We start from the raw sequence: 72089 nt of genomic DNA on the forward strand, positions 1-72089 counted from the left end.
GCCATACCAGTGCTGCCACAAGTTGTTTTTCTTTTTGTTTGTTTGTTTGTTTTAGAGATGAGATCTCATTCTATTTCCTGAGCTGGAGTACAGTGGCATGATCATAGTTCACTGCATTCTCTAACTCCTGGGCTGAAGTAATGTAATTTGCCTGCCTCAGCCTCCCGAGTCGCCAGAACTACAGGCACACACTGCCACATCTGGCTAATATTTTTATTTCTTATAGAGATCGGGTCTCACTATGTTGACCAGGCTGGTCTCAAGCTCCTGGCCTCAAGTGTCTCTATCCTCAGCCTCTCAAAGTGTTGGGATTGCAGGCATGAACCACTGTGCCCAGCTCACAAGTACTCTTTGAACATGTAAAACAAATGTGGGACTATCTTTTATGAATCTGTCTGATGACATGCCTCACATGTTCATGGATTTGGTGCTATTATAGTACTTTTCCTTAAGTAAGCAACAAGCATAATTCCGTTATGTCCATGTTTTCCCCATGTGACAAGAAGGTGGTAACAATAATTTTAGTTTTATCTTGAATAAATAATGCCACGGGACATTCGATTGTACAATATGCCTCCCTTTCACTTAAAGTGGCCAAATTCATAAACCCATGAATATATTCATTATGGAAAATATTTTCCCCGTCTTATTCAACGCTGTACTATTTTTCTATTCTATCAATTATAGAATGATGGAGAAATTGGCTACATACTAATTCCTCAATTGTAGGAGTCCATAGTAATATCCCACTCACAGTCTTTAACTCTTTAACTCAGCATAGGCAGGGTGGGAGAGATGGGTGATACTGAAGGGCCAGAGTCAGCAAGGTTTTCTCTTTCCCTAAAGAACCAGGTACACAGAAGTAAAAGGAAAGGAAAGACTCTGAGAATACACTTCCACCTGTTCCTCACCCACCTTGAGTTGATGCATCCTCAAACAATGATAGCAACGGGCTGAAATCTATGGAATCAGAAAACTAGTTCCGAGTCTTGAGTCTCTAGTTATGTGTATGAGGTGGCTCCCTGATTTTCCAATTTTTCTCACTTATAAAACAGAAAATTTGAACAATAATAATTCAAAAAAAGATGGCATATGGAAGAGGTATTATGCTAAGCACTTGGTGGATATTACTTTATTTAAAAGTAATAAATACTTGTTTATTTATTATTTGCTTGTTCATTTTACACATGTATGCTAAAGATGTGTTAGAGACATGGTTCAAGTCCTCGCTTGTCTAAGTCTAAAACCCACCTTCTTAACTACTTTTTGATACATTCTCCAAAATTGTATGATCTAATAAAACTTGAAAATCAGCCTGAATGTATATGAAGTGACATAACAAAGAAACTCGTTAGTATTCTACCTTCTGGGGAGGTAGTCACCCCTTCCACTCTGCACACTAGTTTCATACAAATTAGATCAGACAAACATGCTAAATACCACACAGGAATATGTACAGCCCACAACTCTACTCAACAGCATCCAGCTACCTCTGAGAGAAAGAAGTGAGCTTTCAGTCTCTAGCAATAAGTCTTGTACTGTGCAAGTGTAATCTTAAATTATCCATTTTACCTTCTGTAAATCCCAATTTTGGTTCAAAAATCAAGACAATCTACGTCATCCCACTCTGTTAAAAGAGGAAAGGATAAGCACATACATGTGTAATCAAAGCCCGTCCCCATACATTGATGTGGCATTTAAATGAAGCAGCATAGAGACAGAAGGGACAGTAGCAGTCATTGAGCCTAAGCTTTAGAAGAAAAATGGACAACCCAAGATTAGCTTAAGTTTTAAATATGTATACAACAATCAATTGCTGCTTCTTTTCTGGAGGTCTCCTTCGATCAAATTATAGATGTTGCTTAGTTACATTATAGATACAAAAGGAAGTGGGGGAGGACAAAACCTGAACTGGTAGCTGATAATCCTTTTCTCTATTTTTGTCTAGATTTCCAGCTTCTGTGTAACCTTGGTTAAACCGTGTCTTTTCTTAGGACCTCATTTTCATTTACAAAATGGGGAGGTTAGACCAAATTTTTCCTGAAGTCTTTTCCATTTGTACTAAAAGTAGATGCTATATTTATGTGTTAAATAAATTGCACTGCTAAGTGTGTGATTACTGAAGACCGCTTACATGCAGTGATCTATTGATTCATTCATTCATTCAGCAAACATTTATTGAGAGCCTACTGTGTGCTAGAAACTGATATATATGTTCAGAATACATGAAAGAACTAAACAGACAACTTATGCTTCACTTCATGTGACTGTCACATTTACTTTCAAGCAATGCACAGAAAAAAAAATCCATGTGCACTACTTTAGAGGAATCAAAATGAGATGCATCCCAAAGAGTCTGGAACATTCTTTTTTGGCACAGTGGTTTTAAGTATACTACTCCTCAACTTTCTTTAATGCTATAATAAGAGTGTTATGCTGTAATGTGTACCTTTCTCAGGAACAAAACTTTGTTTTCCAACTCCCCTATGTCAGCAGTGTTTGTCAGCATAACTGGCACCCATTGCCTTGTTTGTAATGGCTTCCTTGTTCACTGGCTGGCCCTGGGGTTATCTCTACCAGAGTCACCGTATGTCCTTCATTTGCCCACTGTTGCAAAGGTTTTCCTGAAACTTTAGCAGTGCTCCCTTAAAATGTTCTGTTATTACCAATTTGTATCACAGGAAAGAAAATCATTCACGTCAGGGGATAGGGCACAGGATGGCCAACTAGATGCAGTCAAGAAGCACCACTCCCACCAAGAGAGACCAAATTATTGAGTAAACCATCATAATTTGGGCAGATCTCTTTGGAGATAAAACAATAAGAGTGGATGGAGAGGCAATGCTGAAGACCAGGTTGAAGAGAGAGGAAGGTGAGAACCCTGTGTGGGGTGTCCACATGCCAGGTTTAGTTCCTGGCCCCAAATGGTTCCTGGGAAAGGGGTGAGTGAGGGAACTGAGGGATGCATTATGCTTGCAGCAGACCTCTAAGATCCTAGCTACAGGGAACCTTGTATCCCCCATGGATGTGTGAGCTGGCAGTGGATTTCCCTAGGGAACAGGTAGAGACAGCCCTTTGGACAGCAAGGGACCTGGGAGCTTTTGTGAGCCAGGCAAGTCCAGCAGACAATGGCCACAGATGCCAATTCCTCAGAGATCCCCATTCTCCTCCAGGAGGCAAAGCCCCAGCTGATCTCCAAGCCAGGAGACAGTGGGGCTAGCTTCCCTATGAGAGTGAGACACATCTGCTCTACAAGGCTTCATACCTGCCGGTCCCTCCCAGGGTCCATGCCTAGTCATCCTGCAGGAGAGGTGCAGGAGTGGGTGCACAGTGCAACCCCCACAGCCCAGCCTGAGTATGTTGCTGCACCTGAGTGATTTCCTGGTGACCCAGGAGCATATAAGATCCCCTAGGAGAGTTGGAACTAGAACCTGAACCCCAAGATGTCCCACTGCCCCTAGGGCTGCAGTGCACAACTCAGGAGTACAGAGCCAAGGTGTGTGGCTGATACTCAAGCAGGGGAGAAGACCTATCCCTCAGAGCAATGAGAGAAACAAGAGGCATGGGCTTCTGGGTAGGGTAGGTGTGGTGCATGCCTCCCTCCATAGGGCTGATCCAAAGAGAGTGTGGCATATCTCCCTGCCAGAGTCTCTGCCCAAGGTGCCACCATAGCTCAGAACATCTGACAAAAGAAATGCAGGAGCAGCACCAGCTATCTGGAGGGCGCTCCCCCAAGGCCCAGGAGCAAACCTGGTGAGGGGGCTATCTCTCTCCCCTACTACCCCCCTGCCAAGGATGCTTGCTAATGTGAGGAAGTACAAAAGAACCCACAGGCTGGGCATTAATCTAGCTATGGTTCATTACTCCTAAGTGTCATCTATTGGATTACGGTTCAAACTACAACACCAAAATTTTTTTCTGATAATATAGACACCTGTGGAACCAAGCACACTAATTCACTCACACATAAAAATCCTATACAGAGCACTGGCCCTCTGAAAGCATCCAGAAGCAAAGCCAACTGACTATACTCAACTTAGACCACAGTTAAAAAAACACTAACTCTCCCCAATGAGAAAGAATTAACACAAGAATTCTGTCAGTACAAAAAGCCAGAGCCCCTGTATTAGTCTGTTCTCAAGCTGCTATAAAGACATACCCAAGACTGGGTGCTTTATAAAGAAAAGGAGGTTTAATGGCCTCACAGTTCCACATGGATGGAAAGGCCACACAATAATGGCAGAAGGTGAGGGAAGAACAAAGGCATGTCTTTCATGGCAGCAGGCAAAGAGAGAAATGAGAACCAAGCAAAAGGGGTTTTTCCCTTATAAAACCATCAGATCTTCTGATACTTATTCACTACCATTCACTACCAAGAACAGTATGGAGGAAACTGCCCCCATGATCCAGTTATCTCCCACCAGGCCCCTCCCACAACACATGGGAATTATGGGAGCTACAATTCAGGATGAGATTTGGGTGGGGACACAGCCAAACCAAATCATACTACCTCTGTCCCCTCCCAAATCTCATGTCCTCACATTTCAAAACTAGTCATGCCTTTCCAATGGTCCCCGAAAGTCTTAACTCATTTCAGCATTAACTCAAAAGTTCACAGTCCAAAGTCTCTTCTGAGACAAGACAAGTCCCTTCCACCTATGAGCCTGTAAAATAAAAAGCAAGTTAATTACTTCCTACATACAATGGGGGCACAGGCATTGAGTAAATAGAGCTGTTTCAAATGGGATAAATTGACCACAACAAAGGAGCTACCAGCCCCAAGCAGGTCTGAAATCCAGTAGGGCAGTCAAATCTTAAAGCTCCAAAATGATCTCCTTTGACTCCATGTCTCACATCCAGGTCATGATGATGCAAGAGGTAGGTTTCCATGGTCTGAGCAGCTCTGCCCTGTGGCTTTGCAGGGTATAGCCTACCTCCTGGCTGCTTTCACAGGCTGGCATTGAGTGTCTGTGGTTTTTCCAGGTACATGGTGCAAGCGGTCGGTGGATCTACCATTCTGGGGTCCAGAGGACAGTGGCCCTCTTCCCACAGCTCCACTAGGTGGTGTCCCAGTAGGGACTCTGTGTGGGGGCTCTGGCCCCACATTTCTCTTCCACACTGCCCTAGCAGAGGTTCTTCATGAGGGCCCTGCCCCTGCAGCAAACTTCTGCCTGGGCATCCAGGTGTTTCCATACATCCTCTGAAATCCAGGCAGAGGTTCCCAAACCTCAATTCCTGACTTCCATGCACCCACAGGCTCAATGCCATGTGGAAGCTGCCAAGGCTTAGGGCTTACACCCTCTGAAGCAGCAGCCCAAACTGTACCTTGGCCCCTTTTAGCAATGGCTGGAGCAGCTGGAATCCAGGGCACCAAGTCCCTAGACTTCAGAGAGCAGGGTGGCCCTGGGCCTGGCCCATGAAACCAGTTTTTCCTCCTAGGCCTCTGGACCTATGATGGGAGGGGCTTCCTTGAAGACTTCTGACATGCCCTGGAGACAGTTTTGGGGATTAATATTTGGTTCCTCATTACTTATGCAAATTTCTGCAGCTGGCTTGAATTTCCCCTCAGAAAATGGGTTTTTCTTTTCTATCCCATCATCAAGCTGCAAATTTTCTGAACTTTTATGCTCTGGTTTCCTTTTAAAACTGAATGCTTTTAATAGCACCCAAGTCACCTCTTGAATGTTTTGTTGCTTAGAAATTTCTTCCACCAGATACCCTAAATCATCTCCCTCAAGTTCAAATTTTCAAAGATCTCTAGGGCAGGGGCATAATGCCACCAATTTCTTTGCTAAATTGTAGCAAGAGTCACCTTTACTCCAGTTCCCAACAAGTTCCTCATCTCAGATGGAGATCTGAGATCATCTCGGCCTGGATTTCATTGTCCATATCATTATCAACAGTTTGGTCAAAGCCATTCGACAAGTTTCTAGGAAGTTCCAAACTTTCCCAAATTTTCCTGTCATTTGAGCCCTCAGAGTCTCTAGGAAGTTCCAAACTTTCTCATATTTTTCTATCTTCTTCTGAGCCTCCAAAGTGTTCCAATCTCTGCCTGTTACCCAGTTCCAAAGTCGCTTCCATATCTGTCGGTATCTTTACAGCAGCACCCTACCCCTAGTCCCAATTTACTGTATTAGTCTGTTCTCATGCTGCTGATAAAGACATACCCAAGACTGGGTAATTTATAAAGAAAAGGAGGTTTAATGGACCTCCTTTCCACATAGCTGGAGAGGTCTTACAATCATGGTGGAAGGCAAGGGAAGAACAAAGGCATATTTTACTTGGAAGCAAGCAAAGAGAGAAATGAGACCCAAGCAAAAGGGGCTCCCCCTTATAAAAGCATCAGTTCTGATAATACTTACTCACTCTCATGAGAATAGTATGGAGGAAACTGCCTCCACAATTCAATTATCTCCCACCAGGTCCCTCCCACAACACATGGGAATTATAAGAGCTACAATTCAAGATGAGATTTGGGTGGGGACACAGCCAAAGCTTATCAGTCCCCCTACCCCCAAACAAGTATAATAGCTCCCCAGCAATAGTTCATAACCATTCTGAAACAACTGAAATGACAGATACAGAATTCAGAATTTGGATGGTAAGGAAACTCACTGATTTAGGAGAAAGTAGAAACCTGATCCAAGGAAACTAAAGAATCCAGTAAAATGATCTAAGAGTTGAAAGATGAAATAGCAAATTTAAGAAAGAACCTAACTAAACTTCTAGAGCTGAAAAACTCACTACAAAAACTTCGTAATACACTAGGAAGTATTAACAGCAGAATAGACCATGCTGAGGAAAAAATCTCAGAGCCAGAAGATCAGTTCTTTGGCTAAACTCAGTGGGACAAAAATTTTAAAAAAGAAGAATTAAGAAAAATGAAAAAACCTCCACAAAATGTGGGGTTATGTAAAGAGAGCAAACCTACAATCCATTGGCATTTCTGAGAGAGAAGAAGAGAGAATATGCAGCTTGAAAAATATATTTGTGGATATAGTCCACAAAAATTCCCCTAATCTCACTAGAGAGGTTGATGTGCTTACCCAAGAAATACAGAGAACCTAGTCTAGGTATTATACAAGGCACATAGTCAACAGATTAACCAAGGTCAATGCAAAAGAAAAAATTCTTAAATGCAGCTAGAAAGAAGGGTCAAGTTATCTAGAAAGGGAACACTGTCAGGTTAGTAGCAGACCTCTCAGCCAGAAGAGACTGGGAGCCTAAGTTTAGTGTCCTAAAAGAAAAGAAATTCCAACCAAGAATTTCATATCCTGCCTCACTAAACTTTATGCATAAAGGAGAAATAAAATCTTTCTCAGACAAGCAAATGCTGAAGGAATACATTACAACTAGATCAGACTTATGGGAGGTTCCTAAGAGAATGCTAAACATGGGGTCAAAAGAATCACACCTACTACCACAAAAACACACAAGCACATAGCCCACAGTTATGCTAAATCAACTACACAATCAAGTCTACCTAACAACTAGCAAACAACATGATGACAGGATTAAAATCACAGATATAATTATCAACCTTGCATGTAAATGAGCTAAATGCCCCATTTAAGAACACAGAGTAGCAGGCTGGATAAAAAAGACAAACCCTACCATCTGTTGTCTTCAAGAGACCCATCTCAAATGTGATGACACTCACAGGCTCAAAGTGAAATAATGGAGAAATATCAACCAGGCAAAAAGAAAACAACAACAACAACAAAAAACAGGAATAGCTCTTCTTAAGTTAGATAAAACAACCATTTTAATACAGAACTAAACTGAATTTCTAGAACAGAAAACCTCTCAATATTGACTTTAGACTTTAATGAAAATTAAGAACAATGAAGGACATTGCATAACTATAAAGGGTACAATCCAAAAAGAAGCCTTAACTATGTTAATTTAGTCTGCTGCTAACCTGATGGTTTTCCCTCCATATATAAATTGACCCTTTTCTCTAGATACCTTTAAGATTGTTTTCTATTTCATTGACTATCCAACATAGGAGCACCTAGAGTCATAAAATAAGTTCTTCCTGGTCTACAAAAAGACTTAGACAACCACACAATAATAGTAGGGAACTTCAACACCATACTGAAAGCATTAAACAGATCATCAAGGCAGGAACCTAACAAAGAAACTCTGGACTTACACTTGACACTTGACCAATTGGACCTAATAGACATCTACAGAACACTCTACCCAAAAACCACAGAATATATATTCTTATCATCTGGACATAGACCATATTCTAAGATTGACCACAGGCTGGAAATTGAACAACTTGTTTCTGAATAACTTCTGGGTAAACATCAAAATTAAGGCAGAAATTTTTTTAAAAAATTGAAATTAATGAAAATAGGGACATAAGTTACCAAAATTTCTGGGATGCAGCCAAGGCAATATGAAGAAGAAAGTTCATAGCCCTAAACACCTTCATCAGGAAGTTAGAAAGATCTAAAATTATTAATCTAACCTTGTACCTAAAAGAACTAGAAAACAAAAGAACAAACCAACTCCAAAGCTAGCAGAAGATAAAAAATAATCAAAATTAGAGAGGAACTTTAATGAAATTGAGATTCAAAAATCCATACAAAACATCAGTGAAGCCAAGAGTTGGTTATTCAAAAAATAAATAAATAAGATTAATAGACTGCTAGCTAGATAAAGAAAAAAAAAGATCCAAATAAATACAATCAGAAGTGGCAGAGATGACATTACAACTAATCACACAGACATACAAAAGCTCCTTAGAGAATACTATGAGAAACTCTATGCACACAAATAAGAAGATATGGAGGAAATGGATAAATACCTGGAAACCCACAATCTCCCAAGATTGAATCAGGAAGTGATTGCAACTCTGCATAGACCAATATCGAGCTCTGAAATTGAATTATTAATAAAAAAAAAACCCTACCAATCCAAAAAGACCCTGGATCAAATGAATTCACAGCCAAATTCTACCAGAAAGACAAAGAACTGGTTTCAATCATACTGAGACTATTCCGAAAAATCAAAAAGGAGGAACTCCTCCCTACCTCATCAGCCTAATACCAAAATCTGAGAGAGATACAACAAAGAAAACTTCAGGCTAATACCCGTGGTGAATATAAATGCAAAAATCTTAATAAAATACTAGCAAATTGAATCCAGCAGCACATCAAAAAGTTAATTCACCATGATCAAGTAGGCTTCCTTCCTGCAATGCAAGGTAGATTCAAGATAGGCAAATCAATAAAGGTGATTCACCACATAAACAGGATTAAAAGCAAAAGCCATATGATCATCCCAATAGATGCAGAAAAAGCTTTCAGTAAAATTTAACATCATTTCATGATAAAAACCCTCAACAGACCAGGCGTCAAAGAAATATACCACAACATAATAAGAGCAATCTATGACAAACCCACAACTAATACCATACTGAATGGGTAAAGGCTGGAACCATTCCCCTTGAGAACTGGAACAAGGCAAAGATGCTCACTCTCTTTTAAAGAAATCATTCACTTGTAACTATCACTTAGGAAGGGCAACTTTTATGGAAAAGCAATGATACATGCCCTCTCCAAAGAATCTTTTTTTTTTACTTGATTTGCAGGAATCTGTCATGGAGTAAGACAGTTAGTAACTCCCTTCAAACTTAGTAGCAGGGAATAGCATGATGGAAAGAATGTTTATTAGATTGCCACTCTCTAGCTGTATAACTTCAGGAAGGGCATTCAACCTGTGAGTCTCAGATTTTAGTGGTAAAATAATATGTACCTCAGTGTTGCTATGAGGATTCAATCAGATAATATAGAAGTGCCTAGCACCTATCACCAAACATTACCTAGACAATATACCCATCACCATAATATAAAATTGAATAGCCAGTTACAATTTACGTAAGAGTACTCAAATATAAAGAAGGTTGTAATTATGGAGATAGTCTAGGTAATGAACTGATTGTTTCACTAACGTTTAAATTTTTACATCTATGGCCTCTAAGTTCCAGCACAATAAATGGTGGCTTCCTTTCTTAACCTTTCCTAATACCTTATCCAAGTTTCTATAATGAAATCAGCTGTTTATTCCAATGGACAATTCTAACTTCCTAGGTGTTAGGAGCACCTATCTCATTTACCAAATCATTCACCAATGAATCAAAAAAGCAACCCAAAACCAAAAGAAAATGCCAAGTATTGGGTTCAAGTTCTAGATTCAACTACTTTACCATCTGCATGACTTTAAGCATGTTGATCTTTCTAGACTCAGAATTTTTCAGCTGTAAAATGGTAATCTATAGTTGCTTTACAAATCTTTGTAGGTTTTATGTAAAGATAAAAAACTCATACTCTTCGGCTTTGTAAATTTGGGTCTTTCATAAATACAATTAATAGTATTGTTTCTCTTATTGGTATATATGAATATATTCAACTTAAGTAAAACTAGTTTATGATTCTATATTTTTTACAATGTGTAACAGATTTATTTTCTATTCTTACAAATTATACCCTAGAGAGAAAATAAAACCAGGAATCTGTGAAAAGGCAGCCAATAATTTTCTCTCCTTATCCTAGAAAACCAGAAAATAGCAGCATAATGAGACAAGCATAGTAATTACACTATTTGCAGAACTAATTCTATGTGATATGATGAAGATGCCCTCCTGGCCCTCAATAAAACATAAATAAGCAATTTTGTCTTACAAAGCGTTATTTTTAAAATATAGTAATTAACCCCTTACCTTTATCTTCTTTCACTTTCCACTCTGGGATTTTGTATTATTTTGCAAAGTAGAGATGATTCATTTCTGAAAAATGGCAACCATTTTCAGTGTTGGCATAGGAGGGTGACAATATTGTTGGTGGATAATTCTGAGCGCGTGTCTCTATACAACATCCTAGATTCTCCAGCCTCTTTTCAGGACCAAATGTGTCTATTTCATTTTTTTCGTCTGTTTTCTAATAAAAACCTAAGTTGTTTTTGAGCCAGATTATGGGATCAATAAACTAAACACTTTAAAGTGTATGTATCCAATCTGTAACTAATTGCCCATAAAACATCACTGGAAATTAAATGAGGGAGAAGAATGTATTTATCAGAAATCCTCTTGAGAGTGTCCTACATGTTACTGAATTGAAAGCTCCTTTATTGCGATGTATGCTGGAAGAAAGGGGTTTTTAATGAAGCACAACATCCCTCCCTACACTCTCCCCCAAGTCCCTCCTCACAAAGGGGTATGAAATGGACCCTAAACTACCTTGTAAGGATGTCTTCAAGGTGTCAGCAGTATTGTATTCCTTCTGGAGGCTTTAGAGCAGAATCCATTTCCTTAACCTTCCTAGTTCCTTAGAGGCCTCCTGCCTTCCTTGGCCTGTGGTCCCTTTCTCAAATCACTCTGACCTCTGCTTCCATCATCATGTCTCCTTCTCTCATTCTGAGCTTCCTTCCTCCATTTTCTAAGACCCTTTGTAATTATGTTGGACCTACTGAACAGGCTCATGATGCTTAACCTAACCATATCTGCAAAGTATCTTCTGCCACTTAAGGTAACACATTCACCATTTGTAGGGATTAGGAGGTAGACACCCTTGGGGAGCCATTATTCTTCTTAGCATACTGCATATACTATTCTGGAATAAAAAGGATGTGAATTTAAACCCTGAATCACTGTTTGTTCTATAGGACTTTAAGCAGATTGCTGAAGTAGTAACCTCTTTCCAAAGCTATAAATTGGTGATCTTGGTTATAACTGCCTCACAGAGTGGTTGTGAGAGTCAAATAGGCCACAAAGCTAGTTGAATAATGCCAACACAGTGACTACATCTTATTTGCTAGACTAATATTTCTCAAATTTCAGTGACTAATGACCCTTTTCAAGAAAAAAAGTTCTCTTCAGCATTGATAAAATATTTAAATTATTTTTTATTTAAATAAGTACAGCATAAAACTGAGTTAGCTTTTGTTTATAATTCTTAAACAAATATATGAAGCAAATTTACAAGGCAAATTAATAGACTTAAGCAATGCTTGTAACCTAAATTGCATACTTGCTACTATGCCATTGGACTTTTCCAGTTAGACATTCTTATTTACTATATGTGTGTGTGTGTGTGTGTGTGTGTGTGTGTGTGTGTGTGTTTTGAGATGAGATGAGGTCTTACTCTGTCACCCAGGCTGGACTGCAGTGGTGTGATCTCGGCTCACTGCAACCTCCACCTCCTGGGCTCAAGCCTTCCTCACATCAGCCTCCCAAGTAGCTAGGTGCACCACCATGTCCGGGTAATTTTTTGTATTTTTGGTAAATATGGGGTTTTGCCATGTTGTCCAGGCTGGTCTCAAAATCCTGAGCTCAAGCGAGCTGCCCACCTCGGCCTCCCAGAGTGCTGGATTTACAGATGTGAGCCACTGTACCAGGCCAGTGTCCATATTTGCTATAGTTTTATGATACCCAAAAGCTCTCACCATCTTTCACTATTCAAATTATGCATTGGGAAACATTTATCAGTAGGATGGTCAGCCATGTTATCATTGGGCCTCCAAACATCGCAAGCCTGGGTATAAACATAAAATCAAACACAAGTGCCTAGTTCGCATTGCAGTATCAACTCTAAGAACATCTAGCACTGCATTTTCTAGTACAATAACCACTAATCATTAAAGAGAAGTTAATATAAAAAATTAATATTTAAGTTAATATTTAATTAAATTACCAGCCTGGCCAATATGGTGAAACCCCTCTCTACTAAAAATACAAAAATTAGCCAGGCATGGTGGCACAGGCCTGTAGACCCAGCTACTCGAGAAGCAGAGAAAAAGAATTGCTTGAACCCAGAAGGCAGAAGTTGCAGTGAGCCGAGATGGAGCCATTGCACTCCAGCCTGGGCAACAGAGAGAGACTCTGTCTCAAAAAAATTAATTAATTAATTAGTTAATTAAAGTCTCTGTTCAACTACCCTAGTTGCATGTGGCTGTGATGATCATATTAGACAGCATAAAATACATTTTAATTATCGTGGAAAGTTGTGTTTTAAAATTTTTATAGAGAATTATGTACCTTTAGACAACATCTAAAAATACTGCTGCTTAGGAAACACTGTAGTAGATGGTTGTCCATGAGAAAAGGAGTTATTCCTATTGTATTAACTGCTTTTTTCCCTAGTGCTTAGTGCTTAATAAACACTTGTTGAAAGATTGAAATTCCAGTTTAAAAGGCAAACTGTGTATATAAATTATGTTTTCAAACTAAGAAGTTCTGTGATGGAATAAATGTACTAGGGACAGAGATAAAATGTGTAGATCTTTTGTTTATCAAAAGACACATGAACCTATTTAAAATAAATGCTTTTCACATAGCTAATTATTCTACCATGTTTATCATAAATAAACAAATCAAATTTTAATTATTGTTGTTCTATGAATAATGACCATCAATTATTAGGTTAAAATATTTTGATTTATTATTCATGCTAAATGAACACTGTCAAAATAACAGATTTTATGGAAACTAAGACAACATCAAAGGTACAATATACATGTTGTTATTGGTACTAATTAATGTCTTTACATATCTACTAACTTCACTGTAGAGAATAAATATGTTTCTGCAAATTTATATACAAATTCTAATTTTAACAATCAAATCTTTCTTTTATTAAACTAGGGCATTTGCTGTGGAAAGGAGCCCTTACTCTTTTTGGTGTTGTAGTTCTTGTTTTGTTTTCAAACAATGAAAACATTATGTAATTTGAAAAATTATCCCCATGCTGTTTGCTTTGTAAATCCATGTTTGTTTATTAAAGCTTTTACTCTTGAGACTATATTGATAAAAATCTAAATATTTTATCTTCATCTTATATAAGCTTCACATGTTGGTATTAAAAAATCCTCTTGTAATAAACACAACTCTAAGAGATTAATGATTTACATGCTAGAGAAATGAAATAAGCTTATCAGTGATGAAAGAGATGTATGTATCCTACTTTCTGGAAAATAACATATTTCATTACTTGGCTGTTTGATTTACAAAAATTATAGATTGTATTGGAAGTCCCATGAATGTGCCTGGTAAAATATAATGGAATACTTATATTTCTCTTGAGAATACTCTAATATAATGTATTTGTATTTCTCTGAATTTGAAGGGAACAGCCTAAAACTGTATGCTATCAAAATGCAAATATAACATAATTTTGCCAGGAACCTACTCTCTTCATCAGGAAATATAGACCACAATAATTAAATTCATGCTGGAAAACAATGCTTTCCATTAGCACAGTTTTATTTTCAAAACCAGAATAAAGTGTGGATTTAGAAGTAGTCTCAGTCCTCATCTTTGGAAAGATTCAGTTTTTCTAATTCAGGCTACAAGTACTTGTAAAAGATCGTATAAAAATATTTCACCTAACCACATTCATTTTGGCTACCTAGCTAAATGTGAATTACTTTGAAAGAGGGGATTAACGGGCATGACTGTGGACCATAAAATATGCAATAGATAAATATTCTTGAAAAACAGTGACTCTTAAAGAGTTAGTATGTTTTTCACTCATCTTGGAACCTGCAGTAATATTGATGTCCTTGAACAAAGTGATATATTTAGAACAGATGACTGACTGCTATGGGGATTTAAATAAACTATGATTTTAAAATTGTCTATTTCTCTATTTTTAAATTTTCTTCTGAAAATAAATTTCAATGCACTTCTTCAAATCTTTCACATTTTCATACCTCTTTACTTTTTCTTGTGCTGATATCTCTAAATGGAATGCTCCCTCATCCTACCCACATCTCCTTTTTTCTGACATCTAACTAAATTATATTATTTTAAATTTTCAACCTGAGCATCTTTGTGAAGCTTTCTCTAATACTAGGGATAAAGCATCTGGTTTATGAGTATTTTTTCAGGTATATCAACTTTCTCAGAAATTTGTCAGACAAATTTTTAAATTTTAAATGTTTAAATCTTCTATAGTTAATATATGAATCACCTATTTTATTGAATGACTATGTGTCAATAACAAAGATTCACATGGAGTTTTTTTCTTTAATGAAATGCTATAAATTGACTTCCTATAGCAATAAAGTGAACAAAGTTTGGTCTCTCTTTTATATTTGTAGTAATTTATTAGTAAGTCAATATTGCAATGTATCAGAATATTCTTCACCAGCAGGTCAATATAAAATTCAGGAGATCATATAAAGGACCAAAATGTAGTCACAGAGTCTTCTTACATTAATAGTAATTGGTACAGTTTGGACTGACAAGTTCTTAGACCTTGGAACAATTGTAGAATCCAGAAAAATTTTCTAAGACACAAATAAAAGATGTGCTACAGTTTACTATTCTTCCAAAATTCCATGTGTCAAATAATTGAAATAGTACCTGCCTGCAATATTGAAAAAGATAAATGGTAGCAGTTCCAAGGAGACTGATTTTATAACAACTTTAACTCTTCTGGATATAAACTTCTGTATTAATTCAAATACATGGTGAATTGAAGTTGCTAAAAGAGAAAAACAGGTATTAATACCTATGCTATTAATGCTGTCATTTTCACGAGTCTGTTTCAGATTTATCCTTACACATTAATAATACTGATATCCCAAAGCAGAGATTTAATTAAATTTTCCAAATAAGGCAATACATTTGTAAGCATACTTAGAACCATGATAAATAAAGCTAAAATGTATTCTTTAAATAAATGAACCAAGTAAATTTGTGTTGCTGTGACTTTGATTTAATAACATGGAATTTTTACATTACTCACTTGCTAATCAAAGAAATGTTATAATCTTTGATGAAGTATCCCTAGGTTCTGATTTATTTCTTTATTTTAATAAGTCAGGATATATTTTTTATGAAATGTTATTTTAAATGGCATTATGATCAACAGATTTTTATTAAATATTTACTAGGAGCATGCCAAACAAAAGACTCATTACTCAAGCTCCACCAAACTGTTTTCTAGACTAAATTAATTACAGATTCTTAGGCAAACGACAATGCACAGAGTTGTGCTAATGGCTTCACGATGTTCCTAGTTTCCTAAGACCCAATCTATTCCCATCTCCTCAAGTAGCCCTCAATGATTTTAACTACTTTTCTTCTTCCCAAACTTAGGTGACATTATATCCTAGGATAGCTTTCAGTTCTTTTATTTATTCAAGTGTCATCAATGAGTAATGAATAATTCAGTAGTTATTAAGGACTACTGAATGTTTGATACTGTGTTAAGCACCGAGTATGTTACTTGCAATCAAGTGTCTACGTGGCAAATAATGTTAGCAACGTAATAAATGCACTATATTAAGTGGCATTACAGTAGCAACAACATCAAACATATATTTCTCATTGATAGCATTTTAGGCACCTGTGGGTTGACTGCTATGACTCTGTGAATTTCCATCTCAGAACAAAGGCTAAAGATACAGTCCCTATTTAGTACCTGACATTCTTATGGCAGAGGAAAAAGTGCAGGAGTTAATTGTTTAGTGGCTTTTAACATTTCTGCTTGAATGTAATACACAGTTGATTTCTACTGTTTGAGGTAGTAATGTTCGTAAAGAATATTATTTATTGCGTATTAAAATATATTATTTGAAATATATTAATATAATTAATTATATATTATTAATTATATAGTGAAAGATAATTAATAGTGGTGTTATGAATAATCAAGTTAAAAAATGAATAGCCTTCCACAGAAATTCTTATATTTACAGCCTTTTGCCTAGGTCGGTGGCATTGAACATAAGGTGATTACAAAGTGCGTAAGCATTTGACCCAAATGCATTTGTGATAATTACTTATTTTTCATTAATGAAAGCATGTAATTTTTCAGTAAAGCTGTTATATTTTATGTTACATTGAGAAATAAGAGGTTTATGAATAGGTAAGTTGAATAAAAATATTTTGATCAGCCATTTAACACATTAATTAATTTGATTCAACTTTTGTATCTGGCTAGTTAGGATTTAAAGAAAAATTATCTGCAACACTTTCACTTATACCCATGAGGGATTATGCATAGAACTGTACACTTAAAATGTGTGAATTTTACTGTGCATAAATTTTATCTCAATAAAAATAATTTTCAAAAGAAGAACCTGTATCTGTATAGACATTTTAAGTTGTAGTAAATAACATACGTTTTATGAAACAAGTTTTTGATTGCCAGTGTTACTGCTGTTTAAGTTAAGGAAATAGTTGGGAATGGTATAACAGGATTCATGGCAGTAGAAAGCCAAAAGTATTGATTTAATTTCTCTCAACTTCAAAAAAAAAAAAAAAAAAAGAGAGACAGAGAGAAATAAAAAAGTCTTGGTTCAAGATCTGATTACAAGGTTTGCCACTTATAGTGTAAGACTATCATCACATCTGCTTAGAAATGAGACATACATAAAAGTGTTGGCCAGGATACCAGAGAGCAGAGAGAAGGAATTCCAACCTGCAAACTGATTTATTTGCTGCTTCTGCCTCATTATAACTAATACATGTCCATTTTTCTGAGGAATTTGGCTAAGATTTCCTTTCACTGCAATGAGCTATCTGATAATGTGTTTGCAGAGGTGGAAAAGTAGAGTGCTCTACCAATGAAGAATACCCATAATCATGAAAAAAAATTAAAGTTCTGGCACATAACAAAAAGCCAAATTAGTTTATGCTTGCTTGATAAATAACCCTCTTGACACTCAGAGAGCACTGAATTCTCAAACATAAAAGAAAGGGCTAAGTTTAGGTTGAGTTGTTGAGCATTCTACTAAATGATGTTGGCCAAACAAAAACACTATGCTAAATATTTATTATATTAAATTTTTAAGTTACCAAGTCAAAAATATCACCTTACACATCTTCTGGACATAGTGCAAAGTTGTTTATTTTATTTCATTTTTTAAGTTAAGTTTTCATTTGTTATAAGGTAATAGAACATTTCTCAAACTACACAGGGTAAATAACTAGTTTTATTCTAAATTTCCAACCTATCATGGATTAATAATTCTATGAAATATAACAAAAATGAATTGTTAGAAAAGTGAAAGAAAAAACAGACATATAAAATATGTTCATTTTTAGTATTAATTCTATAAAAATAAAATTACCCTGCCATACTGCTATAAAAATTTCTAAAAGCTTATTCTTAATTTCTGTACTTATATGTTCAAAAATAGTAATACAGGGATCTGAACAGGCACCAGTCCACAAAACACACTTTTAAATGAACATCTGTGTTTCTTCCAAAGGTAAAATAAGTGCAATAAGCTTATAATTGTTCTAAATAAGGGTCACTATATTTGCCAAACTTCAATTTGTTTTCCCAAGATTTAACTATTTTCAATAGTTTGACAGTTACCTTGGTAAATTGAAATAACAAGCCTATGTTGCCATTTCTTGACTTTTTCTTATTTTTATTTATTATTATTTTAACTTTTATTTTAGGTTTGAGAGTACATGTGAAGGTTTTTTACATAGGAAATCACATGTCATGGGGATTGGTTGTGACAGGGACTTCTTGATGAAAAACTGGACAATTGACTTGAATTAAAGTTTTATAAATGAGAATATTCAAATGACCAATAAACATATGAAAAAAGCTTATTTTCATTCGTCATTAGGTAAATACAAATTAAAACTACAATGAGATGCCATAACATATGCACCAGAATGGGTAACAAAAAACTAACAATACTAGGTGTTGATAAAGATATGAAAGAAGAAAAACGCTCATATACTGCTTGAAGTATAAATTGGTACAACCACTTTAGAAGACCCATTGTTAATATTTAACCTAGAAAATGCACAGATTTATGAGACACTCATTACAATCCTGGGTATATACTCTACAAAATGTGTGCTTAGGTAATATAATCAAGACACACACACACACACACACACACACACACACACACTTCAAATTCTAGTGGAGATCTGTTTTTATCTTGTGCTAAGTGCTGAACCCTGAATGTCAAAAGTCTTCCTCTCAGTATTCCTGCTCCATCCTCAACTTTCAGCACTCTTTGCAAGCCTGCACCTCAGAGGGATTTTTTTCCCCATGCTTTGTCTCATTCCCCAACACAACAGTTGACTTCTTGTCACTCAGTGCCAGCCAGGTTCATAGCGGGAGGTGAGGAGGTAGGTTCAGTGCTCCTGGCCCATCTTCAGTGGTAGACACATCCTTCTTGAGGCCCTACCTGAGAGGGGGAATGGAGGGCTTTCAAGTTGTTCCTGTTCCTCCCTACTATAGTAGCCAAACTGTGCCTTGCACGTGTGGCAGTTTTAGAGCCAGGGAGTGTTCGCTACCTCTCCACTAGGAGCACCATACCTCTGCTTTGAATTACTGAAGGATGGAGGCCTGAAGACCTTCCTGCTACTCCATTGAGGGCAAAAGATTTTTCCTTCTCTCCCTTCTCCAGGATCTTTGGCTGCCTCCTGGGGTGGAACTATCTCACCTTCCTCAGAGAACTAAGGCTTTTTCTTCACATGATTGAAGGGCCCAGACAAGTGTGCAGCGTGTTGTTCATTCCCCAGAGGCAGCCAATCAACCCATGTGTGCCTGTATCTCCATCAGAGTCTGGTTTCTCACCTGCTCCCAATATTTTTTTGCATGATGACATGACTATCGTAAGACATTTTCACTACCAAAAATAATAGTAATGAATTGTTAATATTGTACATAATGAACTTTAAAAAATTACAAACATAGCCATCCTGAGTGGCAGTCGCATTGGGCGGATATTTGAGTGCTGATGGGTAAACATGACTACAATCAGTAAACATAAACTAAAACATAACTGGAATCAGTAAACAAACTAAAACCTAACTGGTAGCAAAAGTAACAAATTGGTCCTGATTCTGTTGAAGTTGTCAACACCCTCTAGCGGAAATATGTTTTTTTTTAAAAGCAAGTTTTTAAATGCAGAGACCTTTCTCACACATTTTTCCAGTCATTGAAATTTGGCAGTTACAGAAACTAACATTTGGAGGCAGTAAAAAAACAGTGTAGTGTTTCATTTTATTATAGTAAATAAATGTAAATCATTTAATACAGTTTGTTGCCTCATTCAGAAAACCAACCCAAAATGAAGCAAAAACGAAAGGAAATCTAGAAAGAACAGGAACCACAGGAGAACAGAAACTACTGATTCAATGTTTCTGCTTTGTCTGGTGAAAATAAAATCTCTATGAGGGTTTCTGCATTTAAATTTAATTAATGAAAAGTCAGATGATCTCCATTCTCAATAAATTGAGAACATGCACATGTTTGAAGAGTAATATTCTGAATGTATGCCGAACTTATAGCCAGTGCAGGGTACCTAATGCTCATAAGGATGCCCACTTGTTTTACTCTGCTTCTAAAGCCAAAAGGGAATTAACCAGAAACCCTCCTCAATATTTCACAAAACCTCCCTCTTTTCAGTAATAACAATTGTATCATAAATCTCACTCTAACGTCTGAAATTTTAAAATTAGTAAGATCATATTACTGCGTCTCTTAAACTGTGAAATTATTTAAGAATTAAAGTTAATTCAATGTCTTCTCTTCTAACTTTTTACTTTGGTTGATTTAATAGTACTGTAATTTCATCAGTATAATAGCCCAGTTCATTTAATAATCAATTTATGATTCTCTTTCTTTTCCTAGAATGTTTCTTATCTAACTGGCAGCAATAGCTGTAGGACTATGGTGTTTCAGCTGCTTATTTTAGCAAAAAGCAAAGTTCCCCTTCACATAGTCTTTTGAAAGAAAAGACATCTGTCTGAATATAAATATATGTAACTAAAAGCCATTAAATTGTAAGTATTTAAGTTCCTCTTCTTCAGCTGCTGAGGAGGAACATCGTCTATATGTTCATTGGCAATGAACTTTGTTTCTTGGTAGGGTGAAGCCTGGAGATGAAGAATCAGAGAAGCCAGGGGACAAAGCAGCATGAGTGATCAGAAAAGCAAGGGAAATGTAGAGGACAGCAGTATTCTCAAACTTTCAGGTCCATCAGGTCCACTTGGTAATCTAAGGGAATCATAATTGATTACAAAATGAATGTTAAAACACGTATTACTTGGCTCCCTCTGCTATCAGATTTGTTTTCCGGTAGGTCTAAGGCAAGACTTGATTATTTGCACTTCTAACAGGTTCCCAGGTGATACTAATGCTGTGGTACTTTAGGAACCACTGTTATAAAAAAATATTTAGGAAGTTTTGCTTTGGGTTGTATGGTATATCTTTCTAAATGACCAAGTGTATTAGTCCTTTTTCACACTGCTATAAAGAACTGCTGAAGACTGGGTAATTTATAAAGGAAAGAGGTTTAACTGACTCACAGTTCAGCATGGCTGGGGAGGCCTAGGAAACTTACAATCATGGCGGAAGGCGAAGGGGAAGCAAGGCACCTTCTTTACAAGATGGCAGGAAGGAGAATGAATGCAGGAGGAACTATCAAACACTTACAATACCATCAGATGAGAACGCACTCAGTATCATGACAACAGCACCGGGGAAACTGCCCCAAGGATTCAATTACCTCCATCTGGTCTCTCTGTTGACACATGGGGATCATGGAGATTATGGGGATTATAATTCAAGGTGAGATTTTGGGTGGGGACATAGCCAAACCATATCACCAACCATTCTCTTTGTCTGATACTACAGAATTTACCTGGCCTGAGACTTTCAAGGGTAAAACTGGAAAGTCTGCCACAAACCAGAAAGATTTGTTCTATGAAAGTTATCAGAATCAAAATGGGGCCACTTGCATAAAAACCCTGAAAAATGGAGCTAAGGAAGACCAGAAAGGGAGGGTTTATATGCGTGTATGCCTGACAACAGGAACTACGACAAAAGACTGCACAAACCACAACTTTGCACAAAGGCCACCACAATCTCACAAAAAATTACTTCTGTGAGGACATTTGCCCAGCAACTGCCTGTCCAACCTCAAACTGGTGCCACCCTTTCTACCAGTCCTTGTAACCAAGGATAATTGTCTCAAAGCAATTTATGTAACCCTCTTCATTTTTCTTTTAAAATCCCTTGTCTTCTTTTACCTCCCTATGTTCATTGTATTCTAACTGTAATGCTCAATCCCAAATAAATATTATTGTTTTTTAGAAGGGTCTCTCCGTGTGTGTGTTACTTAGGTTTAACCAGTCCCCTATACAATGTCTTCAAGACATTTTCAGTAGAGCTAAAATACTTGCTAATGCTTTTGTACTAAAATGTGTGTGTTTTTTTTAATTGATTCATTAATTTTAAAATATAGATTTTAAATTGATATGTTAAGATTGACCTCAAGGGTATAGTTGCATTTTAGAGCTTATCATCTGTGATTTTTGGCCCAGGGTGCAGTACTCTGCTGTAGCTAGAACGAATTGTCACCTAGAAAGGAGTAAACCGTCACTCTGATTAGCAAGTGGCCAATGTTTTCATTCAGCAACAAGTGAAAAGGGGTGCAATAAGAGGCAGGGTGTTTCTTGGACTAATACTTCAAAGTTATTACAGTTACAGCCTTTGGGGAAATTCACTGTTCAGATATGGCTGTTTCAAACAGTTAAGTATATGCAATGTTATGCGAGTTCATCAAATTAGGAATGTCTTAATTGATCAAAGTAAGCTAGGTTATACAGGAGAAATAAAGTCAAAATCTTAATGGCTTATAAACAAAAAAGATTTATTTCTTGCTAAAACAACCTATCCTTAGAACCCCAACAGAAATTGCCCATTTTTCTGCCATAACTTACTTATCATAATTCAAGTAGCACAAATAAATAGTTGATGTGCAATGACAATGGGATTGCTCATCCTAATGACTCTTTTTCACAAACATCTATGGAAAATGGCAGTTGGAATTCTGAATGGAAAATGTAAGTTGAAATTAATGCTGATCTAGTTTTAAATGATAGGTCTAATAATATGTAATCTATTTCATTAAAACCCCAGAGGTAGCTATTTTAATAGGTCTTGATTTAGGAGCAGAGCTTTGGAAAGCATTTCAAGATTATCAAAGATGTTGTAATCTAAGAGTAGAAAAGTGACAACAGCTTCATCGATTTGCAGATAGTAAAAATAACTAACAAACGAGTGAAGTACTCTACAAAGAACTCTACTGGGCCCATGGAGCTTCTTAGCATTCTCAGGTAATATGTTTTACATCAATCGTTTCCAAATATGAAGATTATTATTCAGTGATTTGAGATGGCTCTCTACAATCTAGTTTTTCACAATGTTCCCCCAGCAGATTTTGATGTAATTAGTCTGTAACATGAACATTTTTTTAAAAGATGAAACTTGTATTTCAACTTGGTGTATGGAAACAGAGGAGAGTGGAATGTAAATGTAAAGTTATTGGGACTAGTGAAACATTCAGTTCAGTATACATTGTAGATTATTTTAACCTATAAGGCTATGAAGTTATTTTATTACTCTTGGTCTGATTTTCTAATTCCTACACTTGGTTCTGACACTAATTTTTTATGTAATTTTAGGTAAATCATTCATTTTTTTAAAACCAACTTCTTTTATAACATGAAGTCAAGTAGATTATTAATAAAGATCCCTACCCATTCTAGAACCCCATATTTCCTTGAAACTTTCCATTTTATGTAAAGGGATGTGTGCAGCATGTATAGGAGTCAAATGTTTAACATAAACTATTGGTGGCAATTGTTATGAAGAAAAATGGAGAGCATAAATGTCTAGTCTTGTTCTACTCCCTTTAAAAACGACCCACTATTTCTAGGGTGGGTCAGTAAGCTGCAGAGTATATATAACACGATTTAGCAGGTCAACAGGTCAGGAGCTAATTACTTGTAGATCACATCAACCTCTTGAAGACTGAATCATCTGGAGATGTGTTACAAGTGACTTAAACAGATAAGTACAGCATGGACTCAACAATAAAATGGGAGATAATGGTTAAAACAAAGCTAAGCATCACATCAGAGTAGGATCCTCACATGACTTTATTCCAGTAATGTAAATGTTCCCATCCCAGCCCTCATTCACCACTACTTCCTCTTATCATTGAGGAAACAGGCAGAGACAGAATGGAAAGGCAGTCAGCTTAATTTAAGAAACTTTCTTAAGTTTAGAAATACTGAATTAGTTTTAACCCAGAAAAAGAGCTCAATTGAGAACTCTGAGGTTTGCAACCTTAAATCCCGCCTAAATTCTGATATATTCCTGCCAAAGGCAACCTGATTGAGGTTACCTGAGAAATAGTTTTTCTACAAAACATGGCCAACCATGCTCAAGACAAAATTACAACACATAATTTATCTTCGGCATTCTTCAAATTATTTACCTCATCTCCTGCCCCCAGCACCTAATCCCAGAATACAGGAATTTGATGATGTCTACACAGCCTATAAAAGTCCACAAATTTAAGTGCCTACTGTGTGAAAGCCATTTTGGGGACTACAAACATAAAGGATGTATAATGCCACCCACTAAGATGTTCACGCTTATGATTTAGTAGGAAAAACAGAAGGCTGCCTTACAGATATTAACAACCAAATTTACAGGCACACCTAAAACATCCCGAATTCTAAAATATATATGTATTTTCCAAATCCTACAGGGTAATATGACTATGAAAGTGCACTAGGAATGTCAATTTAACTAAATCCTCTGAGAGCATCCACATTTTGAAAGAGTTCTCTTTTAACCTAAACAAACAAACGAACAAACACTCCTCTCACTGAAGTTCATTCGGCATTGACGGGTCTCTGGTTCTTCAAGTTTTCATCTAAAACTCTCAGTCTTTGCTATCACAACCAACGCACCCTTCCTACACTCCAAAGTTGATGGAATGAAATGTCTTGGAATTGAGGGTTTAATTAATTCGGATCACTGGAGAGAAATAACAGAAATAACGGGGGAAAAAATGTGTCCATTTTAGGGCTTGGAATTGGAAACGTGGGGAAACGTCGCCACCTTCTGGTAAGTGATGGAAGTGAGCAGGAAAAAAGATCCAAGCTAAGAAGCGGCTTTTTTTTTTTTTTTTTTTTTTTTTTTTTTCTAAGCAGCAAGCCACGCACCTCCCGCGCTGGCGAAATCCGAGACCCGCCCCTTCCGGAAGTTTTGACACTTTGTGCGCCCCGGGCAATGCGATTGAGAGGGTAATCATCCGGTCCGTTATCTAAACCCGTCACTCCGGGAAACAGCGACCCGATCTTTCCGGATCCGCGCTCTCCCAGCATCCTTTGCCTTCCGGTATGTGGCCCCGTCTGGCTAGTCCCGCCTAGCGCGCCCATTTCGAGCCCAAGTTTCCAGCTCGGGTTTCCAGGCTCAGAATTTTCCAGGAGTAGGTTCTTGGGCAGTGGCTGTGGGAGCTGGAATGGCGCAGCTGGAAGGTTACTATTTCTCGGCCGCCTTGAGCTGTACCTTTTTAGTATCCTGCCTCCTCTTCTCCGCCTTCAGCCGGGCGTTGCGAGAGCCCTACATGGACGAGATCTTCCACCTGCCTCAGGCGCAGCGCTACTGTGAGGGCCATTTCTCCCTTTCCCAGGTGGGGTCCCCAACCTGTCCCCACCCCAGGAGAGGCCTGAGAGGTCCCAGCGTCCCCACGTCCTCCCATCCTTAGACTTCACTCGTCCTGTTCCACCCCCTCAAGCCTCAGAACATGAAAGAAACTGGGTATAGTCTTTTGTTCCTGTCTCTGAGATCTGTGAAATATTTATTAAATGAATGAATAAACAGCAGATCTGTCCTCCAGGAAGGAGTGATCTGGGAGAATACTCAACGGGGAACTGAGCCCTCCTCTTGGCAGCTGACGATATCGATCCCACTTTGTCTTTCCTTGTTTTAGGATTAAAGGCATTCGGGTGCTCCTTGGAAATACCAGAAAACTTTCCTTTAGCTCACCTGTCAAGCACCTCACTGTGCATTTTAGGGGTGGGATAGGGTGGACTGGAGGGATCTTCAGCTACCAAAAAGTGACAATTTATAATCACAAATTCCTTCCCTGGGTATTTTTAGTGAACTGTTAACTGGATAAACTGGCAACCAGTCAAGTCACATCATTTTTGAGTATATATTTGACTGTGCAAGTATGTACATATAAATATCAAAATAAGCATCCCCTGCTTCTCTGGTGACACAATATAGGGTACTGGCTAGAAATATAAAGTCTGTTTTAGAGAAAGATCTGATCTTAAATCTTGGTGCTGTGATTTACTAGTTTTGTGATCTTGGAGATGTTCTGAGTTTCAGAAATTCAGGTTACTCATCTGCAAAATGACAATAATCTTTACTATAGGGCATATTGTAACGTTAATACAGAGGGTTTGGCAACAATTTCTGTCTCAGTTTATGTTAGCTGTCATCATGGAGCCTGTGGTCCAAATGTTTTCCTAAACTTAAGAGTCCCAAACAATGTTTCCATGCTTTTAAAAACTGGAACATTTGCAGTTTATTTATCAAAATAAAGGCTTTTAAAGAACATTTCTTGGAAAATAGAAATAGATTTTAAGTTGTTGTTGTTTATTGGTTGCTGCTACCTGAACCATCACTAAGCTGGTCCGGGGGCAAAAAATAAGAAAAACGAATCCTGTTCTGCCAAGGACTTACTTAATCTTGTCATAGAATAACTTCTCAAAATTTCTGATTGTTGCTGGAGATGAGACTTGGGCTTGACATATTTGTGCCTGTCTTGTTCCTATTACCTCTTGCTTTTACTTCATTTTCTTTCATTTTAAAGTGGGATCCCATGATTACTACATTACCTGGCTTGTACCTGGTGTCAATTGGAGTGATCAAACCTGCCATTTGGATCTTTGGATGGTCTGAACATGTTGTCTGCTCCATTGGGATGCTCAGATTTGTTAATCTTCTCTTCAGTGTTGGCAACTTCTATTTACTATATTTGCTTTTCTGCAAGGTACAACCCAGAAACAAGGTATGTTTCAAAATACTTAATTACAAGTTTATGTGTAGTCAGGTCCACAATTACAATGAATTAGTTTTATGAGATTTGGTGAAAAATGTCTTTAACACTTTGTAACTTTGTATTTTTGTATATTATGTAAAGGTAAATTTAAATCCTCCATCTCCATTTTAGAATAAATTCGTATTTAAATACTTGAATAACTTATTTGTAAAATCTGAAGTAAATATTTGTTAAGTGAGTCAAACCAGTTCAATAAATACTTACTGAACTTATTCCATGTGCTAGGGACTGGGACTACAGAGATAAATGAGGCAGTCTTTTTCTTGTAAAACGTATATATTCATTAGGGAAAACAGACTTTACCTGAGGACTTTTGATGTGATAACAGTGCAGGCCCTGGAGGTAGATTGCCTGGGTTAGAATTCTCTCCCTGCCACTTAACCAGTTTTGTTACCATGGACAGGTTAACCCTTAGTGGCTCCATGTCTTCATGTATTAAATAAGAATAACAATAGAATCTGCCTTATAGAACTGTTATAAAGGAACAAAGAAACTTAATAAATGGAAGATGCTTCGAACAGTGCCAGAGATATAGTAAGGGTTCAGTAAATATTAACTCTAATAATTATTTTTAACCTTAAGAGATGATTTCAGTAGTGTCAGTTATGATAGAGTGGTAAACATAAGATGCTATGAGGATACAGAGAAGGAGCAGGGGAACACTTACTGCTTTTCTGGGAGGGAGGGGAGTATGTGGCATTTGGTAAGTCCTCACAGAGAAGATGGTACCAGAGCTGAGTCTTGATGAACGGATAGGGCTGTGTAGGGTGGGGAATTAATCCTGGGGAGACAAACAACATAAGAAAAGGAAGAAAGGCATTGAACAACGAGTTGCAGGGAATTGGTCTTGGAATTACAGGATTAAAAAGTAGAGGGATGTAAGGCTAGAGAAGTAGGTCATGAATGCCCTTATGTGTCACAGAGAGGACTTTGAACTTTAGCATGTAATGTAAAGACCTTAATTTTAATCAAGGAAATGGCATGGTCTGATTTGGTGATTTAGATTAAGTGGAGTATACAATTCAAGAACATAAGAACACTTTCAAATTCTGAAACAGCATGTCAGAAAGGCCAAAAGAAGATATATAACTTTAGACAGGCTCACTTTTCAGAAAAATACCTGTTATTTCATCATGAAAATTTCATCTTGAAAAAGTAAGTCTGGGTATGGTAGTATACCATATGCATGTTTATATTCTCCCTTGTGTAGAGTTATGAAGGATTTCCTTAAAGGAAAGTGGTTCATTATGGCTAAGTGAATCCTTACTGAAGGCACTAAAACATAAGCTCAGGGAAATGGAGCCAGCACCGTGTCCTATTTATCTCCATAGTCCACATAGAACTTAGTTAGTATCTTGCACTCAATAACTCCTTAACTAATCATTGCCTGATTCCAATTGTGTTAAGCTATAGAAGATTTGGCATACACATGGTCTCCAAACTGATAGGTATACATAAAAAGTACCAGGAAGTGTTCTTATAAATGTATATTGTGTTTTTGCAAAGCCAGAGATAAGATTAATATTGATTAATTTTATTTAAAGAAGGTTTGAGTAGTTGAGTAGTTTTTAAATAAATTTCTTCATTAGGTAAGCAGAAATAGCATTTTTTGTCATGAAAATAATTTTATCTGTGTTTCTTCTTCCTCCAAGGCTGCCTCAAGTATCCAGAGAGTCTTGTCAACATTAACACTAGCAGTATTTCCAACACTTTATTTTTTTAACTTCCTTTATTATACAGAAGCAGGATCTATGTTTTTTACTCTTTTTGCGTATTTGATGTGTCTTTATGGAAATCATAAAACTTCAGCCTTCCTTGGATTTTGTGGCTTCATGTTTCGGCAAACAAATATCATCTGGGCTGTCTTCTGTGCAGGAAATGTCATTGCACAAAAGTTAACGGAGGCTTGGAAAACTGAGCTACAAAAGAAGGAAGACAGACTTCCACCTATTAAAGGACCATTTGCAGAATTCAGAAAAATTCTTCAGTTTCTTTTGGCTTATTCCATGTCCTTTAAAAACTTGAGTATGCTTTTGCTTCTGACTTGGCCCTACATCCTTCTGGGATTTCTGTTTTGTGCTTTTGTAGTAGTTAATGGTGGAATTGTTATTGGCGATCGGAGTAGTCATGAAGCCTGTCTTCATTTTCCTCAACTATTCTACTTTTTTTCATTTACTCTCTTTTTTTCCTTTCCTCATCTCCTGTCTCCTAGCAAAATTAAGACTTTTCTTTCCTTAGTTTGGAAACGTAGAATTCTGTTTTTTGTGGTTACCTTAGTCTCTGTGTTTTTAGTTTGGAAATTCACTTATGCTCATAAATACTTGCTAGCAGACAATAGACATTATACTTTCTATGTGTGGAAAAGAGTTTTTCAAAGATATGAAACTGTAAAATATTTGTTAGTTCCAGCCTATATATTTGCTGGTTGGAGTATAGCTGACTCATTGAAATCAAAGTCAATTTTTTGGAATTTAATGTTTTTCATATGCTTGTTCACTGTTATAGTTCCTCAGAAACTGCTGGAATTTCGTTACTTCATTTTACCTTATGTCATTTATAGGCTTAACATACCTCTGCCTCCCACATCCAGACTCATTTGTGAACTGAGCTGCTATGCAGTTGTTAATTTCATAACTTTTTTCATCTTTCTGAACAAGACTTTTCAGTGGCCAAATAGTCAGGACATTCAAAGGTTTATGTGGTAATATCAGTGATATTTCGAACTGTGAAAATGGACTTAATAATTAGACCATTTCTACAAAGAACAACTGAATAGGTGGAAAACATGGAATTTCTTTTAGGTGCAGTGGTGGTCTTCAAATTACATTAGTTTTTTTTATATATATTTTAAACATATGTAAGAAATTAAGTGGCAAAGAACTGAGAAAGCTTAAGACCTGCTTCAAAAGCCTGAAAAATGGAAAAATAAAATTGTTTTCAGATATCTCATATCACTCTCATAATGTTGGCCCCTTAAAAAGCTTGGGAATGTTTTGTATGTACAAGTTTATTAAAACTGGGTATGCTTCATATTACTGGAATGAATTTATTCTCTTCAGAGAGAAATATTAGGTTAGTGCAAAAGTAATTGTGGTTTTTGCCATTGAAAGTAATGGCAAAACCACAATTACTTTTTTACCAACCTAATAACAATGTATTAGCAAATATTTACAAATGGTCAGGTGATATTCTTGATTGAAAAGTTGCTTAACATTTCAGTAATATAATTTTAATTCTAAGTCAAAATACAAATGCATAGATAGTAAATGATAAAGTAGAGACTCATATATGCCTGTCTAGACATCAAATTGTTGGTTATTGTTTACAATCTAGAAATGATGAAGCTCTTTCACTAATTCCTAATATGAAATGTATGATGGCCAAAGACAAATTGTATTGATTATAATCCTTTAAAAGGGGGATTTCCTTTCTGAAATACATATTGTATTAGCTTCCCAGGGCTTCCATAACAAATGACGACAAACTTGGGTGCTTACAACAATTTTCCTCACAGTCTGGAGGCCAGAAGTCTAAAATCAAAGTGTCAGCAGAGTTGGTTCCTTCTGGAGGCTCTAAGGAAGAATCCATAAACAGACATTCTATGTCTGTTTCCTAATATCTTGTGGCTGTGTGCAATTCTTGGAGTTCTTTGGCTTCTGGACAAATCTTGTCCAAGTATTGCAGACAGCAATCTTCACTCCAGTCTCTGCCTCTGTGTTCACACGGCCTTTCCCTCTGTCTTCTCTTCATTACCTTTTAAGGACAGTGTCTTTGAATGTAGGGCCCACCCTGATCTAGGGTGATTGTGTCTGGAGACCCTTAATTATGTTTACAAAGACCCATGTTCCAAGTAAGTTTGTATTCACATGATCTGAGTAGACATTGTCTCTTCGTGGGATACTTTTCAGTCCATGACAGTTACTAAAGGACATTTTAGGATAGTCTTCATATGATTGTTAGGAGACTACCTTTTTAGATTTTTTTTATTATATATCAAATTATAGTTGTATATACTTATGAGAAACAAAGTGGCATTATGATTTTTGAATATAATGTGGGATTAAATAAAGCTAATCTATCCATCACCTCAAATATTTGACATATTTTGTGATGAAAACATTTGAAATTTACTCTCAGCAGTATTGAAATGTACAGTGCTTAATTATTAGCTGTATTCACCATGTTGTGTAATAGATCTAAAAAAAGTCAAACATGCTCCTTCTATCTAATTGAGGCTTTGTATCTTTTGATTATCATCTCCCCATTCCCACATCCCCGGCCTCTAGCAACCATCATTCTTCTCTCTACTTCTGTGAGTTTAATTGTTTTAGATTACACAAATAAGTGAGATCATGTGGTATTTGTCTTTCTGTGCTTGGCTTATTTCACTTACCATAATGTCCTCCAGGTTCATCCATATTGTTGCAAATGACACAATTTCTACCTTTTTAAAGGCCAAATAGTATTTTATTGTGTATATATGCCACATTTTCTTTATCCATGCATCCATTGATGGACATTTAGGTTGATTGAATAACTTGATAATTGTGACTTGTCTGCAGTGAACGTGGAGTGCAGACTTCTCTTTGACATACGGATTTCAAGTCTTCTGGATAAATGCCCAGAAGTGGGATTGTTGGATCAGGAGATAATATCTTAGCCGATACCTTTTAAATAACTCTCAGTATCTTTACTGAGAGGTTAAAAAGTAAGTGACTTCTGAGGTAATATAAAGCTAAAGGTGACTAGTGTTTGATTCCATTATCTATTTAAAAAAATGTCAGAATTGAAAGTTAAGAAATCATTTGGTCTGACCTTATTTTGTAGATTAGGGAACAACTGCTGGGGTAGGATTATTTTGTGTTACTTTTTGAATTTTGTGTTTATTATTTTGAGTGTATTTTTTGGGTTGTCATTCCATTATAGGAAAGTATTATTTGGGCATGTTAAATTTGACATGTAAACTTAGAATTATGAATAGAACACTTCTTTTAACATAATTTTATGTTTCCAAACTTTAAAAGTAGCTATAAGTGAACAAATTACTTTCCCCTCAATGTCAAATTTTGTTTCTCTGAGTTTTAAGTAATGATTCTACATTTACAAATATAAAATTGTGTGTAGGTGAAAATCACAAGTATAATTTGAATGATAAATACAGACCGTTTTTTGGTTGTACTCTAGTACTCAGAAAATAGAGTTGCATTAGTTATAACAGTGATTGTAGAAAAACGTGTTTTACCCAGACTTTTTAAAAATTAGACGAGAGAGGACACTCAGAGAAATTATACTTTTGTCATTAATTTACTATAATAGAGAACTAAATCCGAGAAGTCAAAATTGAAAAAAGAATGTATAATTTAGGGAAAATAACTTTTTGTCTGATAATATTAATGCAAGGATTTTGTATTTAGGAATACTTCTGAGAGGAGAAGCTTCCACTCTGATCTAGTCTGGCAAAATTGAGGAAAATATTCTACCCTGTAATTAAAGAAGACTGCTCTTTGGAGGGATCACTGTTCTAGATTTTTTTTTTTTTTTTTTTTTTTTTTTTTGAGGAGAAGTCTCACTCTTGTCCCCCAGGCTGGAGTGCAATGGCTTGATCTCGGCTCACTGAAACCTCCACCTCCCGGGTTCAAGCAATTCTCCTGCCTCAGCCTCCCGAGTAGCTGGGATTATAGGCACCTGCCACCACGCCCGGCTAATTTTTCCTATTTTTAGTAGAGACGGGATTTCACCATGTTGGCTAGGCTGGTCTCGAACTCCTGACCTCAGGTAGTACACCCGTCTCGGCCTCCCAAAGTGCTGGGATTACAGGCGTGAGCCACTGTGCCCAGCTCTTCTAGTTCATTTTTAAGTGTTGAGTCCCTGCTGTTTTAAGAGATGTTTTGGTGAAAATCTACATTCAGAGAGAAACAGATTAATCTTCCACATTTTTAATAAAATACATATAGTACTTGGGATTTTAAGAAAAGAATGCCATGTATTAAAAGGTGCTATTTTCAACTGTTTATTATTTTAAAACAGGAATGCTTATCAATACTTTTGAATTTAAGATAAATGTCTTGGTTAAATTTTCTAGGCAGTTCAAAGATGGCCATTTGCTGGTGAATTTTCCAAAATAGGTAACAGATAAAATGATTATGTAAGAACTTGGCACAACATATCCTTTTGCCTTTAGTTGTTCAAGAAATGATACCAAACTCAAAGTCATTCACTTGAAACAACTGAGAAGACCATTCTTAGGTGTTTAGATCCTTGCTTTTAGAAATATTCTTAGTTATATTTGTGTTTTTAAGAGTTATTGAGTGGATTTTTTTTCATGAATTTTTAAACATTAGACTTAGCTGAATTGATTAAAATAAGGTGATTATGAAAAAAAATGTTGCCCTGCTTGAGGGCATATGGAGCCCTACAGTTACCGTTACTAAAGTCTGTGAGTATGTCTGTTTTGAAAAGTGTCATAAAAAGATCTAGTCCATAAATCGTTATAGGTTCAGTAATACATCATTTTGAACTGATTCTATCTTCTGTGAAATTCTAGAGATATGTTATCTTTAGGTAAATTAGTAAGATTTCAGGTATGCTGTGAATTTTGTTACGTTTATGTTTTCCATTAATGGATAGTCAGAAATCTTTTGAACTGCGTCTGACTATATTTAAATGATTTGGAAAGATAGTATCTCTCAGTTTAAACATAGCATCTCATTTTGGCAAGATACATTATTTTAGCTGTCTGGACTTTTCTTTGCCTTCTTAGAGTTATTTCTGAAATGTGCATAGCCAGTCATAAAATACTTTGTATAAATAGCCTAGTGTAATTTATTTCTAATAAATACACAGCTTAATGAAATGCATTTCTAGTTTGAACTTAATTGCCACTTGGCTTGATATTATTTTCCTTAGAATTGTTGGAATAGAGGAGAGAGGAAGGGATCTACCATTTTTATTTATACCACCTAAATAGTGGACTGTTATTTTGGACTCACTTTTAAATAAAATATTTATTCATATGAAGAAATACATTTTGTGTTTATTAGGTTAGCAAGCATTTATTATCTTTGAAATAATTGGAATTTCATTAAAAAGTGAAGCAAGTAAGAATTGTGATGTAAATTTGAAAATTTTTAAATGGAAATTTAAATATGACTTAGGAACCATGGGCTTGTAGAAAAAAACAGTTAACATGGGGGTTAAGATTTTTATATTTGGTTGTGGCTCTGGGATCAATAAGGCAAGTGGTTTAGTCTTCAGTCCTCATTTCAGATGAGAATAGTATTTGTCCAAACTCTAGTCAGTGTCTGATTGGTATGTGTATAACCTTATTTTAAAAAGGATTCATCCCTGCCATATACTCATAATATTTATGTCATATGATAAATATTGAGTAAATATATACTGAATGAAGTTTTTAGTATAGAGTGAAGTGAATAGAAAAAATATCCATATAACCGTGGCTAATTTTAGGAAGTAAATCGTGTTTCATAATAAGAGTCATCCTAAACATTTTTGTGCATAATTTTCTGACCCAGGGTTAAAAATTTTTATTTGCTTTAGTGAAAGTTTTTTCAACTCACAGGCCGCATGTAGCCCAGGATGGCTTTGAATGCGGCCCCCAACACAAATTTGTAAACTTTCCTAAAACATGATGAGATTTGTTATGATTTTTTTTTTTTTTTTTGATCATCAGCTATCATTAGTGTTCGTGTATTTTATGTGTGGCCCCAGACAGTTCTTCTTCCAATATGGCCCAGGGAAGCCAAAAGATTGGAGACCCCTGCTAGCATTTAATGCTTATACACGTATTTACTTGTAAATATGTTGTTTCTTTGATAGGATATGATTTCAACATAATTACGGTTTATTTAAAATAAGAAAAATAAATAACTTTCAACCATTAAGAGGTTATAAGACTTTAAAGGGAAAGTTTAATAGGGTATAATTTCAAAATAATTGCTTTTTATTTAAAATAAGAAAAATCATTAAACTTCAACCAATAACAGGTTAAAGAATTTAAAGGTAAAAGACATTTCAACTAATTACAAATACTTTGTTTTTTTTTAGTTGGGCTACATTTTACCACTCTAGGAATAGCTGTTAATTATTTTTTATATAGGGTATTTTTATGTATTTAATGTTGACAACTGACGTTTCCAATATGCAAAAACTTGCGTAACTGAGAAAATTATAATAAAAATAGAGATTGAGAATATATTTTTAACATATATCCATGAGTCAAAACTAATATTTAATATTTGGGATTTGAAAAATTATTTCTGGGGTAAGAAATTTTGTCACAATATAATATCTGTATATTGTGCTTTTTTTAAGAGAGAAGTTTTTGATGAATTGAATGTTAATTAAATTTTATCTCAGCATATCACCATCAGACCAAAAGATACAGTATTTTTCTAACAAGGAAAAGAAAATACATACATATATGTATTTATATATACAAATTTGTATATATGTAATGTATGTGTGTGTGTATACATATTAATTTCCTCTTTTTTTTTTTTTGTAAGAATTGAGACAGGGTGTCAGTATGTTGCGTGGGCTGGTCTTGAACACCTGCCTCAAGTGATCCTCCCACCTTGGCCTACCAAAGTGCTGGGATTTACCATGAACCACTGTGCCAGCTTCCAACGAGAAAATTATTAAATGTGTTGGTTTTTCACAGTGAAACTTAATTCAGTTTAGTTGAACCATATATGTGTGTGTACGGCATATACAAGATGAAAAAGAAAGGGAGGAAAAATAATAATGATGGTTGCCATCATTCATTGAACACCTGTAATGTTTTAGGCATTATACTAGCTGATTTACAAATATTGTCTCATTTGATGCTACATTTATATTTCTGTGAGGTAGATGTTGATTTCTATTTGACTGCTGAAGAAACTGAAGGTCAGGCAGGTCAGGTGATTTGCCCAAAGTCCGCACTGTCACTAAATGAACATAGATTGGTATGACTCCCAAGCCTGTGAGTTTTTGACCATCATATTCTGCCTCACTATGAAAAGTTTATTTAAATTAATTTTTTTTTAATCAAAAGAAGTAGTATATGGAGAGAGAGGTGAAAATCCATGTTTGCTCTCTGCAGTTTCCAGACCATTCATGGCATGTTATTTTTGTACTGGATATAGTCATTTTTTAAAATGCTACAAACTGTTCAAAAGAGCATGAACAACATGATAACTCCTTATAATTTTGTTGTAAGACAAATGGCTAAAAGTATGTGGGATGTTTAATTTGGATAAGTGGAAATTCTATCACTTGATAAGCTCTCTTGAAGAATAATTATTTGAAAGATTGGACTTAATTCTGTATTGCCTGAAGTGTAAATCAGAAGTCAACAATTAGATTGCAAATTATGAAAAGCATAACTTTTCTAATTGTTTAGTCTTTTTAGAGAAACAAGCCCAGGAAAAAAGTAAGATTCTCATTCATTGGAGATAAGATTTCTATTTATCAAAGATACTTCAGAAGAGTTAGATAGCAAGTAGGTAAAATGTCTTTTAAAGGTATCTGACATCTTTAAAGCTCTGTGATTTTTAAATTCTTAATTTTGTTACAGCTAATTTTTTAAAAATTAATTGCTGAGTCATGGTCAAGTATTTCTGATGACTTACATGCTGTCTTTGATACATTTTAAGTTTCTAAACCAAAACTACTATTTAATTCTGTTACCCTGTTTTAGAAAAACATTTGAGTTATACAACTTACTAAAAGGTATTTTAGCGATGATGTTTTGGAGCACTAGTAATATAGTGTTTAACTTATTTTCTATTTTTTATCCCTCTATATTAGTGAAATTACTTCTCTTTGAAGTTTTCCCCCAGTGATAAAAAAAGGCTGAGCAGTATCTGTAAAAATTTTTAAGGTGGTGTCCACTAGGTGGAGATATTGTGCTACATTTCCAAGTGTTGTAATTAAACTTTTATTAGTCTGAATTAAACTCTTTTATTTTTTATAATCATTTATATCTATTTATCATAATGTTATTCAAATGTTTCCTGAGTTGTATGAAGCTAAGATACAGGTAAAAACAAAACAAAACAAAAACCTCACTTTGTGTTTTGTAATCATTAGACAATTTAACCTAATATATCTTCCCATATGATATGATCTTTTCATATGGCATACTTCATTCATATGACATAGTTAGAATCTTTTCCCACAAACAATGAGTGATGATATCTCATTTGAAAACTCGTGTAACATTGTATCAGCCACTGTTATAAAGTGATTTACCCATGTTAGTCTCATAACAACTCTATGAGATCAGTACCGTACACATGGGGAAACTTAGTATAGAGAGGTGAAGTATTTTTTCCAAGATTACAAAATAGCTGTCTGAGCTGGGATTCATAACCAGGCAGCCTGACTCCAAAATCAATATTCTTAACTCTATTGATATGATGGAGAAAGGCATGAAGTCTATCTTCAAATTCATGGCATTTTAGAAGGAAAAATTGTCACAGATAATGTGATTATACTTCCTAGTTTTATAGGTCAGAAAAATGAAGTCCACACTAATTTTGCCTCTTCCACAAGGAGATAGATTCTCATCTACCATTGTGTCTTTTGTTTCTGTTTTTGTCATCATACCTCAAATTGATATATGTTGTAAATATGAATTTAAGGAAGTAAAAAAAATAACTCAGGGCTGGAGCCTTCAGCCATATTAATATACATTGACATAAAGACCTTTGTTTTAATATGAATGATTCCAGTTACCAAATGGAGAAATAGTTGTTTGAAAATTAATATTTAGCTTCTCAAAAGAGACTCCTATTTGGAAGCAAATTGTTGGTTAAACAGGACATACTTTAGATTTTTGAAAAATTCTCTGTGGAATAACAATCTCTTATTTTTAAGAATGTATGAATATGTGTTCTATATGCTTTTAAGTTATGTATTACATACTGTTCTCTAAAATGGAAATGTTTATTTGGCTTCTAAAAGTCATTTGTGAGTTCATGTTATTTAAAACTGCTTTTCAGTCAACTTATTCTTTATAAAAAAAGTTTGTTCAAATAGCATGTTTTTATTTCATTTCTAAATAAATTCATGTTTGATAATATTTTATAATGTATTATATCTAACACATTTTCTTATCCTAAGCCAAGTATTAGAAGCTTTGTATTTCCCTCACACTGTCCAGTTAGCCATTTTCCCCTGTCTACCACCTACCTAATCCTAAGCTTTATTAGTCATTTTAAAATAGAACCAAATCTTTTTAAACACCTGTGATGTGTGCTCATAACTAGCCTGGGTGTCTGTATAATCTTCCTTTTATTCTCATAATAATAGAAAGCAGTTAAATTACTGGCTGATCACCTTGAACTTGTGGGGGCTTGGGTTTCTTTTTTAGGCTAGGTCTGTAGGAAGCTCAGAGTATTTACCAAACACATCTAAACTTGGCAGGGTTCAAGCCCCAGTCTTTGGGTCTTGTGGTGAAAAAAAGAAAGTGGTCCCTACTCTGTGTTTGCAGACTTCCAGCTCTTACTTTCCATTGGGTGTCTTCGAGTTTCTCCCATCATATGCAGCTCAGAGGTCAGCCCAGGACTTATACACAGATTTTGGGATTCCCTTCTTCTGTGACTCCCTCTTTTCTGAGATTTCTCCTAATTCACAGCTACTCTAGCAGTCCTGAATTCCGCCCTTTCACACCTCAAACCAATCATATTGTACCTTTCTAACTAGGGTGTGCCCTCTGAGGGAAAAGTCATATAAACATGGATCGCACCCAGTGAGATCTTTCAACTGAGTCCATCCAGTTCCTGCCTTCTTTTGTCTACTCTTCAATGTTTCCAAAAAGATTTTTTTCCCCTTTTAAATGAGTCAATCTAGAGGAAAGCTAATATAATAAAAGCTCCTCTGCCATGACCTGCCTAGGAACCTTGTCTTGATTGTAGTTAACATGTGTTATGTGTAGTCTGTTTATTAGATAAGGAAGTTGTGGGTATTACTTTTGGTTTTGAGAAACTAAAACGGAGAGTTCCTGAAAATAGTTTAGGTGGCAAGAGTAAGTTTTTGGAATATGGACTTCTGTATTAGCCCATTCTCATGCTGCCAATAAAGACATACCCGAGACTGGGTAATTTATAAAGGAAAGAGGTTTAATGGACTCATAGTTCCACATGGCTGGGGAGGCCTCACAATCATGGTGGAAGGTGAAGGAGGAGCAAAGTCACATTTTACATGGTGGCAGGTAAAGAGAATGCTTACGCAGGACAACTCCCATTTATAAAACAATTGGCTCTTGTGAGACTTACTACCAGGAGAACGGTATGGGAAAGACCCACCCCCATGATTCAGTTACCTCCCACTGGGTCCCTTCCACGACACCTGGGAATTATGGGAGCTAAAATTCAAGATGAGATTTGGTTGGGGACACAGCCAAACCATATCAACTTCTAATATGGTACTCTAACAAAGTCTGTCATAGTATTTGTTATTAAATGCAATGACAACTTGAGGGAACCTTGTGTGAAAAACATGGTATCAAGAAACACAAAAGTGACCTACTCCAGACAAGATGAACTCACCTAATGGGGGCTAACTAATGCAAAGTACAACATGATTGATTATCACTGAGGAAGAATATAAGAGCTAGGGTGTTTACTTGAGAATAGAAATCACATCTGGCAGAAGGGACAAAGACATACTTCATGGAGAAATTCACATTGGAGATTATTTGTATGGAAACCTGTGGAGACATTGCAGAAAGCATTTCATACAGAATAATGTGATGCAAACAAATTACACAGTAAACTAAACTACCATATGGCTGAGAAGCAGGTGGTGACAGTGGCCAACACTTATGAAGTGCTATGTGACAGGCACCAGTCTAAATTTTGAACATGAATTTATTTAAGCCTCATAGAGATGCCCTAAGGCAAATGCTATTATGATCCCCATTTTTACTGACAAGGAAAATAAGACATAGGGAATTGAAACAGTTTACAAACAGGAAATGTGGCTCCAGAACATGCCCTCTTAACCAGGGCGCTATACTGATTCCTGCTAAACTTGCATCATCTGATGGCCTGTGCATCCAAAGAACTGAGGTTATTTTTAGGAAGAAAGAACAGTGCTCTGCTGTATACAGTGAGGAGCAAGGAAAGCACGTCCCACACACAGACCCACAGATAAATGGGTGTGGAGAGAAAAATAGTTATTTAGAGATGATAGCCAGGTTTCAGTTAAAACTAGAAGAATGGCTCTGTGAGACAGGCCCTCCACTCTCCTGTAGATCCTGTTGTAAGTGATGCAGAAGCCAGAGAGAAGGTTGCTCTCCATCGGAAACATGAGGAGTTTCGGAGACCTCCCTAAAATATTTGGCCTGAAAGGGTTTGAAGCCAGGAGGAGAGATGCAGTCTTAGGAGAAACGTTTCATGAGCTGTAGCAGGTACCCTATCAGTCTTTCTCAGTAAGTACTGTTCTATGTAATTTTTATATTTTCCTTGCAACGCTATCACTCTCTAAAGGTCTAGTGAAGAAATCAAATTTAGATGAAGAAACCTAGCTTGACCTAGAATCTTCACTGTGTGTGTGTGTGTGTGTGTGTGTGTGTGTGTCCGTGTGTGTGTAATGTATACATTGGGTCTTTGGGCCAAATACACTGTAAGGTTTCAGAGGTATAAACAGGCCCTGGGCTTTGGAGAACCATGGGAGGGGATGATCTTGATCTAAGTCAGTAGTTTTTACTTAGCCACATCTAGAAATCTATGTCTTGGTCATAAATTTTGTTCTTTGAAATGCAGGGAAATGTATCATAAAATGCAGGAAATGCAAGGAAAAGTAACACATTAAAGCTAATTGGTTATTAATATTTTAAGAGCATATGAGAATGTCATATTCTATTCCCTCCAGCTCTCCAACCATATCCCCGACACATACCCACACACTGCCTGCCCGCACGTAAGCACAAGTATTTCTGGGGATCATGAGCATGAGAACTTTAGGGGTATTGCTAGGAAAAGAAGGAAGAGAGTAAGTAGGAAGACTGAAGACAGAGAAAGGAACCACCAGAAAGAGTAGAAAAAAAGAGAGGAATCCTTTCTTCACATACCAGTGACTCTAAGAATACCTTTCTCCATTAAAATAATATCTCATCCAGGAGGCACGTTCAAATGAAATACACGTGGAATACTGATATGAAAAGACAGAAGAATATAATAGGATCTGAGTTGAAAGACCGTGCTTATCTCTTCACTTGTACTATAATAATTTACAGTGATGTTCTTTAGTTGGGGTAACTGTGATGGGCAACGCTGAAACCCTTTATGCCAATTTTGTTTTCAAAATGCATTGTCTTAAATTTTCCCTCAAGGTGGCACTCTTGGACAGCTTTTCCAGTTATTAGTCTGACAGGAACTTGGTACCATTTTACTTACCTTCATAATGTCACAGATGCTAGTGATTTTTTCATTTTTTTAAATGCATTCTTTGAACATTTTTAGCTTTAAGCAAATATATTTGCTTATTTTTGTCATTGAGCATTTTGAAAACATGTGGTTAGAAGCTTGAAGCAGATAATCATAGCTGCATTCTATTCCCCATAATTAAGAATACGTAAGGCCTGGCACAGTGGCTCACGCCTGTAATCCCAGCACTTTGGGAGGCCGAGGCGGGTGGATCACCTGAGATCAGGAGTTCGAGATCAGCCTGATCAACATGGAGAAACCCTGTCTCTACTAAAAATATAAAATTAGCCGGGCGTGGTGGTGCATGCCTGTAATCCCAACTACTCTGGAGGCTGAGACAGGAGAATCGCTTGAACCCGGGAGGCGGAGGTTGCGGTGAGCTGAGATCGTGCCATTGCACTCCAGCCTGGGCAACAGAGCGACTCCATCTCAAAAAAAAAAAAAGTATTTAGGGCCGGGCGCGGTGGCTCACACCTGTAATCCCAGCACTTTGGGAGGCCGAGGCGGGCGATCACGAGGTCAGGAGATTGAGACCATCCTGGCTAACACTGTGAAACCTCCTCTCTACTAAAAATACAAAAAAATCAGCCGGGGGTGGTGGCGGGCGCCTGTAGTCCCAACTACTCGGGAGACTGAGGCAGGAGAATGGCGGGACCCCGGGAGGCGGAGCTTGCAGTGAGCGGAGATCGCACCACTGCACTTCAGCCTGGGTGACAGAGCGAGACTCCGTCTCAAAAAAAAAAAGAATATGTAGAAACCTTGATATTTTCTCTTTCTTTCCAATTGGAATACCAGTCAAACCTGGAATTTATAAATAGTTTTAATAAATGTGGAATTTGTTTTATATATATATAGTAATATATAGAGAGTAATAAAAATATAGTAATGTATATATAGTAATAAAAGGCTTCCAAAAGCTTCTCTATGGGAAATTCTTGTTTCCCTTAATCAGGCCATTAGAAAAGCAGCCTGCCATTCTCTGATAGCTGTGCTATAGAGCAGGTTACTTGATAAGGAATGAAAGCAGTGATTCTATTTGTTATGTAATGTGAGTGACATGGAAGGTAAATTTTTTAAAATAGTCATGGATTTTAGCTTTCTGAAAGGAATGCAATTTGGAAGTTTCTCCAAATCTCCAAATGGTTTTGAGTTACATATAATGCAACCTGACACCTAGCTTGATGTTTGAATTCTGTGTAGCTAGAATGTTGATAGACTGGATCTTTTCTGTTTTGTAATGTTTGGTATTATACTGGACCTTTCCTTGTGTTAATTTTTTCTCTTTATTAACATATGAAAAATTCTGTGAACTATTGATCATCCAATGAGATTTTCTCCGTTTCAAAAGACAAATAATGCAATTTGGAAGACTGTAAATTTGTTTGCATGTAATCTGAATCTCTAGATATACTCTAATTTTTTTTCAGTAAATTCTGAGTTAAATGTTTATCATTACAATGTCAGAGGATTAACTTAATTTTTCTATCTTCCAAATCCAGTTTTCCTTCATCAAGAACAAATTTTCATCGAATTGAAATAATGGTGTAGTTTTTGGAAGAAAACTAGCTTATTATGAGAAATAATTAGCAGGCATCTAAGAAAAAAATTTTAATTGAATTTGGCTTCATATTTTTTAAGGGCTTTGTAATTTGGGCTTAATATTTGATAAGGGTAAATTAACCAAGATCAAAACCTTTAAAATATTCGAATTGATAACTATTTTGTAATTATTGAAATAACTTTTCTCTAATAAGTAAAGGAGAAATACATTGAACAAAATAACCAGCCAACTTTCTGCTACACACTAAATTTTGATAGACTGTCCTTGTCTAAAATAGTTATTCAGCTATAAATACAGAACACTTGAGCTAGAGTCAGAATACCTGGATTCAAGTCCTGGTTCTGCCATTAGCATGCTGTGTGAACCTAGGAAGGTGAACTTAGGAAGGTGAACCTATTAGATCAAATGAGAAAGGAAAATACATACAAAAAGTATTAAATGGCTGTTAATTGCACACAGTGTAAGGTTTATGCATAATTTATTTAATATGACTGAGGCAATACAACAAATAGTTTTATTAACTTTTATCATAATTTTTGTATGATGTTAAATAGTGTTAGATAATTGAATCGTTCATTGTTGCTATTTTCAGGAATGTTTTAAAATGGCTTTTTACATCATTTAAAATGTCAGTTCCTTCTTTAACTTAAAAAGACACAGATTTTGGTCACTTTTTTGTATACTTGCTAATTATTACAGTTAATGACCTTGTCTTCCCAAAACAGAGATGTTCTAAAATGTTCTAAATGTTCCATTTGATGTTCTAAAATAAATGTTACATTTGGTACATTATTTAGAATTACATTAGTTGGGCATTTTACCGATGCAAGGAAGAAATACGGAAAGTCATTGAGAGTAGAGAAACATGAGTTAGGAGAGGATATTTTGCTTCCATCTACATAGTCTCTCCCTGGTGGGCCCTAGAACTTTTAGCATTGGAATGTATAGCAAAGCCTCATCAAGAAGTGAGACTTGAGATAAAACTTGAGTTCAAAATATCTACCCTCTTTTTCATCTTCTGTCTCCTTCCCCACACTCAAACCCACAGAGATTCTATTTGGTCTACTCTGGTTCCCACTCACAACACACACAATAGGCTTCCATCTGAGCCATAGTAGGACTCACTCAATATAACCCATGAATATTTTCCTTTGACTCAGATGCCAATTGATGGTCCTTAGTTATGGCCAGCATAGCAGAATAGGTTACATTAAAAATGTAATTCTCATGTTGCTTCAGCTTTATTTAGAAACAATTCTAGCTGCTCTCATGATAAGGAGGTATGAACAAGAACAATATCCATTGATACAGCCAATATAGCAATATGCCATTTTTATAACAACCAGAAACATTTTAATGTAATAAATACAAGTATATATGTGTGGTTTTATTTTCCCTATTTTTTCTCATGGCTCCCATAAAAATATAATAACTGGACCAATCAATGGTTATTTGCCAAGTACCCGAAGCTCTTCATTTGCAGTTTGCTGTAGCAGTATGCATAATTTAATATGCAATGAAAAGATAAGATATAAAAGGATATATAATGTCAGGAAGCTTTTCATGACATTGCTCTCCTCCTCATAACTGAATATGTTTTTCTGTACTTACAGCCATCATCACACCATTCAAGTTGCTAACTTACTTATCTGTATTTCTTACTAGACTATAAGCTTCATGAATCCAAAGACTGTGTCTGTCACATTCACAAATAGACAGCATATAAACATAGCAAATGTTCAAGAAAGAGCTTTTGACTGACTTAATGAATATGAATAACTAGATGCCCAAGGAGACCAAACTAGAATAATTTTATATTATTTAAATACAAAACTCTGGTTAAATTTAAGTCTACTAAATTTTAGTCTAGCAACACTGTATGGAGTACTTATTTTCTATTCTTTTATCTGAGATGCAACTACCTTAATGTTCAAAGGCCAATATATTTTTCCACTAGAATGCCTTCCTAAAAGAAAAATAGCAGGGAGGCTATGGATTAGAAGAGAGTCAAGATTTAGATTAACCAATCAATGTGTAGACTTTCCTTTTTTTTTTGAGACGGAGTCTCGCTCTGTCTCCCAGGCTGGAGTGCTGTGGCGCAATCTCGGCTCACCAATGTGTAGACTTTCTATGGTCACTAACATGACCAAACCATATCAATTTATTCAATTTTTGCAATATTTGTATTATTAATGCTTTGTATTATTAATGCTTTTTTGGAATTATTTGTATTATTAATATACTTATTAATATTTGTATTAATGATTTTAATATGTAATATATTATATATTCCTTTTATAGAAATATGTCAGAATATTTATTTAGAAATTTATATATATTTATTATTTAGAAACATTTAACATTTAAAAATAAGTAATGTCCTAAATAAACAATGTAATGTTCTAAATAAACATTTCTTAGAAATATATTTGTATGCGTATGCCCATATGTGCACGTGTGTGTGTGTATGCCAGCTGTAAAAAGAAAATTCTCTACTTTGTATTTTTGATAATTAGAATTATAGTGGTGGTGATTTGCTTTGATATAAAACATTTGACAAACATCACCAGTGAATGTCTGTCTGATGCTATTTAAAATTAAAATATTATCACATATTAATATGTATAGAAAAATAAAGACATGAAAAGAAATCAAGGCTAAAGATAAAAAGCCATTTCTCTTTGCAACATCAGCAGTTGTAGTTGCAGCTCATTTCTCTTTTGCCATTTACCCTGTTCGAAACAATATCCTTTGTCTTGCAGTTATATCGATAAATTCTTCAGGCAGTCAGTTCCAAAGCTGCTCTCTGAAGATGTTGGAGCTCTGAGTCACTGAGGTTCAGTTTGAATTTAATGTTTGATGTTATATTGATGCTTTTTAAATTGTGGATCATCATACCTAAATGTTTACCTAGATCTTTCCAAATCTAGGCATATCAAATAATATTAAAAAGCTAGCATTTATTTTGATCTCATTTGTTTTCATAATTATATTGCTTGGTGTGATAGTGATTTTTTGCTGTTTTTTTTTTTTGGCTGATATCAAGGAAGGGATGCTTTTTTATCCACATAAATAAGCAAGACCATTATTGGATGCCATCTACCCACATTACTGTCTGACCCTGAAGACAAATACAGTCAACTCACTTATGTGGGTGGACAGTGTTCATTTATGTTATCCACCTTGCTAATTAAAAATAGGGAAATCTTATACATAATGAAATAGTTCTTGTGCTTCTCAAAAACATGATTTAATTTGCACTGATTTACTCATACATGATTTGGTATAGCAGTTTATTATCCTTACTAAGCAATTCTATAGAATTTTACATTCAAAATCATTATCTTGTTTTTGCTCTTATAGAACACAACATAAAGTGAATATCAACAAATTTATAATTACAAACTGAATAGCAATAATCATTATAGTTTAAACAACTATTTACAACTAGTACAATATTTATACAAATATTGTATTATATAAATAAAACAACAAATATTCAGCTCATAGCTCTGTTGGTCAGAAATTTGGACTGGGCTAAACTGCGTGATTTTCCGCTGGTCTCAGTTACACCTACAAGTTCAGCTAAACCATTTTGCATGTCAAAGCAAAGGAGTGTGACCACCTATTGACTGAGGGTGTTGGGAAGCCTGGACTATATGTGTCCAACTTGCTAGCCTGGAAATTTTAACATGGTAGCCTTGTCAGCAGTCCCAAGAGGATCAAGAAAGGGCAAACCACAATATACAAGTAGTTTTCAAGTTGCTGCTTGTTTTATGTTTGCCACTGTTTCACTGGACAAAGTAAATCACATAGCCAAGTCCAGTCACCATGCAAGGGTACCACCAATGGGCTTGCATGAAGAGGGAAGAATTTGTAGTTGCTTTTTAAGTCAGCCACAGATGGATTTTGGGGAAACTGATTCATGGATTCCTACTTTGCTGTCTTTTTAAAAATATTCATTTATTATAATTAGAATTGATATTAGACAGCAGCTGGTAGCTTAGACAGCAGGCATTTCTGCTCTCTTATGCTGCCATGTTGTGAGAACTGGACATTTAGCTCACCTTCATGATGTTATGTACTTTAATATGTGAATTTACTCATTCTCAACTTTTCCTTATTAGTTCATGTACTATTTTTTTGGTTCATCAGCTGAGAACTCTGATACTTTTAGGCATTGGCCTCAGATGTGCTATGTATCATTAAATTATGTGATTCAAAGTCCTGCAAGAATAAAAGAATAATCTCAGCCATAAGTCTTGAACTTTGTTATAAAAGAGTAGATTGCAACTGTCACCAGAATCTTAAATTTTCCTCTTAGGGCATTTTAAATGATTAACATACCAAAGTTCTTAGTAAATAGTTGGTTTTATGTATAAGTAAGAATCCAAAATAGTCCCTGTGTGGGTCTACCTTTATTTAAATGATTTTTCTGTGTTCTGAATATTGTGGAGTCTTCTATTTGGAATTATTGTTAGAATTCTGAAGTCCCACTTTGGGGGAAAAAATTATTCATTCCAGAGCCATATACAACCTGTTTCTCTTTCTGTGATTTCTTCCCTTCCTACTTCACTTTCATGAGTTCATCCTATGTCATCTTTCTGTCCCTCCCAATGTCAAAGGCCCTGAGGAAAGGGCCTGGTGAAATGGACTCTGGAGTTAGACTGAGGCCCAACAGCCTAACAAGCCTTAAGTAAATGTGTGATCTTTCTGCCTGTTTCATCCAGGTATCACTAACTTAGTCCATGTTCCAGCGATGACCTGTTACTTCTACATAACAGAAAAATAACCCCAACTTAAGTACAAACAAAATAAAATGAAAAGGAATTTATTGGGGAATCAGAGAAACAGCTATAAAGTTTTAAGCCCTTCCTAGAGCCTCAGGGCTAGAACTGGCCCTCAGAATATTTTTCCTTGTCTTTATTTCTCTTTGACTGTTGGCTTTTCCTCTCCTACTACAGGCAGATTCTTCCATTGAGTCAGGAATAATGACCAACAGGATCCCTATGCTCATATCACCTTAGCAGTCATTAAGGAAAGAAGGATTAGGACTGAGTTTCTTTCTTTCATTACCTTTGATTACTCTGGTTCCAGAGCCAAAAAAGCCTTTGTTATCTTTAAATACAAGTGAAATACTACTGAATTTTACTACATGGCAGATACTGTTTTATGAGGTTTCCATGATTAAGTAATTTAATCCTCACAGGAACTATTACAGATAATCATATAAAGTAGGTATAATTCCATATTATACCCATTTTACAGATGAAGATGTTGAAGAACTAAATAATGAAATAACTTTTCCATCACACAGCTAGTAAATGGCAGAGCCAGGATTCAGTATAAGGAAATCTACGCCAGGGAAAATGCACTTGTGAACTTGCCATGGTTTGGAGGTTTCCTAAGTTTTTACATAGGCCCCTCCCAGGAAATGGCAATTCATGTTCTAAAACAGTTTTTTAAAACTAAAACCTAATCCTCTTTGAAAAGATAGTAAATTTGAAATACATTTATAGGTACATTTTTGATAGTGTGCAATTCAGGACTCAGAGTTGGAAAACAATTAACCTCAGGTTTATTTGGGTAGCTGGAAAAATTAAAGGACTAAATGTAATTTTGGCTGGAGAGTAAATGATCATGTAAAGCAAAGACCTGTCCAAAAAATTTCATATTGGATTCATTCCACCTTCATTATGATTAGCCATGTTTGAGGTTTGCATTATTTCTTGTTCTTTATGTGGACATTAGTTATCTACTTTATAAAGAATATTTTACTGTAATTTTTAAAAGAAATACCACAAATACTTTGTACTATTGGATGTAAATAAAACACTTATATGCAGTGAAATGACTTATAGTAATTTATAAATTAAAGTTACTTACTGTAGGACAAATTGAATTGTGGAGCAACAGGATTCTGTATCTTTTGAAATCTGGTGTTCTGGAATAAGCTACATTTTCATAAACGACAGTTTATTTTCCCGTCAACTCCCAGTTATTTTTTACTCTTTGTCAACTGATGTTCAGCTTCTTAATTTTATTTGAGCTGCACAGAATATACAAGTTTCTTGTTCCGAAAGCCCTTGTTATCTGTGAAGAGGCTGGAAAGAGGCTGTGCAGGTTAACGACTATCTCTTTCACCTCTGGGGCTGTTTCTTCAAGTCCAAGATCAGTTCCTTTCTTTTCTGACTACTGCCCTTCGCAAAAAGTGAAATAAAAGTCTTTTTGAAACTAGTCATCACTCATAAGACATGGTAAACAAAGACAAAGAAGAAAACTAACCATTCTGAAGTGAATTTTTGGCTGAAAACATTACTTATCTTAAACCTCCAGAGACTTTGTTATCCAATTTTATATAGAGTTGGTGGTTGGAAGTGCCATATGGGTTCACATTCAGATGAGAACATATTTTGCAAGCAAAAATAGCCACATGTATAGGTTTGTGAAAATCAAAGTAAATATACTAAAGGACATGTTTTCAGGACTCAATCTAGAAGTTCTTGCAGTACAAAATTTTTTCCTGTTTTTCCATATCAATAAGTATCAATAATCAATGATCAATGTCAATAAATATTGATCACTTGTGATATGTTCTGAACTATTTTAAATATTGGCCATGCCCCAGGAAAATAGGGTAAATTGACATGTATTGAATAACAACTGTGAGCTAGAAATTGTTATTCATTCATACAGCACATTTACTTTTCAAGGCTGGGGATGAAGCAGTGAGCTAGGTAGACAAGGTTCCTGGTTTCAAAGAGGTTACATTCTAGTAAAAGAGACAGATCATAATCAACGAAACAGCATTCAGTCATGTGTCACTTAACAACGGGGATACATTTTGAAAAATACATTGTTAGGTGATTTCGTCTGTTTGTGAACATTATACTGTACTTACACAAACCTAGAGGGTGTATCCTACTACACGCCTATGCTATATGGTATAGCCTATGGCTCCTAGGCTATAAACCTTTACAGCATGTTACTGTATCAAATATTGTTGGCAACTGTAACACAATGGTAAATATTTATGTTTTTAAACATAGAAAATGTACAGTAAAAATACTGTATTATAATCTTATGGGACCACCATCATACATGAAGCCCATTGATGACCCCGACATCCTTATGTGGCACCTGACTGTAATTTCAGATACAAGTAAGTGCTATGAAGAAAATGTTAAAAGGGTGATATAATAGAGATAAGTCAAGAGGGGGACCCTGAGAGATAGGTGAAGGTATCAATTAGAAGGAAATATTTGTGTCAAAACCTGAAGGAAACAGCTGCTTGACCAAAGTTCATCATGGCGGACAGGAGGCAGGACTAGATTGCAGCTCTGACTCAGATAGATGGAGCAGCATGCAGAGGCTCATATCATGGAATTTTAGCTCCGGAATGACTGCAAGAACAAATGACTGCAGGAATCCCAAGAGGACCCACAGACCCTCTAAAGGAAGTGGACTGTTCCTGTAGAACCTGGGAGACACCCCAAATACTGTCAGTGCCCAAACTGCAGAAGTCGGAAAGGGAGATCCTCTACTCCCAAACATACACCCCCACAGGGAAACTCAAGGTCTAGTTTGCAGAAGTTTCTGACCTTACCTGAAGCTGAGTCAATTTAGAGAGCCGAGCACAATACAGGGGTAGAGGAAGCAGCAGGAAAGGCCCTGGGAGCTCACTGGGTCCCCAAGCAGGCCATTCCTACCTGGAACCACAGGGATCCTTTGGGAGGGTGGCCAGAGGTGCAAGGAAAATGCCACAGAGAGGTCTCCAGCTGAACTTTGTAACAATTTGAACCAGGTGAGAAGCCTCCTGGCCAGAATTCAGGGGATGTTGGTGCAAGGGCTCAGGCAGGGCTTGCTTGTCTGACGTAATGTAAAAGAGTCTTGGAACATGTCCTGGGTCCAGGGTCTAAAACCTCTCATGGCCTATGGAACACCAAGCTCTGTGCCAAAGGGTGGAAGGCTGCCCTGCCACACCATAATCTAAGCCCAGGGCATAAAACCCCTCGTGGCTTGGAGATAATCCAGGGCTCAGGGCATTAACCCCTTGTGGCCTTGGGAATGTGTCCAGACTCGCTGGCTCCTTGCTCCTTGCTCTCCCAGGATCGATTGTATCTTGAGTTAAAAGAACCTGCTCTCCATTATCTCAAGTAGCAGAGCATATGCTAAACCATCACAGCTACACTTGATGTACCACTACCTTTCTACCCCCACATCCTCACGTCCTCACCTGTCTACCCCTATGTCTGCACACCCTCACCACCTGCTTCTTTGTTTGATTACCAATAAATAGTGTGGGCTCCCAGAGCTCAGGGGCTTTGCAGCCTCCATACTAGCATTGGCCCCCTGGACCCACCCTATGTACTCGTAACTTGTCTTGTCTCATTCCGTTGACTCTGTTGGACCTCGTAGCCCCCATGGCCTGGTGTTGGGTCTGATCACCGCAATAGGGGAGGGCATGAATCTGGCATACAGACTTCACAGGCAGGGGGAAGAACCAAAGCCCTTACTTTCACAGCTGGGAGGTGGGTAGCCTGGGGCAAGTTCTCAAGCCCTGCTTGCTCACTGCCTGGAAACAGACTCAGTGCTGTTAGGTGGAGGCACAGTGGGAGTGAGACCAGCCCTTTGGATTGCATGGGAGCTGTGTGAGGCCTGTGACTGCCAGCCTCCCCCACTTCCGTGACAACCTGAATGACTCAGCAGAAGCAGCCATAATCCTCCTAGGTACACAACTGCATTGATCTGGGAACCTCACCCCCATCCCCTACAGCAGCCACAGCAAGACCCACCCATGGAGAGCCTGAGCTCAGATAAGCCTAGTCATGCCCCCACCTGATGGGCCTTCTCTTCCGTCCCTGGTAGCTGAAGACAAAAATCATATACTCTTGGGAGTTCTAGGGCCCTGCCCACCACTTGTTCCTCTCCATACTATCACAGCTAATGCTTTCTGGAAAGTGCCACCTCTGGCAGGAGGCCAACCAACACAAAAATAAATCATTAATCCACCAAAGCTAAGAACTCCTCACAGAGTCCATTTCACCACCCCTGCCACCTGCACTGGAACAAGTGCTGGTATTAATGGCTGAGAGACCCACAGATGGTTCATGTCACAGGACTCTGTGCAGACAACCCCTAGTACTAGCATGGAGCCTGGTAGACTTGCTGGGTGGCTAGATCCAGAAGAGAGATAACAATCACTGTAGCTTGGCTCTCAGGAAGCCACATCTATTGGAAAAGGGGGAGAGTACTACATCAAGGAAAAACCCCGTAGGACAAAAGAATCTGAACAGCTTCAGCTCTAGAACTTCCCTCTGACAAAGCATACCCAAATGAGAAGGAACCAGAAAACCAGCTCTGGTAATCTGACAAAACAAGTTTCTTTAACATCCCCAAAAAACCACACTAGCTCACCAGCAATGAATCAAACAAAGAAGAAATCCCTGACATACCTGAAAAAGAATTCAGGAGGTTAGTTATGAAGCTAAACAAGGAGACACCAGAGAAAGGTGAAGCCCAATGCAAGAAAATCCAATACCAATACAAGAATTGAAGGGAGACATATTCAAGGAAATAGATAGCATAAAGAAAAAAAACAATCAAAGCTTCAGGAAACAGACACACTTATAGAAATGCAAAGTGCTCTCTGAAAAGTCTCAGCAATAGAAATGAAGAAGTAGAAGAAAGAAATTCAGAGCTCAAACACAAGGTCTTCAAATTAACCCATCCAACAAAGACAAAGAAAAAAGAATAAGAAAATATGAACAAAGCCTCTATGCTAAATGACCAAACCTAAAAATAATCAGTATTCCTGGGAAATTCGTTGCAAAAAGTTCTTCACCTAGGCACATTTTCATCAGGTTATCCAAAGTTAAGACGAGGAAAAGAATCTTAAGAGCTGTGAGACAGAAGCACCAGGTAACTTATAAAGGAAAACCTATCAGATTAATAGCAGATTTTTCAGCAGAAACACTACAAGCTAGAAGGAATTGGGGGCCCTATCTTCAGCCTCCTCAAACAAAACAATTATCAGCCAGGAATTTTACATTCAGCAAAACTAAGCATCACATGAAGGAAAGTTACAGTCTTTTTCAGACAAACAAATGCTGAGAGAATTCGCCACTGCCAAGCCACCACTACAAGAACTGCTACAAGGAGCTCTAAATCTTGAAATAAATCCTGGAAACATATCAAAAGAGAACTCTTTAAAGCATAAATCACACAGGACCTATAAAACAAAAATACAAGTTAAAAAGCAAAAACAAAAAAACCAAACACCCAAGATACACAGGCAACAAATAGCACAATGAATAACAAAGATCAGAGCAGAACTACAAGAAATTGAAACATAAAAAAATAAAAATATAAATGAAACAAAAAGCTGGTTCCTTGAAAAGATAAATAAAATTGATAGACCATTAGCAAGATTAACCAAGTAAAGAAGAGAGAAAATCCAAATAACCTCATTAAGAAAGGAAACAATTATTACAACTGACAACACGGGAATAAAAAAGATCATTCAAGGCAGCTGTGAACACTTTTATGCACATAAACTAGAAAAACTAGAAGAGATGGATAAATTCCTGGAAAAACAGCCCTTCCAGCTTAAGTCAGGAAGAATTAGATACCCTGAACAGACCAATAACAAGGAGTGAGATGCAAATGGTAATTTAAAAATTAGCAACAAAAAAAAAGTCCAGGACCAGATGGATTCACAGCAGAATTCTACCAGACATTGAAAGAAGAAGTGGCAAAAATCCCTTTGACACTATTCCACAAAATAAAGAGGGAACCTTCCCTAATCCATTCTATGAAGCCAGCATCACCCTAATACCAAAACCAGGAAATGACATAACCAAAAAAGAAAACTACGGACCAATATCCCTGATGAAGTTAGATGCTAAAATCCTTAACAAATTACTAGCTAACCGAATCCAGCAGCATATCAAAAAGAGAATCCACCATGATCAAGTGGATTTCATACCAGGGATGCAGGGATGGTTTAACATACTCAAGTCAATAAATGTGATACACCACATAAACAGAATTTAAAACAAAAATCATATGATCATCTCTATAGATGCAGAAAAAGCATTTGACAAAATGCAACATCGCTTTATGATTAAAACTCTCAGCAAAATTGGCATACGAGGGACATACCTTAATGTAATTAAAGCCATCTATGAAAAACCCACAGCCAACATAATACTGAATGGAGAAAAGTTGAAAACATTCCCTCTGAGAAATGAAACAAAAACAAAACAAAACAAAAAAAAAACACACAAAAAAAACAAAAACAAAAACAAAAATTAAAATTAAAATTAAAATTAAAAAAAAAGAGAAATGAAACAAGACAAGGATGCCTACTTTCAGACCACTCCTCATCAGCATAGTACTAGAAGTCCTAACCACAGCAATCAGACAAGAGAAAGAAATAAAGGGCATCAAGATCAGTAAAGAGGAAGTCAAACTGTCACTGTTTGCTGATGATATGATTGTTTACCTCGAAAACCTTAAAGACTCCTCCAGAAAGCTCTGAGAACTGATGAAAGAATTCAGCAAAGTTTCTGCATACAAGATTATTGTACACAAACCAGTAGCTCTTCTATACACCATCAGTGACCAAGTAGGAATCAAATCAAGAACTCAACTCCTTTTAAAATAGCTGCAAAAATAAAAATAAAAATACTTAGAAATATACCTAACAAAGGAGGTGAAAGGCCTCTACAAGGAAAACTACAAAACGCTGCTGAAAGAAATCACTGACGACACAAACAAATGAAAACACACCCCATGCTCATGGATGGGTAGAATCAATATTGTGAAAATGACCATACTGTCAAAAGCAATCTACAAATTCAATGCAATCCCCATCAAAATACCACCATCATTCTTCACAGAGTTAGAAAAAACAATTCTGAAATTCACATAGAACCAAAAGGAGCCCACATAGCCAAAGCAAGACTAAGCAAAAAGAACAAATCTGGATGCATCACACTACCTGATTTTAAACTATACTACAAGGCCATAGTCACCAAAACAGCATGGTACTGGTACAAAAATAGGTACATAGACCAATGGAATAGAATAGTGAACCCAGAAATAAACCCAAATACTTACAGCCAGCTGATCTTCAACAAACCAAACCAAAACAGTAAAAGGACACCCTTTTCAACAAATGGTGCTGGGATAATTGGCTAGCTACAAGTAGGAGAATGAAACTGGATCCTCAGCTCTCACCTTATACAAAAAGCAACTCAAGATGGATTAAGGGCTTAAATCTAAGACATGAGACTATAAAAATTCTAGAAGATAACATTGGAAAACCCCTTCTAGACATTGGCTTAGGCAAGGATTTCATGACCAAGAACCCAAAAGCAAATGCAATAAAAACAAAGATAAATAGCTGGCACTTAATTAAACTAAAGGGACTTTTGCACAGCAAAAGGAACAGTCAGCAGAGTAAACAGGCAACCCACAGAGTGGGAGAATATCTTCACAATTTATACATCTGACAAAGGACTAATATCCAGAATCCACGATGAACTCAAACAAATCAGTAAGAAGAAAACAAACAATCCCATCCAAAAGTGGACTAAGGACCTGAATAGACAATTCTCAGATATACAAATGGCCAAAAAACATATGAAAAACTCCTCTGCATCACAAATTATCAGGGGAATGCAAATCAAAACCACAATGCAATACCTCCTTACTCCTGCAAGAATGGACATAATCGAAAAATGAAAAAAAAGTAGCTGTTGGTGTGGATGGGGTGATCAGGGGACACTTCTCCACTGCCGGTGGGAATGTAAACTAGTACAGCCACTATGGAAAACAGTGGGGAGATTCCTTAAAGATCTAAAATTAGAACTACCATTTGATCCAGCAATCCCACTACTGGGTATCTTCCCAGAGAAAACGAAGAATGAATTAACAGCATTTGCAGCAACCTGGGTGAGATTGGAGACTATTATTCTAAGCTAAGTGACTCAGGAATGGAAAACCAAACATTGTATGTTCTCACTGATATGTGGGAGCTAAGCTATGAGGACGCAAAGGCATAAGAATGATACAATGGACTTTGGAGACGGGGGGAAGAGTGGTAGAGGGGTGAGACATAAAAGACTACAAATAGGGTGCAATGTATACTGCTTGGATGATGGGTGCACTAAAATCTCACAAATCACCACTAAAGAACATATTCATGTAACCAAATACCTCCTGTATCCCAATAACCTATGGAAAAAATATGAAAAGAAGGAAACAGCTAAGCAATGTGTTGAGAAAAGAGTATTTCAATGAGAGAGAACTTAAATGCACAAAGACCATGAGATATGTACAGACATTACCTCCTTTAATCCTCACTATGTTTCTGTAAGGGAGGTAGTGTTAGGCTAATTTTATAGATATCAAAATGGAACCACAGAACTAACACACATAAGATTACTTTGTCAGCTAGCAAACAGGATGCCATGTTATGAGCTCAGGAGTCTCTGACTACCACCAGCCTTCTCTTTCTGCACCCCCATGCTGCTTCATGGGATCTAAAGCACAACTTAAATGGATGTCACTGCAAGGAATTCCAGAGGAAGAGAGGTTCCTATCCCAAATATAGGTAAATCTCCTAGATGGTCCTGGTTCTTTGTTTTCTTTCTACTAATAAATATGCAAGAAAGACTTATTTGGATCTATTTGTTTAGTAATTCATTCAATAGATTTTTTGAGTGTCTATGATATAACTGTACTATTTGCATTTAAAGTTTGGAATGCAGCCATGGTAAATAGTATGAACTATTTTCTTTCAAGGAATTGAGAGTCGTTTTGTTTTTAGTATATTGTCTGGAAATCCTAGCAGTATAATCCGCTTTGCCAAAAGTTACATGGAAGGATATAAAACTATTATAGTTTTAAAGTCTTCCGGTCAGTTGGCTGAAAATTATCTGTAACATTTAATATCTGACTCTGTTTGGAAAGAAATATAGCCAACCACCTTTTTAAACCTCTTTTCGGTGTTTTGGGAAACACAAAGTTGGGATCTTTTCAATCATTTGCAAAATAAAACAGTATTTTTGAAGGCATTGATTTATATTTGATTTCAGGCATTGAATTGTTTTATTATTGAGACTGTCTCTGAACTCTGAGAAATTCCAAGGGAAAGAATTAAAAATCTTCAATTCAGCCTGGCCTAAATCTACTATTTTCAACCAATTTTTTTTTTCTGCTGTGCTTTCTTGCATATTTTCTGAATGGATAGATAGGACAATGATACAGCAGAAATAATGAATGTTTGTCTGCCACTTCCATTAAATATGTCAATGCTTTTATGAAAGGTAATCTATGGTTACTGAAGCCAATGCCTGTACTTACTGCTCAGTCATAACCATTCTCATACCTGGAATCTAAAGAGGTGGCATCAGTAATCTGTACACACTGAGTACATAATATTGCTCAGTGGAAAGAGAAATGCTGCTGTATATTACTCTACATTTTTCATAGTCTTTATAATGTTTTATATCTAAATGTATTATTATGTAGTTTCACTGATCAGTAAGAGAGCTAGATCATGTAGGCCTTATAAGAACGTTGGCTTTTACTCAAAGGGGATGAGAAACTATCGGGGGATTTTGAGTAGGGATGCCATCATCTGGCCTTTGTTTTTAACAGAACAAGTCTGGCTGCTGTTATGAGTGTAGATCAAAGGATGGATGGATAGAAATGAGGAGATGAAATAGGAAGCAGAGCAATAATTTTGATGGCAGATCATAGTGCCTTTGTATAGGGTAATAGAATATGCTAGAGCCTAGAATACAAGCATCAAGCTGTTATGAGCTTGGCATTTTTACCACTGTATCCCCAGGGTGTGGAATCATTTCTGGAGTACAGCAGGAGCTCAGTAATTCTTGCTGCATGCAGGAATGGATGGATAGATTGACAGTTTTTCACACTTCTGTCTTCTCCCCATCTGTTTGTTACTTAAGTTTTAACATCTAAGCTATTTTCCTCATCCTCACAGTTTTTAAACTAAAGCAAAAGTGAAACAAAAGCAAAACAGCCAAGTTTCTTCTAAATTTAATTGAATTCAACGAGTCTTTTTGTAAAGCACTTTTATGTGGTTTCTTTGGGCTATTAAGGACATCAAATGCCAACAGAATGTTCTAAGACTGTGAGATGAGATTGTTGCTTAGGGTCACAGCTATGCCACAGCACCAGAATTTACTTTAAAATTAAAATTGCTACATAGTTTTAATTTCCTCCTCAGAAGGGCAATAACCTTTCAATGAATCAGACTCGGCTTTTTCTGCTTACTATAAATGGAACCATGTGACCATTACATTACAAAGGGCATAAACGGCAGGCTATATTAGAAAAGTTTGGGGACAAGGAGCACAGGAATGTATTTGGCACACAACTTTTTTGTGTGATAAAGAAGAGAAATAAGAAGACATGCAAACAGTTGTATTGATATACATAAAGAAACACTGAATACATACAGAAGCAACTAAAAAGGCTGATTGCAAGGCTCAGAAGATGAATTGGATAGACAGGGCAAAATGTTTAATAGGGGATTGTTTTATATCATTTTGATGATCATGTAAATTATTACCTATTTAATTAGTACATAAATAAATAAAAATGGCATCTTTTAAATAGCTGTGGAGGGCAAGGGGGTGGGGACAGTAGGGAGGAAGGGCCTAGGGAAACTTGAAGTGAAGCAAGTGTTCGTTTTGCCACTTTTCCAGCCCTCATCAACTGCATTTGGAGATGAAACTTCTCAGATGAAGTGTATATGTGTTAATATTAGTAAATAATAACCAATCACATTTTTTCATCTTTTTTTCTTAAGGAATAAAGAAGCCTATATTCATAAGAATGCTGATTCTTAAAGGGCTAGAAAGGCCAGTTGAAGAAGGCCAGTCTGTAGAGATGCCTGGGAATTCTTTGATCTTTTTGGAGGCTAAAGGAAGTAAAATTCTGCTATGGAAATTGTCCTATTATATTTCTGCTTTCAAGAAGTGGCTACAAGATTATGAGGTTTTGCAATGTTGCCCTCCTAGTCCTGTGTACATTGCTGTAAAGACTCCCAGGCATGGAGGCCATCACTGGCACTGTTCCTCTCAGCAGTTATTTGGGTGTGAAGTTCCTCACTCCTGCAAGACTCAGCCTGAAGGAGCATGTCTACATGACCCACCTGCACAATCTCCCCACTTGTCAGTAACAGCTGTGAAATCTGCCCCTGTTGTCTTTAGGTAAGAAATTTCACCAATGACAGTAACATCTTACTCTTGTGTAGAGTTTTATATTTCTCAAAATGTTTTCACCTGTGTTATTTCTTCTTATGTATTCACAGAAACTGAAAGATGGAAAAGATCTCAGATGCTGTGACCCCCATGTAACAGATGGAGGAATTGAATCCAAGAGATGAAGTGACCACTTTGCCTAAAATCAAATAGCCATGTAGCAGCCGAGCTAAAACAAACATTCAGTCCTCCTGAATCCTAACTCAGTGATTTTCTCTTAATATCATATAATAACATCCATTGTTTTCCTGAGTCTCCCCTATCATTTTACTATTCTTCTTGATCCATTCATATTAGTTTTTTTTTCTTTTTTGGATTAAAGGTGACCTTAATCAAAATTTGATATTTACATAAGTATGATATAAAATAACTTATATCTATATTTAATAATTTCTTATTTTAGTTGATGCTTTCAAAAACTGCCAGAAAACAGATTTTTTTGCCACAAGCAGTTACAGTTTCATCTTCATATTCCCTCTCTTAACATGCTGAAAAATTAAGCATACATAGAAATGCTAATTAGAGTTGTCTTCCTTGTCAATGCTGTGATTTATATTTGACCTGTTTCCTATCAGATTTGCCACAAGCTAGAATCTTCTGAGGATTTCTGCTTCATATATATTCTCTACCATTCGGCAGACACTAATAAAGAGTGTCAAAATCCTGGCAAGAAAATGTTTCTTAAAGTCATAGCTGATGCTAGACACTAAGTAAGTCAAGTTTCCTATTCCATAGTGAAAAAGAAAAAAAGCTTTTACGTCTAAATTCAGTTTCAGTAAAAGGGAAAGCCTTATATCCAGGTCAAGATCCAATCCACTAAGATTTGAATCTATTGAGATATTATATCTTAGAATTCAGAGCTTAGCATGCTTAATATTTAGAAACATGTTAAAAAGTTAAAAGTGCTGCACAGTTAGAATGACTTCACTGCAAAGGTGAATATTTTCAAAGGATTCTGATTCCATTTTGACAGCTTTCTTTACTTGACACTCATAGGCCCCACACTTACTAAAGGGCTGAGTTGGTACCACAGCACTGAAAGGTACATCCTTTGGTTATTAAAAGGAGTATGATGAAAAGTGTTACTTGGGAACATGTGGGACTTCCTCTTGATTGATTAAAAAAATACTGTTTTCCTCCCTCACTGATAATCTCACTCCATGTTGCCAATATTATAGCAGTTTTCTGTATGATTTCTTACTTGAAAACGCTATGGTAGAAGTGAGAGTCTGAGTTTTTTTCCTGGCTCACTCTTAAATGTATCCCCAATATCTCTTTCATTTTCTAAACTGGGGAGGAAATTAGGACCCCAGCTTCCAACTATCTTAACTGTATTCAGTAAAACTTTTTTTCTACTTAAAAAATTATCTAAGTTAACTGGAATTGGAAATGTTTAAAAAAATTGAAAATAGAATCTTAAATAAATTTAGAAAGATCTCACTTTATCATTAAGAATACTAACTATAAATGTGATCAATAAACATTTTTTATTAAACACCAAATAATTATAAGCATTGGTTTATAATTTTACATGGCTCAAGCAAAATGAAAATTTTTAAATAAGATACAGAATATTTCAAATTTTCTCTTTCATTTTCTGCAAGGTATCTAGTCCTAATTTGGGAAAGCCAGAAACTTTCTGTAAAGTTATAGAGAAACTTTTTAAGTGTCCAGTGCCACTAAATTTTAGCATAGACATGTGCGCTGAAAAAAATCTAGAGTTATACCCAAGAAAATGTTTTTGTGCTAAAGTTTAAATTACAGAGAGTAGAACTCTTCATCTGAGGTTTTTCACTGCCTTAAGAGATTGAGAGGGATTCAATGCTGCCACGTGAGCCAGCCACACAAGCGAACACTCCTACAACAGGTATGTACAGGTCTTTCACAAAAATTAATGTAAAATGGATCAGAGTCTGCTATAGTTTGAATGCTTTTGTCAAAATTTATGTTGAAACTTAATTCCTAATGCAACAGTAGTAAGAAGTGTGGCCTTTAAGAGGTAACTGAGTCATGAAGTCCCTGCCCTCATAAATGGGATAAGGTGACCTTATAAAAGGGCTTGACAGAGGGAGTTTGCTCCTTTCTTGCCCTGCCTTTCATGCCACCCATTGAGGACACAGCATTTCACCCCTCCAGAGGATGCAGCAGTAAGGCAACTTCTTGGAAGCCAAGATGGAGCCCTTACCAGACATCAAACCTGCTGGTGCCTTGATCTTGGACTTCACCTCCAGAACTGTGAGAAATAAATTTGTCTTCTTTCTAAATTACCCTGCCTCAAGTATTTTGTTATAGCAGCACAAATGGACTAAGAAAGAGACCTAAATTTAAAATGCAAAACAATAAATTTTCTGGAGGATGAAACATGGGAGAAAATCTAATTGACCTTGGGTTTGTTGATGAGTTTTTAGATACAGCACCAAAGCATGATCCATGAAATAAAAATCTAATAAACCTTATTAAAATTAAAAATTTCTGCTCTGCAAAAGACACTGTTAAAACAATAACAGAATTCATAGACTGGGAGAAAATATGTACAACACAAATATATGATAAAGGACTTATATCAAAAATATACCAGAAAAACCTTTTAAAACTCAGCAACAAGAAAAAAGCCCAATGAAAAAGTGAGCAAAAGTTCTGAACAAACATGTCATCAAAGATGATACGCAGACAGGAAGTAAGCATACAAATAGACATTTAACATCATGTGTCAGTAGGAAAATGCAAATTAAAACAACAATGAGTTAACACTAAACACCTATTAGATTGTTTAGCATACAAAAAAACTGACAATACCAAATGATGGCAAGTATGCAGAGCAACTCAAATTCTCATTAATTCCTGGTGAGATTAAAATATGGTGGAGCCATTTTGGAAGACTGGTGGTTTCTTGCAAAGCTAAACATAGTCTTGCCATATAATCTAGCATCTGCACTCTTAGATATCTGCCCAAGTGCTTTGAAAACTTATGTTCATACAAAACCTACATACAAATGTTTGTAGCAGCTTTATTCATAATGGCCTCAAACTGAAAACAACCAAGATGTCTTTACATAGGTAAATAGACAAATTCAAGTACATTCATATAATGTAATGCTATCCAGCACCGAAACAGGAATGAGCTGTCAAAGTATAAACAGATACAGATGTATCTTAAATGCATGCTGCCAAATGAAAAAAGCCAGTCTGGAAAGGCTATGTGCTATAGGATGCCAATTATGTTACATTTTGAAAAAGGCAAAATTTGGGCTTGGAAAACCAATCAGTCTTTGCCAAGGGTTTGGAAGAAGGAGAGTTAAATAGTGAAATGTAGGGATTGCTTTTAGGGTGTTGAAAAAGATTTTGTATGATACTACAATGGTGACTGCCTGACACTATGCATTTGTCAAAACCCATAGAATTTTACAGTACAAATAGTTAACTCTATTGCATGAAAATCTTTAAAAGTCATTTAGGAGGTCAAGGAATCTTAGAATGGAACTCAGAATGCAACAAAAGAATCTAACTGTATTACTACAGTGGGGGAAAATAGTTCTGAATTTGGAAATGAATATGGTCTGTAGGAATAAAGACAAAACATAAGCATTATACTCTAGTAGATAAGGTTGTTTCTCACAGAACTATAGGTTAACAATTCTGAAACCACTAAAGATATATACTGGAATTGAGAAATTAAGTAAATACACAGGGGATGTATTTACTTAATTGGGAGTGATGTTTCTCACTCTTGGTATGGAAGGTTAGAAATAAGCAAAGAAAGGAGGCTAGAATGATACATGTCATAAAGGATTAGACTTGGAAATATACTGAAGATATCAATGTGAACTCATGTTTAGCTTAATGTAAACACACGTGACATATAAAATGTAACTTGCATGAATAGATTAGTATGCACATATTTCCTTGCCCATCAGCTGAGAAAGCCTGGAAGCAATGATGCTGCAGAAGCAACAGTCATGCCCCATGCCCAAATCTTGATTTCTAATGCCATTCTCCAATAAGGGAACAAAGACTCCTTACAGAAATGGCTGGTCTTTAGACTAGGATGGAAAATATACAAAATGTTCTTGGAGCATATACTAGTGCCAGAAAGTAAGAAAAGGGTAAAAGAAAAAATCTCACAATGATGGACATTGTGTCTCCGTGTAAAAGAGTCACAGGAGCCAACAGAAAGAGTTCCCAGTGATCAAAGCTAGAATCATTAGAACAACAAAATAAAGTAACATTAAAGTACAAAAATGTAAAGTAACTATCCATTAATCCATAACGACATAAATGACTGAATATATAAATAAATGAAGAAGAATAGATAAATCTCTTGTCCCGAAGAATTCCAAATAATTTATGTAGGTATCTACCCTCAAGGAAGGGAATGGTATCTCTTAGCCTCTTAAGTGTGGGCTGAACAATATTAGTTCCCTTCTAAAAAGAGACAGTACAGAAAGGGGGAAAAATAGAATAAACTTAGAGTCGAGAAACTTGACAAACACTAGCTCAGCTAAGTGATCAAGGCAATCACCAACAGTGATTCATCATGCTGATGGTGTGTATTCTTGATTCACTGTAATGAGGATTTTATTATGTGGTCTTCCTCCCCCAAATCCATAACCTCAATCTAATCATGAGAAAAGTATCAAATCCCAAATGAGGGGCTGTTTTAGTCCATTCAGGCTGATATCACAAAATACCTTAGATTTGGTGGTTTATATGTAACAGAAATTTATTTCTAACAATGTTGAAGGCTAAAAAGTCCAAGACCAAGGCAGCAGTAGATCTGGTGTCTGGTGAGGGCTCACTCTGCTTCACAGATGGAGCCTTCTTGCTTCATCTTCACATGGCAAAGGCACAAGCATGTTTCCTCAGGCCTCTTTTACAAGGGCACTAATCCCATTTAGGAGGTAGAGCCCTCATGACCTAATTACCTCCTGGAGACTCCACCGCTTAATATTATTGCACTAAGGATTTGGTCTCAACATATGAATTACAGGGGAGAAACCTCAGACCATAGCAGGGGCATTCTAAAATTATTTCCCCAACACTTCTCAGAATTATCAAGTTCACCAAAAACAAGAAATATCTGTGAAACTGTCACATCCAAGAGTAGTTTACGGAGTTATAAAAACTAAATGTAGTTTGTATTCTGGGTGAGATTCTGGAAAATAAAAAGGATATTATATAAAAAGGAAATCTGAATGAAGAACTTAATAAAAAAGAATCAATATTGATTCATTAATTGTGACAAAGGTATCACACTAATAATAGGAAAAAATGAGTATGGGTGTATGGGAACTCTTTATACTATTTTCATAATTTTCCTATAAATTAAAACTATTCTAAACAGTTTATTTAAAAATTATGTACCCCAGAATCACACAGGTACATGGGGGAATTTACCTGATTTGTTTGATTACCAAAAGTAGTCTAGGGGAAGAATTAGTAATATATATGTAATAAATTAAGCAAATTACAATGAGGCAATTATAAATTCCAGCTTTCAAAAAATAGTCATTATATATAGACAGGAAATGTTATTACCAAAATTTGTGATGTAAAAATATTGGGAGGATAGGGACTTGAGGAATGAGCATGTAGCGTGAGGAAAAATTCTACAGACACTGCAGTTGAATTGAAGAATATGAAAAAGTAACATATTTGTTTGGAGCTAGATGTATAAACAGCAGAAGAAAGAGTTTGAGTAGTTAAATCAATTGCTTCTGAGGATCAAGGCTCAGTATTAAAGCAGTTGTTGACAGTTTTAAACTATATATTTCTAAGGAAACCTATTAAATATAAATACAAAAACAATAGAGTAGTGTGTTTAATGGAGAAGCGTTAGACAGAACTTTAGAAACCCTCAGTGCTTGCACTAACGAGTTCTATGACTTTAAGCATAGCACTACCACAGGTCTTCATTTTCTCATTTATGAGCTGAAAGATTGGAATAGATGATGGCTAAAGCACCTTCCACTCTATGATTTTATGACAGTGGAAAAAATAAACACAATTCTAAACAAATAATACCAGATTTTTAAGATTTTTAAAAAACTTATAAGTTCTAGGAAGTTTAATGATTAAGTAGAAAAGAAAAATAAGGTAATGAAAATGTAGTTTTCTAACAATGTGTGTCAAATTTTGTAATGTAATTTAAACAAAGGAACAACTGTTAGGAGACCAGGTCCATCGACATTTAGGTTATTAAATCATGAACAATAAACTAAGGTTTTACCAAGAAAACGTACAGTCAGATATATTTTAACAAATGTATTCAATGAATTGGAAAGTAGGTGACTAAAGAGAGACACCACATATAAAGCATTCGTTTATTTAACATTTTTTAAAACAAAATTAGAATTGAAGTTTTCTTGTGAATAAAATTACTGTCAAGTGACTTGAAGTCAGTAGGAAAATTTTTATATCCAAAAACGATACATATATCTAACTTAGAAAGGTAGTTAGGCTGGCACAAAGGCCTTTACAGTCTTCATTAATGATACAAAATTGTGAAAATGATACCACTGAAGAGTTAGCATGCCTTAAAAATCATCACTATAGAATAAAAATGTATTAAAGGGACTTTGAGAATTTACAGTATTGTGTGTACAGAGAATACTAATGGGATGTGCCATGAAAATAATTTCATTCTTTAGGGAGAAAATAAAATTTGGATGACAGACTTTCAAAAAGCACACATGCAGGCACAAACACATAAATGTTTCAGATAACTACAGTTTACATTGTAGAGGTACACTAGATTTATTTTAAGCTGCAAGGGATACGGTGGAGTAACAACCAAGGCTATGGTGTGAGATAAGGCGTGGAGACTCTAGTGTGTATTATGTTAAGGAGAGAGTGATCATACCAGTTTTGCCAGATGACTGATAACAGTTTGAGGAAATGTATGGAAATCATATTATGGAGGGCTTTGCATACAAGCCAGAAGCCTTTCATACTTTATTGCATGGGAAAAAGGGGTGGGGAAGAGGCAACATGTGAAAGGATTTTAGGACTACAGATGTGGTGATTGTGTGAAGGAAGAGAGCACAGTAGTTACATGGCTTCAGACTCCCATATATCTAGGTTGGAATCCTGACTCTGTGTGACCATCAGAAAGTTAAACTCCTAAGTCCCAATTTCCTAATAGGATTTTATGAAAATTATAGGACATATTTATGTAACCACTTTGTGCAGTGCCTTGCTCAGTAAACAGAAGCTAAAAAAAAAATGTTTTGCAACAAAAGGATTCAAGTGGAGAAGAGCCCAGAATTTAAAATACCCATTTCAGAGATCATTAAAATAATCAAGGGAATGACAATGAGAATAAAATTAAGAAAGGAATGGAAGAACTCACAGACCTTTATGACAAACTAAAGGGATGAAAATGAACAAGGAGTCACTGTTGGCTCCCAAGTTTGGTGTCTAAGTGGCTGGAAGAATCAGGGCTGATACCAGAAACGTGAAGTGCAGTGAGAATGAAAATGTGAAGTACTGTGGGAGCAGTAGGGGATAAAGGATAATGAGTTTTGTTTTAAATGCCTCTAGTATAAGGCAAGGATGCTTCTAGTTAAAATTTCTAATAGACAATTTGAAATATGGATTTGCAATATCCAACCACTAGCTAGAGGCATATATTAAGGTTCGTTCTTGGTCATATTCTTGTGTCTGCAGTCTTCCCCTCAGTAATTCCAAACAATTCCACAGTGCTGACCATCACCCTCCTACTAAAGTCTGAGGCCTACTGGAGATTTCTGCTTAGATGTTTCATAAATACCTCAAACTCAGTGTGTCTAAAATCTAAGCCATAATTGCCCCTAAATAGGAATTTCACTGACTTATCTGATTTTGCCAATGGTAACTCCAGTTCACCCACAATAGGCAATTTAGAGTAATCCTTTATATCTTCACCTTTACTTGTAAAATCCTGTAAATGTGTGTCATGTAAAAGAAGAAGTTAGCATTCTCCTTAAAAAGGTTAAGAAGATTCTAGTCACCTGGACAAAAGATTCATGTTAAGGCATTGGTACTTACTTTATGGCATCTAAGCATGTCCTTTGCATGAATTAGAGAAGATAAAATTGATACAGTAAACCACATTAAAATTGAAAACTTGTCTTCATCAGAAGACAAAATTAAAAGAGTGAAATGGCAATTTGGAGAGTGAAAGAAGTTATTTGCCACATATGTATCTGACAAAGGAATTATATCCAGAATATTTGAGAAGCTCTTACCACATCTCAAAGAGGATATACAGATGGAAAAAAAGAGAAAAAAAGATGGTAATTTTACAAATTATTTAAAAGACATGCAAATGAAACCCATCAAGAAAAACTATGATACACCTGCCAGAAGGACTAAAATGTTAAAAATAGAAAATACAAAATATTTGTAAGGATACAAAGCAACTGAAACTTTCATTTTTGTCTGATGTGATTGTTAATTGGTATAACTACTTTAGAAAACTGTCATTAGAGGAGGAGCCAAGATGGCTGAATAGGAACAGCTCCGGCCTACAGCTCCCAGCATGAGCAATGCAGAAGAAAGGTGATTTCTGCACTTCCAACTGAGGTACTGGATTCATCTCACTGGGGAGTGCCAGACAGTAGGTACAGGATAGTGGGTGCAGCGCACCGTGCACGAGCCAAAGCAGGGCAAGGCATTGCCTCACCCAGGAAGCACAAGGGGGCAGGGAATTCCCTTTCCTAGTCAAAGAAAAGGGTGACAGACGGCACCTGGAAAATCAGGTCACTCCTACCCTAATACTGTGCTTTTCCAATGGGCTTAAAAAACGGCACACCAGGAGATTATATCCCACAAATGGCTCAGAGGGTCCTACACCCACGGAGTCTCACTCATTGCTCGAACAGCAGTCTGAGATCAAACTGCAAGGCAGCAGTGAGGCTGGGGGAGGGGCGCCCGCTATTGCCCAGTTAGTTGTTTGATTAGGTAAACAAAGTGGCTGGGAAGCTTGAACTGGGTGGAATCCACCACAGCTCAAGGAGGCCTGCCTGCCTCTGTAGGCTCCACCTCTGGGGGCAGGGCACAGACAAACAAAAGGCAGCAGTAACCTCTGCAGACTTAAATGTCCCTGTCTGACAGCATTGAAGATAGTAGTGGTTCTCCCAGTATGCAGCTTCAGATCTGAGAATGGGCAGACTGCCTCCTCAAGTGGGTCCCTGACCCCCGAGTAGCCTAACTGGGAGGCATCCCCCAGTAGGGGAGGACTGACACCTCACATGGCTGGGTACTCCTCTGAGACAAAACTTCCAGGGGAACAATCAGGCAGCAGAATTTGCAGTTCACCAATATCCACTGTTCTGCAGACACCGCTGCTGATACCCAGAAAAACAGGGTCTGGAGTGGACCTCCAGCAAACTCCAACAGACCTGTAGCTGAGGGTCCTGACTGGTAGAAGGAAAACTAACAAACAGAAAGTACACCCACACCAAAAACCCATCTGTACGTCACCATCATCAAAGACCAAAGGTAGATAAAACCACAAAGATGGGGAAAAATCAGAGGAGAAAAACCGGAAACTCTAAAAATCAGAGTGCCTCTCCTCCTCCAAAGGAATGCAGCTCCTCACGAGTAATGGAACAAAGCTGGATGGAGAATGACTTTGACGAGTTGAGAGAAGAAGGCTTCAGAAGATCAAACTATTCCGAGCTAAAGGAGGAAGTTCGAACCAATGGCAAAGAAGTTAAAAACTTTGAAAAAAAATTAGATGAATGGATAGCTAGAATAACAAATGCAGAGAAGTCCTTAAAGGACCTGATGGAGCTGAAAACCATGGCATGAGAACTACGTGACAAATGCACAAGCCTCAGTAACTGATACGATCAACTGGAAGAAAGAGTCTCAGCGATGGAAGATGAAATGAATGAAATGAAGTGAGAAGAGAAGTTTACAGGAAAAAGAATAAAAAGAAACAAACAAAGAATCCAAGAAATATGGGACTATGTGAAAAGGCCAAATCTACGTCTGACTGGTATACCTGAAAGTGACGGGGAGAATGGAACCAAGTTGGAAAACACTCTGGAAGATATTACCCAGGAGAACTTCCACAATCTAGCAAGGCAGGCCAACATTCAAATTCAGGAAATACAGAGAATGCCACAAAGATACTCCTTGAGAAGAGCAACTCCAGGACACATAATTGTCAGATTCACCAAAGTTGAAATGAAGGGAAAAAAGTTAAGGGCAGCCAGAGAGAAAGGTTGCGTTACCCACAAAGGGAAGCCCATCAGACTAGCAGCTGATCTCTCGGCAGAAATTCTACAAGCCAGAAGAGAGTGGGGGCCAATATTCAACATTCTTTTTTTTTTATTATTATTATACTTTAAGTTTTAGAGTACATGTGCACATTGTGCAGGTTAGTTACATATGTATACGTGTGCCATGCTGGTGCGCTGCACCCACTAACTCGTCATCTAGCATTAGGTATATCTCCCGATGCTATCCCTCCCCCGTCCCACCACCCCACAACAGTCCCCAGAGTGTGATATTCCCCTTCCTGTGTCCATGTGTTCTCATTGTTCAGTTCCCACCTATGAGTGAGAATATGCGGTGTTTGGTTTTTTGTTCTTGCGATAGTTTACTGAGAATGATGATTTCCAATTTCATCCATGTCCCTACAAAGGACATGAACTCATCATTTTTTATGGCTGCATAGTATTCCATGGTGTATATGTGCCACATTTTCTTAATCCATTCTATCATTGTTGGACATTTGGGTTGCTTCCAAGTCTTTGCTATTGTGAATAATGCTGCAATAAACATACGTGTGCATGTGTCTTTATAGCAGCATGATTTATAGTCCTTTGGGTATATACCCAGTAATGGGATGGCTGGGTCAAATGGTATTTCCAGTTCTAGATCCCTGAGGAGTTGCCACACTGAATTCCACAATGGTTGAACTAGTTTACAGTCCCACCAACAGTGTAAAAGTGTTCCTATTTCTCCACATCCTCTCCAGCACCTGTTGTTTCCTGACTTTTTAATGATTGCCATTGTAACTGGTGTGAGATGGTATCTCATTGTGGTTTTGATTTGCATTTCTCTGATGGCCAGTGATTAGCATTTTTTCATGTGTTTTTTGGCTGCATAAATGTCTTCTTTTGAGAAGTGTCTGTTCATGTCCTTCACCCACTTTTTGATGGGGTTGTTTGTTTTTTTCTTGTCAATTTGTTTGAGTTCATTGTAGATTCTGGATATTAGCCCTTTGTCAGATGAGTAGGTTGCAAAAATTTTCTCCCATTTTGTAGGTTGCCTGTTCACTCTGATGGTAGTTTCTTTTGCTGTGCAGAAGCTCTTTAGTTTAATTAGATCCCATTTGTCAATTTTGTCTTTTGTTGCCATTGCTTTTGGTGTTTTAGACATGAAGTCCTTGCCCATGCCTATGTCCTGAATGGGAATGCCTAGGTTTTCTTCTAGGGTTTTTATGGTTTTAGGTCTAACGTTTAAGTCTTTAATCCATCTTGAATTGATTTTTGCATAAGGTGTAAGGAAGGGATCCAGTTTCAGCTTTCTACATATGGCTAGCCAGTTTTCCCAGCACCATTTATTAAATAGGGAATCCTTTCCCCATTGCTTGTTTTTCTCAGGTTTCTCAAAGATCAGATAGTTGTAGATATACAGCATTATTTCTGAGGGCTCTGTTCTGTTCCATTGATCTATATCTCTGTTTAGGTACCAGTACCATGCTGTTTTGGTTACTGTAGCCTTGTAGTATAGTTTGAAGTCAGGTAGTGTGATGCCTCCAGCTTTGTTCTTTTCGCTTACGATTGACTTGGTGATGCGGGCTCTTTTTTGGTTCCATATGAACTTTAAAGTAGTTTTTTCCAATTCTGTGAAGAAAGTCATTGGTAGCTTGATGGGGATGGCATTGAGTCTATAAATTACCTTGGGCAGTATGGCCATTTTCACGATATTGATTCTTCCTACCCATGAGCATGGAATGTTCTTCCATTTGTTTGTATCCTCTTTTATTTCGTTGAGCAGTGGTTTGTAGTTCTCCTTGAAGAGGTCCTTCACATCCCTTGTAAGTTGGATTCTTAGGTATTTTATTCTCTTTGAAGCAATTGTGAATGGGAGTTCACTCATGATTTGGCTCTCTGTTTGTCTGTTGTTGGTGTATAAGAATGCTTGTGATTTTTGTACATTGATTTTGTATCCTGAGACTTTGCTGAAGTTGCTTATCAGCTTAAGGAGATTTTGGGCTGAGACAATGGGGCTTTCTAGATATACAATCATGTCGTCTGCAAATAGGGACAATTTGACTTCCTCTTTTCCTAATTGAATACCCTTTATTTCCTTCTCCTGCTTAATTGCCCTGGCCAGAACTTCCAACACTATGTTGAATAGGAGTGGTGAGAGAGGGCATCCCTGTCTTGTGCCAGTTTTCAAAGGGAATGCTTCCAGGTTTTGCCCATTCAGTATGATATTGGCTGTGTGTTTGTCATAGATAGCTCTTATTATTTTGAAATACGTCCCATCAATACCTAATTTATTGAGAGTTTTTAGCATGAAGGGTTGTTGAATTTTGTCAAAGGCTTTTTCTGCATCTATTGAGATAATCATGTGGTTTTTGTCTTTGGCTCTGTTCATATGCTGGATTACATTTATTGATTTGCGTATATTGAACCAGCCTTGCATCCCAGGGATGAAGCCCACTTGATCATGGTGGATAAGCTTTTTGATGTGTTGCTGGATTCGGTCTTCCAGTATTTTATTGAGGATTTTTGCATCAATGTTCATCAAGGATATTGGTCTAAAATTCTCTTTTTTGTTGTGTCTCTGCCTGGCTTTGGTATCAGTATGATGCTGGCCTCATAAAATGAGTTAGGGAGGATTCCCTCTTTTTCT

The 72089-nt window shown here is 36.6% G+C and overlaps 1 protein-coding gene and 1 long non-coding RNA gene across 4 annotated transcripts, besides 4 other annotated features; both read left to right on the forward strand.

Moving 5' to 3' along the window:
- Positions 24974–25123: a silencer, noted in NCBI's record as "silent region_4342". NCBI's record gives its function as "represses an Ori minimal core promoter by ATAC-STARR-seq in GM12878 lymphoblastoid cells {active_cell/tissue: GM12878}" and the evidence as "EXISTENCE:reporter gene assay evidence [ECO:0000049][PMID:35858748]".
- Positions 24974–25223: a biological region, named in NCBI's record as "ReSE screen-validated silencer GRCh37_chr12:34175251-34175437".
- Positions 25037–25223: a silencer, noted in NCBI's record as "fragment chr12:34175251-34175437 (GRCh37/hg19 assembly coordinates)". NCBI's record gives its function as "represses an EF-1alpha promoter that drives an FKBP-Casp9 reporter gene in an ReSE screen in HepG2 liver carcinoma cells {active_cell/tissue: HepG2}" and the evidence as "EXISTENCE:reporter gene assay evidence [ECO:0000049][PMID:32094911]".
- Positions 25098–31023, forward strand: ALG10 (ALG10 alpha-1,2-glucosyltransferase). Of its 3 annotated transcripts, none has more exons than XM_024449230.2 (3): positions 25098–25196; positions 26683–26880; positions 28584–31023. In XM_024449230.2, exons 2-3 carry the CDS (start codon positions 26692–26694, stop codon positions 29634–29636), a joined length of 1242 nt encoding a protein of 413 aa, XP_024304998.1. In that variant the 5' UTR covers positions 25098–25196; positions 26683–26691; the 3' UTR covers positions 29637–31023. The 3 variants fall into 3 exon arrangements, with proteins under 3 accessions (XP_024304998.1, NP_116223.3, XP_024304999.1); NM_032834.4 differs by lacking the exon at positions 25098–25196 and adding an exon at positions 25217–25491; XM_024449231.2 differs by lacking the exon at positions 25098–25196 and adding an exon at positions 25498–25619.
- Positions 51225–52424: an enhancer, noted in NCBI's record as "MED14-independent group 3 enhancer chr12:34201439-34202638 (GRCh37/hg19 assembly coordinates)". NCBI's record gives its function as "activates an origin of replication core promoter dependent on BRD2, BRD4, P300/CBP and CDK7 cofactors, and independent of MED14, by STARR-seq in HCT116 cells {active_cell/tissue: HCT116}" and the evidence as "EXISTENCE:reporter gene assay evidence [ECO:0000049][PMID:35650434]".
- LOC124902915 (uncharacterized) lies at positions 56798–59901 on the forward strand. The gene is made up of 2 exons (XR_007063271.1): positions 56798–59180; positions 59282–59901. It is a non-coding gene; the product is annotated as an uncharacterized LOC124902915 (long non-coding RNA).
- Positions 59902–72089: the final 12188 nt, after the last annotated feature.

Source organism: Homo sapiens, chromosome 12 (assembly GCF_000001405.40).
Source record: "Homo sapiens chromosome 12, GRCh38.p14 Primary Assembly".
Classification (NCBI taxonomy): domain Eukaryota; kingdom Metazoa; phylum Chordata; class Mammalia; order Primates; family Hominidae; genus Homo; species Homo sapiens.

Bases quoted from the DNA above. Each gene is read 5' to 3' on its own strand.
- ALG10 (NM_032834.4), top strand. From the start codon at position 25,321: ATGGCGCAGCTGGAAGGTTACTATTTCTCGGCCGCCTTGAGCTGTACC. The intron at 25,492-26,682 runs GTGGGGTCCCCA...TTCATTTTAAAG, and splicing joins GCCATTTCTCCCTTTCCCAG to TGGGATCCCATGATTACTAC. The intron at 26,881-28,583 runs GTATGTTTCAAA...TCTTCCTCCAAG, and splicing joins AGGTACAACCCAGAAACAAG to GCTGCCTCAAGTATCCAGAG.